Consider the following 72,089-nt stretch of genomic DNA (forward strand, 5'->3'; position numbering starts at 1 on the left):
GACGGAGTCGCCGTGACAGCGATGACAAAAACATGAGAGAGGATTGTGATTGGCCGGAGAAGCATGACATCAGCCGTGTTCTGCTCTGCTGTCTCTGGAGTCGACCAATCACGGGACAATCGTGTGACCTGCTGCCACCGCCGGCCTGATGGGAGACCAGGTTTCCCCTTCGTTTATGGGTTTTAACTATTATTTTTTAATTTCCAGCTTGGGCCTCTGATTGGCTGTTTTTCTTTGTGTATTCATGTCCTGAGTATTTTAACCCTCTGACATGTTTGACCTCGGCTCTGTGAGGTCACCGTCACTATTATTAATACAGTTATCATAAAGTTATTCGTTGAGGACTTGGATCTTTGGGATGCTGCTACGGGGAACTTCTTCACCCTCATGCAACCGCCTGAGTGTGTGTCTGAGTGTGTATGTGTGTCTGTCTCTTTGTGTGTGTGTGTGTGTGTGTGTGTGTTCCTGGGTTCATTTAGATTCATATCTTAAGTTTTTCTTTATAAAGTTCATATTATTTGTTTTCTTTTAGTCATTTTGTTGTTTTGGAGGTTTGAGGAGGAGGTGGGGGTCCTTCTGCAGACTCCTGCAGAATTCTCCCCTCTCAATGACTGTCCCATCCCATCACGGCTTCAGGACTCATGACGTCATGGCCCTGCCCTCCTCCTCCTCCTCCTCCTCTTCCTCCTCCTATTGGCCCAGAGCCCCTCAGCTGTTTCTCCGTCTGCGTTGGGTTGTTGTGTCTGTTGTTGTTGTTGTTGTTGTTGTTTGTGTTGTATCAGGAACCAATCTCAGGCTCTACCTGCAGACAACATGATGGCAATAAACTGTCAGTGAGAATCAAACCTGTCTCACCTCCTGCTTTACTGTGTCTGCCCCGAGGGCCCGATGCTCAGTGATGAACATTAACACTCAACGACAACACGCTACATATATACAGACTGTAAATCTCCTGCACTCTTAGAATCATGATGTTTTCCAAGAGTAGATCCCAGTAAAGATAAAAGGTATTCCAAGAGTCTCAGCTCTTCAGAGAGCTCCTAAGGTGAGACCTGTTCAGAGGGAGGAGGACTTTTAAGAGGTTTAGGAGTTTCTGAAGCAGAAAGGAGTCATTTATCTGTTGTGTTATATTTCCCCATGCCTGCTTCTTGTCTTGTAGTGTGACACTGGAGCCAAATCTACGTCTTAAACAGTTTTATTCTCATTGACCAGTTGATCCAGAAGCAAACACTGTTCCTCTGTCCAGTTGGGTTTCCTACTTCTTTTCTTCTCCATTGCTGTTCGGTTTGTGGAAGATTTGAACATCAACCAACACTGCTTCTTCTAGGCCGGTTAGCAATCACAGAAACTGATGAAAGCTGAGACATTTTACCCTCGTTGATACCAGATGATGAAACATGACCAGCATGGCAAATGAATGGAAGCAGATAAATAGAACTATCAGCATGTGAATGCTGCACAAGTGGGAGTTTTGACACATTTTGTAGGATAATTTTAAAGTATAGCTATGCCATGAGTAGGAGGAGCTTGGGAGATGAGGGCGGATTTAAATGGACAGCTGGTTATTCCAGCCGAGACGGCCAGATCTGCTGTTGTGGTCTGAGCCAGAGAAAGTAGTCTATTTCTAGTGATGGTAGATGAGGCCTCGTGAAGCGTTGAGGCACATTACCCAAACGGTATCGATACTGTGTCGATACTGTGTCACTGTTACTCAATACTGACAGCTGCTGGACCGTAAACATTATTGCAGGCAACCTAGTTGAGAGACTCCCCTGGAATTTCGTCATTTTAGGGTCAAGGCCACTTGGCCTTTTGTCTTGTCAATTTTTTGAGGGCACAAAGGCCAAAAGCCAGGGCACCAAGGCCATAAAATAAAACAATGATTTTAAGTCCACGTCCATAATGAATTTAATGTAAGGACTAATGACACTTCTGTGGAAGATTGGAGTCTCAGTTGAAACTGTCAAGAAGGTAAAGAAACATCTCCTATACTTTTTCATGTCTGAAGAAACTATTGAACCTATCTAAAAAGAATACAAAATGAACCGTATCAATCTGATTGTTGCTTGTGATTTGTCTGTCTTGTTTTTACATGTGACTATGTTTTTTTATTATGTTTTTATAGTTGTTTATTTTTCAATCTGTCTGCAAGCCAAGTTTCCCTTAGGGGACATTAAAAGCAACTGAACTGAACTGAAGTACACAGGAAATTATGAAGTCTATCACTCACTTCAAAAACTGTAAAACTTATTAAACCAATCTCCACCCACAATTTTTGCTCAATTGACACTAAATGTGCAAGAGCATCTTCAGACTGTCCTCAATAAAACTACTACACATTTTAGATTGATCAAAATTGAGCCTACAGTGCATCAGAATGTTTGACTGTAAACAGTAATGTAGCCAGCCACCAGTGTCGGCCTACCTGTCTTAATGTTTATTTAACCAGAAAAACCCACTGAGATAAAATCTCCCCCCATAGTAAAACTGGTCTGGCCCTTATGTGGCCCACATCCGGTATCCAACATGTGCGCCACATAAGGCCCACAACTCAACTGCAACCAGAGCTGGCCCTAATCTGGCCCTAAGGTGGGCCAAACTATTTTCAGAAGTGGTTCCTGATGTCAGCCTTAATTCAACCTTAACTCAGGTTGTGATAGATTATATTGATATATATTAAAAAAAAAAAAAACAAGTACAGTATTGTAAGCAAATGTTTATTTTTTTTAGTCATGTCAACACAGTACACCACATTTAACATGTTTAAAAACTGTACATTTATGATTTTACACATGTCCATAAACTGGATTAACTGGATTCTCTCCACTCTCAGCACGAGTTTAAGATATGGTGCTGTCCATACTTTCTCTTCATCCTCTTCAGTCTGCCACCATCTCTACCTGGAGAGAGATGGAACCATCTTTTGATGGTCGAGTCGATTTGCTGGTCTGTGGCCCCAGATGTTAGGCCTTACAGCAGCTGAAACATACACACACAAAGCACAAATGATTGGAAATTAACATTTTTGTATCATTAGGTAATTAGGTAATTACAGTAGTAGGGTGACCAGACGTCCCCGATTTCCGGGGACAGTCCCCGTTTTGGATGACCTGTCCCTGGCTAAAGCTGTCCCCGAAAATGTCCCCGATTTAGCTTTTTATGAATGAAAAAAAATAAAATATATAATAAATAAAAAATTGCATGTAGACTAGAACAGCAGTTATTACGGTAGCCAGGTAGAAAGCACGAGCATGCATGGTGCACGCATACGAGAACAACCGTTATTACGGTAGCCGGTCGCGCTCAGTTCCAGGTGGTTCAGCCCGTTTACCGTTACTCAGAGGTTGCGCTAGACTTTTTCGTTGTCTGTCAAGGCTTCAATCAGGTAGTATTTTAAAATTAAATTTGCTTTCCATCAGTCCTAGCAACGTGCTTTACTATACAGTGGTCCCTCGTTTATCGCGGGAGTTACATCAGGACGCAGAAAACAATGCGCTGTAAAAAAAGCAAAAAAAAAAAAAGCATGCAAAATTGCACTGAAAAATCCGCAGTCAATGGTTTTCATCCGATTCCTCCATTTTGGTAGCCGTCAGCCGCATAGACGTAGACAAATATACATATATATTGGATATATGTCTACGGTTAGCCAAGCTCTGATGTGTGCATCAGTGTGATCATGTTTGGAACGCAAACTGCGATGAGAGACAAGAGCCAATTAATAAGGTCACTCGCCATCAAGTGGTCAGGGGTGTGAATTGCAATGTGTCAAAATGACAGATTGCCGTCAGATTTTTCCGTCACAATTAAATAAAAAAAAAACGGTCAGTGACGGAAAATATTCAGTTAACGCGACCCCTGCTATTATTACTACTACTACAATTATTACTTTAGTCCTTTTAGGAAATGCTAACAACAATGTTGAGAGCCACATTCCTGCTGTTACACTTTGTTTAAATATGAATAATACGTAAAAAAATAAAAAATAAATAATAATAATAATAATAAATGAAACGGTAACTGTCCCAGTTTCTACATTTCATCCCGATAATGTATAATTCTTTTTTTATCTCTGAGTTTGAAATGTCCCCGGATTTCATTTCAGAAATCTGGTCACCTTATACAGTAGCCATAATGTAATCAATAAAAATAACTCTTTAAGATTCTTAAAAACAGAGTCTGTAGGTTTGTAAACACAACATTCAAACTGAGCCGGTTTATGGTTGTTTACACAAACAATATTTCAGTATAAGTTCCTCAACCTCAAACTTCCTAACGCTAAACGTTAGCTACATAGCTAAACGTTAACCACAAAGCTAACCGTTAGCCACATAGCTAAACGTTAGCCACAAAGCTAACCGTTAGCCACATAGCTAAACGTTAGCCACAAAGCTAACCGTTAACCACAAAGCTAACCGTTAGCCACATAGCTAAACGTTAGCCACATAGCTAAACATTAACCACATAGCTAAACGTTAACCACAAAGCTAAACGTTAACCACAAAGCTAACCGTTAACCACAAAGCTAACCGTTAGCCACATAGCTAAACGTTAGCCACATAGCTAACCGTTAGCCACACAGCTAACCGTTAGCCACATAGCTAAACGTTAGCCACATAGCTAACCGTTAGCCACACAGCTAACCGTTAGCCACATAGCTAAACGTTAGCCACATAGCTAACCGTTAGCCACATAGCTAAACGTTAGCCACATAGCTAAACGTTAACCACAAAGCTAACCGTTAACCACAAAGCTAACCGTTAGCCACATAGCTAAACGTTAGCCACATAGCTAACCGTTAGCCACACAGCTAACCGTTAGCCACATAGCTAAACGTTAGCCACATAGCTAACCGTTAGCCACACAGCTAACCGTTAGCCACATAGCTAAACGTTAGCCACATAGCTAACCGTTAGCCACATAGCTAACCGTTAGCCACACAGCTAAACGTTAGCCACATAGCTAACCGTTAGCCACACAGCTAACCGTTAGCCACACAGCTAACCGTTAGCCACACAGCTAACCGTTAGCGCCCCTTGTTAACATTCAGGCTAGACTTTTGCGATGGTGATCTGATCAAGACGGCAGCAGTTACACGTCGGTTAAACAGCAAACATAGATTAAAAAGCGACTATGAACAGCCAGCACACGTCAACCAACTGTAACTTACCAAAGTAGCAACACCAAGATCATAAAAGCAAGCTAGCAAGCGTTTGTTGACGTTAATATTACAGGCTATGGTCGGCACATTAAAACTGGGCCAACGTGGTACTGATATAACGTTACTGTAGAAGCAATTTAACGTTAACTAACTTATATGTTGAAATTCATCTTATTCGTTCGCTAATTTATCACTGTCTCACCTCAGTCCCGGTGACTTTCTGCGTCTCTTCAGTTCAGTCTCAGACCCAACGTCACAGCGGGTTGTGAGGATGGGGTGCGTTTGATGAAGTCTCCTTGGCCGGCCGGTGATAGATTGGTGTCGAACTGTCATTATAGCCCGTCCGAGCGGTTCATGCCAGGCTCGAATCAAACCCACCACTGATGATGAACGTCATCAAAACACGTTTTTTTTTTTTTTTTTTTTTTTTGTTTTTTTCTTAAAAGACATCAGGTGTCAAACGTGTCAAAGTTGTGTTAACAGGAAAGAGGCAGACTAGAAAACCACAAAACCAAGTGGGGCAGTGCGGGCGGGGCATCAAGGCCACCGTGGCCTTAGGGCAGATATTTTTATCAAGGGCACAAGGCCAAATTGCTGCCCTGCCACTGACATACTGATTAAATGACCTAGTATATACATAATAATACTATTTATTATTGCATTTTATATTGTATTATTTTATATCTTAATCTAAGTGTAAAATATCTTTGATATCGTTAAAATGTACAGTCAATAAATAATGTAATGATGTGAAAATCATAGTGGAAGTGTGAATGTTGCTGATGTAATCGTCTTTGAGACTGAGTTTTTTGTTTTTTTTCAAGTTCATTCATTCATTCATCTTCTGTACCCGGTTAGTCCTGTTAAGGGTCGCGGGGTACTGCTGGAGCCTGTCCCAGCTGTCATCGGGCGAAAGGCAGGGTTTTTTAACAAATTTTTATTTAAAAAAAAAAAAAAAGTTTTTCCAGTGTCTTGACATTCAATCGATTACGTTTCTTTGAGGCAAGTTCTTCAGCTTTGGACAACACCCGCTCGCAAGGCATTGAAGAAGCTGGGGTGCATAAAAACTGTCCCTTATTTGCCGATATAAGGTCAAAAACTTTTTTTTGCAGAGACGCATCCCGTTCACAGATGCGCTTCGTTATAAACACAGTTCAGTGACGGACGAAACAGCGTCTGTATCGGTCACGTGACTTTTTCTTAATGATACAAGCACCTACACGGAGTTTCACTCTATGAACTGACACATGCACCGACGCATCGGTGTTGCCGGACCCATCACTACTAACGAGCGTAAAGGTTAGATTATGCTTCCGTGTAGTGATCACGCAATGGTCACGCAATGGCCACGCAGTTGCTCGGACGCAGTCGTGAGACCGTGATGGTTCTGCGTGGGGTTTACGTGTCGAAATGCATGCCACACCGGTAGAGGGCGCTATGGTTTATTGTGACCGACCGACCGAGACTCTTGTGACGTATCTCACCTCGTTATTTACCTTCGGCTTTTGTCGTAGTCACAGTGAACGATGGACACCGAGACAGAGAGACTGGCGTTGGAGCTCCAAATTATTCAAGCAGAGGAAGAAATACTTCTTTTGCAAATTAGGGCACGACAAAGGAGACAATGATGTTTATGAGTGGAAACCGGAAAAGCGGTCTCCAGCGGATGTAGTTAGCGGACCAATCACAGCCAATGCCGCTGCGTTGCTGCTGCGTTGCTGTTGCGTCGCCTCGACGCGTGTCGAGGATTTTTGGGAGGTGCACGTCTGGTCCTTGCGTAGGACGCACGGGGGTCCGCAAGGACGCAATAGGTCCGTACGCACGGACGCGCTGTGTCAACGCGGAAGCATAATTTGGGCCTAAGAGAGCAAGTATTAGAGGTGTGCGATACCACTATATTTGGTATCGATCTGATACCAAGTAAATACAGGGCCAGTATCGCCGATACCGATACCGATATCGATACATTTTAATAATTAAGGTGGATGCATCATCAGTCTGAATCAGCCTAAATCTGAATGAATTTTCATGACATTTAAGTGTTTTTGTGATTATTAATCAGTTAAAATCCAGTACAGAATTTGGGCAAAGTTTATAAATAAATAGAAAATACTTTATTATCACAGTAAAAGTTTTTGTTCAGAAACAACACAAAATGATCACTTGAGGACAAATAAAAACAAATTATTTTTCAGGCAGCATGTAAAAACTAAATCTCTCCCTTTATTGCACTTCTTTCTGGAAATGTTTTTTTCTTAAATAAACAAAGTGTACAAAGTTCAAAAAAGGCAGCTGGACTCTAAGTCCAGCGTGGAGGGGGGTGACTCCAGGACGCTGGAAGTCACTGTTAAGCCTTCTCGAGGTGTCGTGGGCCTAACTTAACCAAACATCGGTGAAGGGAGGTGCCCACTTGAAAACCCCAATGACACGCTGCATACTGCTGATGACTAGCCCAGGTACCTTGATGTCTTCATGTTGCTTGGTAGCTATATTTCTTTGTTTGTTTAGCTGCTGAGGGGGCCATACAAGCCAGCAGCATATACTTAGTTTATTTAGATTGTAGGTTAAGCGTCATATCACGTTTCTCAGTTGAACAGGGCCTCTAATTGTGTTTTGCCTGGGATCTTGGCACAAGGGATTGTAACATCTAATCCTGTGTATTAATGAATGCCCAAGCTTCTAGCCCCATTATCACCAACAGTGTATTTTTTTTTTTATCTAGCTTTTAGGATCAACCAGTTACACCTTTTACCTAGCAACAGGGTCAACCACACCTCCTCAAGATCAGAGTTTCTGTCCATTCCTTGATCAGAGTTCTCTAAGAATGTTCTGGAATCACTTATAACTAAGATTCCTAGCTAGGAATGTTTAGACTGAGTTAGGAGCTCTCTGAGAGGATTCTACACTGTAAGCAATTGCTGTAAATTTACAGCCAATTTTCAACATTAAAATACTGTTTTCGTGTTAAACAGCTTAGTACTGTAGTCAGCAATGCATTGTGGGCTGCTTACCTTGGAGCAACAGGACAGAGGCCCCAAACAGTATGGTGATGTTTTAAATTACAGGACACTACAGTATTTTTTGATTAAGCATGATTTGCACATGCGCATTGTTGAGTTTGAGATCCCGCTCTCTGACCTGTTTACGTCCAAATAAAGGAGTTAAAAAAAAAACGTCCGTCACTGAACAATCAGTGGGCGGCGGTCGGTTCACTCCAACAGACCTTCGATCCAGGCTGCGACACAGAAGAACACAACGAGCAACATTGATACTGGTAAGGTAAAAACATTAAACTTTGTCTACCGTTAACGTTTGTTTCCAAGTATACCTGACTGGCCTTGACTCTGGCCGTAATCTCAGCACTTCCGCTTGATAGCTTATAAATGCTAACGTTAAGATAGCGCTAACGTTATCATTCTTCATTCAAACTATAAAGTTAACTTACATTAGCCGTCCTCTGGTCGTGGGTGGGTTATGTTATCACAGTTCGCTAGCTAACTAAGAAATTCAAGCAATAATTTGTAAACGTAATGTTATTATGTGGCGGCATTGATGGTAGCTACCACGTTTAAGTTAGTTAACGTTACAGCTAATGTTATGTTCGTACCTTAAAATGCGTTTGCTCTGCTTAGTGTTTTTAATTGTTAACAGTGGCGCGAAGAGCCGACATTACTGTCTTAAAGTGCTCTGTGTTAAAGCTATTGAACATAGTACTGTAGCCGAGAGTCCTGGGTTCGCCTATACTGTAGTTACTAATAAAACAATAAACGAGACCGGAGACCTGAACGTATTTTTCCGCCGTTACTCCGTCGGCCCTTTTTTTATTCAGAACTCACTTTTTCCATTCATGAGACACACTCCCCAAATTCCACACTTGAACATCAGCCCTACGGCAACTCAGAGGGGCCCTTTCCATGTCATACGGAATAGTCTGTTACAGTACCAACCATGACATGCTAGCTTGTCAGGAAGGGGTTAACGCTCCAAAGTTTGTTGTTGTTGTTGTGTTTTTGACACTTGACATGTGGTAACGTTAGTTAATCCCCAGGTTCAAGCTGCAAACTTGACTGATGGTTATTTCTGCTGTCAATAGCATAAGGGCATCTGTGATCTTTAATTCACCCTCCTAATTATCTTGTGTTCAGTATTTATCAGCCATAATATTACAAGGCCCAGCTAGTTCTTGCTGGTAATGTTCATATGCTACACTGTTAACAGAATTTACATGTGGTAGAAAAGTACCAAAATGTTAGCCAGCTTCCCTAAAATCATAAAATAAAGTATATCTGTTTATGTTAAGGGCGGCACAGTGGCAAGGTGGTTAGCACTGATGCCTCACAGCAAGAAGGTCACCGGTTCGAATCCATGGGCCGGCGGGCCTTTCTGTGTGTAGTTTGTATGTTCTCCCTGTGTCTGCGTGGGTTCTCTCCAGGTTCTCCAGCTTCCTCCCACTGTCCAAAGACATGCTCATTAGGTTAATTGGTGATTCTAAATTGCCCGTAGGTGTGAGTGTGAGTGTGACTGGTTGTCTGTCTCTGTGTGTGGCCCTGCGATGGACTGGCGACCTGTCCAGGGTGTACCCCTGCCTCTCGCCCGATGACAGCTGGGATAGGCTCCAGCAGACCCCCGTGACCCTTAACAGGACTAAACGGGTATAGAAAATCAGGGTTTCCGCGGAGTCATAAAAAGTCATAAATTTCATAATAAGAATTTTAGGCCATAAAAGGTCATAAAAACGTTCGGATTTTCCATACAAGGTCATAAATTACATTTAGCCACGTCTTAAATGTATATGTTCGTTCATTCATGGTGCTACCAAGAAAATACGCTGGAAGCGGGATTCATTCGTTTCGCCTGTAGTTCTATCTGAGGAAATCTGTGTGGTAACATCGTGTTCCAGAACTACAAGGTCCATAATGCGGCAGTGCAGGAAATAGACTTATCGGCGGATATTTCACAGAAACTCGCGCGAAGAGCTTCACTCACTGACGGTATTCACTGGTGTATTCTCGGTTTGTCGGAAGGTATTGTCTCATTTATGTAGCGTATGGTTCTTATTAATTGATTTAACTTTACACGATGGGAAAGTGTACGTTTAACGTGGTATGGCTTGATGATGATGCGTTTAAGAGCTGGCTTAAGCCCGTCGCGAACAACAAATATCAAGCATATTGCACCCTGTGTAAGAAGACTCTGGAGCTCTCCAGTTTAGGCATAAAAGCCTTACATTCACATGGAAAATCAGAGAGGCATCAGGGATCGTTAAAAGGTCTGCAGCGGGCGCAGGCAATCACTCAGTTTTGGTCTCCATCACTACCTGGTCCAAGCTCTTCGCGGGATTCTGGTTGTCCTGCTGCCGTCACATCCAGTCGGCCTGCCACATCCAGTGCCAACAGTGCTTTCGGATCAACCTCCACATTGAAAGCGGAGGCCCTGTGGGTGTTGAACACTGTTACAAAACACCAGTCGTACAGAGGGAACGAAGACATTTCCGAACTTTTCCAAACGATGTTCCCAGACTCAGACATAGCCAAGACCTTTACGTGTGGGAAAGATAAAACCTCATACATTGCACGGTTTGGCTTGGCAGAATTCATTAAAAAAGACCTCGTCTCCAAAGTCACGGGGCCTTACGTTCTCATGTTTGATGAAAGTTTAAATCATACAAGCAAGAAGAAACAGCTGGACATACACGTTCGGTTTTGGGACGACGATAAGGTGCATTCTCGCTACCTGGGATCACACTTCATTGGCCATGCCACAGCCCAGGATTTGCTAAAGCACTTCAAAGTAAGTAGCCAAATTAGAGTTTAATCTTCATACAAATGATTTCTAATGTTGCATGTAATATTTGAATTAATTTACCCTAATCTGCAGACCAACCATGAATAACTTAAAACGTGTATTTGATCCATTTGAAATAGCCTACCAATGTGGAGAAGGACATCGTGTCTCGTAGCCACTCGAAAAAAATATATTTAGACCATCTTAAATCCTCAAATTATGGCCGGGGTCTTTTAGGCTATTTTTACTTCATTTTGGGGCAGAAGACCTTTCTTGTCTGCGTCTTATTGTGAGACAAAAGCAGATTTTCATTTTGGTTTGGAATTAAATTTTAAAGTGTTTGGTCACGTTAAATGTTTGGACTGATGGGCACTAAAATATGTGGGGTATTTGATGATTCGTTATTAAGTTGAAACCTCAATAGGCTAGTTGAAAGACGATCGGGACTTCCACCCACTGTTTGTGAGAGGACGGCAAGGCAGCACGCTTTCACGCATTCATATAGCCTAACGTGCGCTGTGCTGCAGGCACCTTAGGCTACTGCATATGCAAGTAGTCTAATGTAGTTGATTATTTTTAACTATGGACAATTTAGGCTACTTTTTATTAAATTTGTAGGCTGGAACAATTATGTTTAAATGTATCCAGCCTATTCCTGACTTAAGGGGGTGTTAGAGACCCATGCTGTAGGACACAAACACAACAGCCCATTTTTAAACCAGCCAACAATATAAAATATTAAGAAGATCTCTTAAATTTCATTGGGTTAAATTGAAACAATATAGTTTTAATGGAATGATACTTATACTGGTAGGCAATTATTACCCTGATTTGTATTTGGGGGCTGGCCTTTATTTGTCCAATCGACCACCACACAGCTATGATTTGAGGCCCAGCTGTAAATAGAACCGAATAGAATTCCGGCCTTAATTTGAGGATTTAGGGGGTTTTGGATTTGAGGATGGAGGTTTTTGAGTATTTCAGGACCTAGCCCAATGTAATTTAACTCGTTTACATTGTGCGGTGTGTGTGTGTGTGTGTATGCGCATGTGTGTATGCTATCAATTAAATAGAATATTTATTTATCATCTTTTTATTGTCATCCCTCAAGGAGTGTGTGGAGCAGCTGAATCTCAGCAGGCTGGTCTCTGTATCGATGGATGGACCCAATGTAAATTTTAAGTTCTTGGAGCTTCTCCAATCAGACTTAAAGGAAATGTATGGGGGTGCTCAGCTGGTGGTCGTTGGGAGCTGTGGGCTTCATACTCTGCACAATGCATTCAAGACAGGTTTCTCCATGTGGCAGATGGAAAAGCTGTTAAGATCAATGCACACACTCTTCAACAATGTTCCTGCGAGGAGGGAAGACTATGTAACAGTCACAAAGTCATCAGTTTTCCCACTGGCATTCTGTGGCCATCGATGGTTGGAGAACCTACCTGTGGTACAGAGAGCTCTGGAGGTCTGGCCTTCTCTTCAGCTGTATGTGGATGCAGTGAAAAAAAAGGAGCTGCCAAACCCTGGTACAGGATCGTTTGAAACAATAGAGGCCACTCAAAAGGATCCGGTGATCTTGGCAAAGTTGCATTTTTTCGCTACCATCGCCCGCACCTTTGAGCCTTTCCTGAAGAGGTACCAGACCGACAAGCCAGTCATGTCATTCCTTGCCAGCGACTTGGCTGAGTTGATGAAGGTAATTTAAAAATAACTAGGGTGCTTGTCTGGCTCCTTAGCTACTATAATGTATTAGATATATGTATGATGTATTATGTACACTGTGTTTAATAGATGAAATTGTTCAACCTTTGTTTATTTTTTCTGTTAAAGCTGTGACATTACTGCATGAAAAATATGGATGTAAGCAACTTACATTTTTCATTTTCATCTGGAATTTCCTTCTGACAGAGTCTACTGAGGCGGTTTGTGAAGCGTGAAGTCCTGCAGGATATTACAAAACTACAGCTCACCAAGCTGGACTTGAGCGAGAAGAAGAACTTGCTCCTCCCACAGCAAATTGACATTGGTCTAGGTGCAGAGAAGGCCCTGAAGGTATTGTGGTCAATTTTGAAAATGGAATTGAAGTACTTCTAGAAATTGTCAGGATACAAGAAGCAGGGTCATTGTGTTGTACATTCTACTTACTTGTCTTTTTATTGTACATCCCTCTTCAGGACTCTGCAGTATCAGATCTCAGGGTCCTAGAATTTAGGAGAGACTGCATGCAGGGGCTGACTAATATAGTCAGAAAGCTACAGGAGAAGAGTCCACTTAAATATCCCACTGTTAGGCAGATGGCCTGTCTGGACCCCTCTAACATGTTCAGAGACCCAGACAGGTGCAAGGAACAAATGAAAGGTCTGGTGCAGACCTTCCTACAGACCAAGCAGCTTTCAGGAGGTGTATCCGCTGGTAGGAGTAGTTCTGAAAGATAAGTGTAGCACATTTAAGAAAATATAAAAAACAGAAAGAAGCTCAGTCTCAAATGGAAAGGTATCCTGACAACAGTAATCAACAAAAGAAATTGGATGAGCGATCATATAGGTGTTGCAGATGAACTACATTGTAGTCTTCGTGTCCTGAGTTCAAAATTGTAGTATCTCAGTTTGGTGGAGTTTCTATGCTCACTGACACCTAAGGGAAAAGCCCTGAATTTAAACCAGTGTAACCAAATGTTATTGTCTTTATAGAGGTTGAAGAGCATCAATATATCAGTATATTACGTTATTCCCTTCGTAACATGTTTTGTTTTTTTAGGGGATGTCATTCTACAACAGTTTGATGCTCTTCTGACCCTTGAGTGCCGGAACGAAGAGTTTCTCTCCTTTCAGCCACTGGTGAAACGGCTGGACACCTTCTTGTGCGGGTTCTTAAACCGTACATATCCAGAGGTTTGGGCATTTTGTCAGAAGCTGCTCCTGCTTTCTCATGGGCAAGCTTCAGTGGAGAGGGGGTTCTCTGTGAACAAAGAGGTTGAGGCGGACAATATGCATGAAGAAACCATGGTTGCACACAGACTTGTGTGCGATTATGTGGATTTGCATGGTGGGGTGACCAAAGTTCCCCTCACAAAGGAACTGCTGGTCTCGGTAGGGGCAGCCAGGTCAAGATACCGTGTCTTTCTTGATCAGCAGCGTGCAAGGAAGGAGGGTGAGGCACGAACACAGAAAAGGAAGCTGGCAGAGGACTATTTGACTGACCTCAAGAAAAAGAAAACCACTGTCCAAGAGGTTTACACCTGCCTCACCACAGAGGCCGACAAGCTGGCCGAGGAAGCAGAGGGCACATCGGGGTCAAAGATGGCCCAGCTTCTTTCGAAATCAAACGCCCTCAGACGGGCAAGCAAGGAAAAAAAAAAGGAGTTGAAAAAGGTTGAGGAGGAGATCACCGTTAAGGCGGACAAACTCAGATACATGTAGACTGACTGACTGACTGACTGACGAACTGACGGACTTGTCAATACAATTTACAGTTGTTAAGTGATGTTCCTGTGTTGATACTTCATGAAAGAGCCTTCAGTTTGTCACCCTTAAGAAAAATGTATACAATTTGTTGCTGTCAAGTAAATAAAAAAACTTGAAAGGAATTCTAATGACTTTAAAAGTTATTTTTCATAGTTCGTGTAGGTCATAAATTTAAATCAAAATGGTCATAAAAAGGTCTTAAAAAGTCTTAAATTTGACTGACTAAACCCTGCAGACACCCTGAAAATGGATGGATGGATGGATGTTTATGTTAAAAGTTGGGTAATTTGTGCATCATGTTAGTAGCTAACACACTTGATGGCTAACTTAAAAACTAAATAATGTATTCTCTTTCAACTTAAGGGAAGCAGCCACCAATCAGTCGTGTTTCTGCTGTGCAACCATGTGCATTTGGAAGCTCCTGCCAGTGATCATTGCTTGTGGTAAGTTCTATTTACAATGTCATAAGGATATTATGATCTAACATGAAATCTGGAGATTTCTGAAACAATAACATGTCTTTTTTTTCTTCTTCTTTCTTTTTAATGCAGGAAAATGAGGTTGAAGAGCTGGAGCAAACAATGGCGATCTTTATCACTGAGAAAGGGGAACCTGTCCATCCACCCGAAGACATTAAGACTGTCATCGAAGGAACAGAGGTCCTGAACGAGTTGCCCTCAGTTGCAACAGCTTTTGTGTTTAGTTGATAATAAGGCTTACATCTGAATAAGAAAATGTATGTCCTGGCATGATGTCTTAGGAGTTGAGCTACTATTGCAGCTCGATGATTTGTCTTCTGATGACATCAATAGTCTCGTTTCTGGTGTTCAGCTGAAGAAGACTGTTTATCTAAATAGATTTTAAACACATGTTCAGTGTTGTCAATTTATGGAACAATAAATATGAATGTGTTCTCAAGGAAAGTGTTCTGAGTAGTCACTGATCAAAATGTATTAAAAGCAATTTTTTAAAATTTGATTTACTATACATTTCAAATAATGACAACTGTTACTTTTTTATTTGAGACAACCAAAAATAGTTATGCTCCAACCTAAAATAATTAGTTTGCTCCAACCTAAAAACAATTAGATTGCTCCAACCTTTAATTAGTGGTTGCATGGAGTTAAACTTTTCAGGTTAAACGAAATAAAATGATTTGCTTTGAGTTAATGTCAGATATTTCGTGTGATCGATTACCTCAATTTTTTTTAAGTTGATCCAAGTTTTTTATTTTTTCAGTGGAGAGACACTTGAATCCAGGCTTAGGGTCAGGTTGAAATTGGTTGTTTACTGTAGACAAGCACTGTCTACAAAGTAACAACCTAAACAAAATATTATTTTAATTTCCAAATAATCACAGAAATATGCGGCATTTATTTTTTTACTGTAATAGACTGTATAATAACAGTATGAATACAGAAATATACTGTATGTCTGGTTTACACACTACTACTGTAAAATTACAGTATATTGCTGGCGTCTTTGCTGCCAGCTCTTTACTGTAAATTATAGAAATACAGGAATATACTGTTTTTATGGTTTACAGACTAATACCGTAAAGTATTTTACGTTTAAATACTGTTAAAATAACGGTATACTGCTGGCGTCTGTGCTGTCAGCTCTTTACTGTTATTTTACAGGAAAATTGTTTACAGTGTAGGAATCTGAAGGAATACAGGCCCTGATGTCCAACGATCAAACCAACCAATCACAAGCTCCTGAAGCCGTTGCTGTTTCTCCACCATCAGCCAAAAGAGGGCAGCAGTCAGTTTCATCTTCATCCTCACTTGAAACAAACGTGTAAGAAAAAAATATGTGTAAAGATGAGATTTACCTGTACTTTTAATTTTACAAATATTGGCTCTAAAGGTAGAAAATAAAAGGCAATGAAACACTGCTGTAGCAGCTCATCAGGATCCACCGCTGACCTTTTATCAGAGGCAGCTCCATCATCTAACAAAGATCTGCAGAAAACTGAATGAGATGGTTTGGTCTCCTCACAGATGAATTTTAAAAGTTTAACACATGATCATTTCATTCCAAGAAAACCTAGAGGCAACAGATGTCTTAATCAGAGGAAACATGAAAACCACCAGCGTCAGAGTGTCTTTTTTTATTGAGATAGATGGTGTTTCTTATCAAAGACAGCAGGAAGTCTGTCAGCTGGTCTCCAGCCTCATCACACTTCCTGCTTCAGCAGCTGTCAATCAAACCCCACACACAGTGGACACTTAGTGTTGTCCCCAGAGTCTCCTCCCTCAGTTTCTCCGTCTCTCACGCTGAGACAGGCCGACAGTCTCCGAGGGTCTCTGTAAGGATGCAGCTCTTCCTCTTCCTCGTCTTCCTCCTGTCCCACGTTGCCATGGTTGCAGCAGTGGCCGGTTGCCTCAGCGACAGGGACAAGGACCACCGTCCGAGGCAGAACTGCACGGCCGCCGGCTTCAACGACATCCCGGCGGGATTCGAACTCACGACAATGGTAACGTACCACAGACATCAGCCAGAGACAAAATAATATTTATGGTTTAATCCAACTTTCAGTTCATCCATTCAGCCCTGTAACAGCCTGACTAATCAATAACTAAGAACATGAGTTGTATGCTGTGAAGAAATAAGAAACGGTGCAGGAAGCATTTTGAAACGACTGTGAGTGGAAGAACTTATGACTGACAGGAGGAGACCAAAGCGGAGATACAAGCTTCCTGTTGGCAGTTGGACAGGAAACCACCAGAGCTCTAAATGTTTCTCTGTTTTCAGGTTCTGTTGTTTCCCAACAACCTGATCCCCAGTTTGTCCTGGACCTCCTTCCAGATCTTCCCAGACATCTATGAGATCGACCTCACAGGCAACAAGGTGTCCGTCTGCACGGTGCTTTCAAAATAAAACTGAACTGGTGTAGTTAAAGCAGCCTGAAATGAATGATATCTGTTTTGTTCTGTCAGGTTCCAGAGGTGACCCCTAGCGCCACGCTCCTACTCCCCAGCCTCAGTGTCCTCCGGCTGGGGTCGAACCGGCTGACGTCCCTCTCCGACGGCTCCTTCTCTGCCTGTCCTGCTCTGACTGAACTCTACCTGGACAACAACGTCATCAACTCTCTGAGCAATGACGCCTTCTCTGGACTCAGCAAGCTGGAGGTCAGTGTCTTAGGACGATGCACAAGTTACATGCTAACACTGCATGTTAGGAAGCTACCACCACTACTATAAAGTAGAGAGGATGTAGATCATGTAGCACAGGGGGTCAAACTCAAATACACAGTGGGCCAAGATTTAATTAAAACCTGGAAAGAATCTTCTTCCAGATATAACAATGAACGTTTTCATTTGGGTCTTAACATTGAATATGGAACAAGCAAAGCTTCATACTATCCACGTTGGCTCCGCATACAAGACAAACAGGTCTGTCTTTTATATATGTAAACAGATATTCTGCCTCCCACATGTCCAGAAAGCTCCTGTTTTCTGCCTTTCTTTTCAACATTTTTGGGAGGGCAAGCATGGTGCCAGTACTAGCTTGAGGACGCTGTGACTACTGTCAACAGAGGAGAGGGTACTTACAGGTCCTGTCCTGATTGATGCACCAAAACACAAGCATTCTGGGATTTGTAGTATCAATGATACATGTGCTGTATAATACCAGTGCTCCAGCTCTGGTAGTCATTTGGTATTTGGTCTCGCGGGCCAGATATAATTACACTGCGGGCCAGAGTTTGACACCTATGATTTAGCATGTTAAGAAGCTGGAACAGAAACCACAGCGGCTGCTAGTTGAAAAGTAAGCATAGAACTATTAGCATTTAAAAACATTTTAGATTAGATTAGATTAGATAGTTTCTTTATTAATCCCAAACTGGGAAATTTCGCGAAATGGATGTCTCAGGGAGTTCTGAAGGCTCTACTTGAAGTCATAGTCATAGTTTTTCCCAAAACACTGAAGAAAGGCGACTGGACTTGTAGAGTTTCTTGAAGACGTTTTATCCAAGTAGCTTCTTCAGTTCTAAAGGACAGGTGGAGGTGTTGGGGTTTAAAGAGGAACATCTGTGGGTGTTATTCATCAGAAACTCACTAGGTTATTACCCAGATCAGGAGGGAAGCTAAAATACTTACTGCTCGATGATGTGTCATGAAGTTTTCTGTTCGAAGGAAAGTTGTAAATCAGGAAATGAGTGGACATATCTTTAAGGAAGCACATGACCTGGTTGTTGTATGTTGTGAAGCTGTCATGTTTGAGGATTATATATGACGGAGTAGTGAAGTCTGTGTTTGTGAATGAATTCATGTTGCATACGTTAGGATGAAAAGAAGAGGAAGAAAAGGAATCAGTCATTCTGATCAAATCTGTCCAACCCTCTAGATCCTGGACCTGACCAGTAATCATATCAAGGTGCTCCCCACCCTCATGCTCCACCCCCTCCCAGCCATAGAAACTCTGTTCCTGGAGAACAACAAGGTAGGCAACCTAAACTAGCTGATGACCTGTAGGGGGCACAGACAAGAAGGTCTAAAACTGAGGGATGTTTCTTTTTCATCTCAGATCAAGGTGATGCCAGATGATTGGTTCAGCCAGAAGGAGGAGGTGCCATACCTCTACCTGTCAGCCAATCCCTGGGCCTGCTTCTGTTCCCTCAGTTACTTACAAAAATACCTCGATGAGTACGAAATGAACATCTATGTGAGGGATGGCCCGGACATCAAGAGCGACGGAGAGAGCGTGGTGAGTTTTAAATCCTGACGTGTGCTTCACCATCACGTGGTCTTCTGGTTTGTTGGAAGCGTCTTGAGGCCTTCAGGGAAATCTGATCTTAGAGAATGAAGAGATCATTTAACAGAGATCATAATGTTATAATGATGTGAAGAGGCGGCTCTGATTGAGCAGTTCTAATATTTTCTGGTGGTTGTTTTCTGTCCTCAGGTGTGTGACTCTCCACCGTGGCACAAAGGTAAACCGGTAATGACTTTGGAAGAATCAGACCTGTGTTCACCGTCAACAGAGTCGACTGGAATCACACACACTGACGAGCTGATTACCACTGACTCTCCTCACAAAACTTCTTCTGCAGCTACTTCCATACCAGCTGCAACTTCTCCTCCTCCTCCTCCACCTACTACTATCACTTCCACTACTCCTGCCACTCCTCCCACCTCTTTACATCCCACATCAGCATTTGTAGAAACATACACCAGATACTACAGAGAAGTCACGAGGTCCTGGTACCAAACCTTCACCAGTCTCACTGAATGGTCAAACCATTCAGGATCAGAGGTTGAGATAGTTAAGCCACACCCCTTGACCACTCATGCAACTCTGTTTTCCGTCAGAACCTCCAAACCTGTCAAGACAACCAAACCTGTTCCTTTAACTGCAGCATCAACAACACACAATCACCCAACCACCACCACCACTGAGGCAACGACCCAGTCAGTTCCTTCCATGGACGCAGATGAAAGAGACGGTGTTGGTAGTAAAGTCAGATCTGTCAGAGCAGCAGCAGCTGCAGGGGTTTTCTGTGTCTGGCTGTTTGCAGGATGTCTGCTGCTGTGCGTCGCCTCAGTCGTCTGCATACTGGCCACTCTGACCAGGCTGGTCATCTGGTACAGGAGGATGTACAAGCCGCTGGTTGGGATGCTGGCAAAGAGAGGAGGAGGAGGAGGCAGGAAAGGAGTGATGCTGTCAGAGTACAGGGGGAGGGAAGAGAAGGTAGCAGGAGGAGGAGGAGTACTGGCGCTATATCGCTCTGTTCTGTTTGTCCAAAGAGAGGGAGGAGAAGCTGTGGAGAAAGAAGACGGAGGTGAAGAAGGAGAGAGGGAAGAACGACCAGTTACTGTAGAGGCGACAGCAGGAGCAGCAACTAGAGAGGAGGAGGTAGAAAGAGGAGCACGTAGGGAGAGAGGAGTGTATAAGAAGACTTTGTACCGTCTGTTAAGCAAAGAGGAGGAGATAGGAGGATGGAGGGATGTGATGGAGGAGTGTCAAGTCCCTCTGGAGGATGGAGGTAGAACAGGAGGTGGTCATCCAGGGATGGACAGAGGGAGGAGAGGAGGAGGAGACAGAGTGTCCAAAATGCGCTACAGTGTGATTCTGAGGGAGGAGAGGGAGGAGGCGGGGGGAGGCAGAGAGGAGCTGGACTGGGTGGTGGGAGGGTGGGAGGTGAAAAGAGGAGCAGGGGAGGAGGGGGAGCCAAGGAGTAGCTGGGGGGAGTGGCTGGCAAACTATTTACCCAGCATGCCTTGGGGAGTGACCACGCCTCCTGAGGATGAAGCGTCCAAGTGATGTCATCAGAGGGAGGAGCTTCATCAGGTCACTTTTCTTTCATTCATCACTTCTTTCTTCTGTCTCATTCTGAATCTTACTGTTTGTGTCTGACAGCAGGAGCTGATGGTTTCAATCAAAAGATTCAAGTGTCCATCAGTGATTAATGTCAGGTCATTTACTCCAGAAATAATATTCATCTGTCAGCTCAGTCAGACAGTTTAGTTCTACATCACATGTTCAATCCCTGCAGCTCCTTGTGTTCTTTTCTATCTGTAAATTGAATTAAATTCACCCTGAAACATTAAGTGTTTGGTCTGGTCTGTTTTTATAAAATAATGAAGGTCATGTGTTTATTCTCTGACGGAGGAGGTGAGACAGTAAACGCTGACTGATCACTCATTAGTTCTTTACTCTGATTCATTAGTTGACTGCAGTGTTGGGAGGGTTACTTTTAAAATGTTTTCCCCTTCAGATTACTGATTTCATGTCCTAAAATGTAATCTGTAATGTATTCCCTTGGATTACTCAAGTAATGTATTCTGAATACTTCTGGATTACTTTATCTGGGACACTGAACACATGCAGAACGATCCAATTACTGTCTTCAGAAAATTAAAGAGCAACATGGCTGCTTTAACAAGCAGGTGTATAACAAAGTAAAAACATGCTTTGAATGTGCATATAATAAAAATTATAAAGTGCATTGAGAACAATACAGGGAGCAATCGTGCACTTTGTGAACTCACAGCAAACATATTATTCCTGGTCAAAATGTGATGCTTTGTTGTTGCTCTGCATCAGTGTCTTCCTGCTCACTGGGCGTCTTCCCTCCACTGATTCCTTCTATCAGTTAACAGCAGTAAGGTTGTTCACTGCCAGTTACAAAGTCTAAAATCACTGCATTAACTTTGCTCTGGGTAGCGGTGGCAGGTGCTGTGATGAGCTGTGTTTGTTTCTGATGAGGTCCAGAAGTCGTCCTGGTAGTGGTGCTGTATTTGTCACCGTCATCATCAGTCATCATGTTCTCAGTCCTTTTAGCTGCTGTCCTCTGTATGGCTATGGGCTGCTGTCTTTTAATTTTATTTCTTTTTATTTATATTCAGAAAGAATCATAATCAGTTGATCAGTTACATCTTAATGGTTGAATAATACATTAATGTCACATAATGAGCCCAGTGCTGATGAACATTTACCATATTATAGTAAGAACCAACCTAGTGGAGTCAATACATTCATGGACTAAATGGTAGCTGCTGTCATGTACAAACACCCAGCAATATATAAATGATTATTTATCTGTACACTAAAACAGAGGTGTCCATGTCCAAACTACAGCCTCTGAGCCTCTGACATTTATACAGAACACCCTTGTAAAAATACACAATTTAAAACAGGCCTTGTTTGTTTGTGTAGGACAAGCAACATGTGAGCCGGTGGACCTCCTTTCTTTCCCACATGTGAGCACTCTGAGCCGGTGGAGCTGGATTAATAATTACCAACTTACTTAATTAGACGACTTACCTCGTGATGCTTCTTCAACTTAGACGATGCTGAAAGTAGCTTTGTTGATGGGTAGTGAAGCACTATACGACTGTAATGAATGACCTTCATTACTGAGTGACCTTCTTGATCAGGTTTGTGGGTCAAATGTTCTCTAAATGTCCAGGACAAAGATGCATTTGTCCTCCAGCTCCTTTTTCTCATCCTGACTTGTAGCATAACTGCACACATAATGCCACCTGCATCCGCACAGTACAACCTGTGTGTAGTGCTGTAAAGTAATCCCGAGGTAATCCATTTTATTGAGAAAGTAACTGTATTCAGAATACAGCAAATTAAACTGTAACTGTAACAAATATGGTTACTCTGATTTTGTATTTTAAATACGTAACGCTGTTACATGTAATCTGTTACTCTCCAACCCTGGTTATCAATCATAGATAATAACCCTGACCACCCTGACAACAGAGCAACTTCTCCAGAAGACTCAGACAACTTTGTTGTCTCAAATAACGCTACAGTAAATCTTTCCTGCCTCAAACCATCAGTCTGTTCAACCAGTGGCGGTTCTACATTGAAGTACGCCCTGGACGAGACGCCCTCTGAGTACCAGTCTTGTTGCAAAGCAGTGAACGGTGAAATTAGATCTGGTGTTTGTTAAGATGAATTACTGTTGTATCAGCATTACAAGCATCATAGTAAAAGGCTAACAAACGTATAGCAGCAGTTAACATTAGCCCTTCATTCATGACATGATACTGTAATCACACAGAGAGAACATAGCAGACCTTTATCTTTTCTTTTCTTCCTAAACTGGTCACCTGATGCTTTGACCTTTTTCTGTCCATCTCTGTTTATTTGACACTGGACAATCAACAGATTTCCATCCTCCAACGCTGTCACTCACGACCAGAAGTCAAGACTAAACCAATTCACCTTGGTGACCACATCATCGTTTTGTATTACCTAGTTTTATTTGGTCATTTCACACAATTCATAAAAACAAAAAGGTGCAGGAATTATAGGCCTGTATTTATAATATTAGGAATGAAATGTGCGTTATATGACTGTCAACATATTTATATTTAACCACCTTAACACTTTAAGTCCTCAACCCACACAAATTGGTTGTTTCAACTCAGACTAGACACTGTGAATCTCTCTGAGTCCCCCCCCCCCCGTCCGTTCAGTTTGGGAGAGACCCAAACTGAACCCTCAGCAGCAGGGGGCGACAATTTGCCAATATCCCCACACAGATATAACAGATAATAGAAAACCATGTAGCGGAGCTGATTTATTTATTTATTTTTTTTCCAAGTGCTCGTGCCGCCCCCCTTGTGTCTTAAAAAAATGCCGCCCAGGGCGGCGCCCGGTTCGCCCGTGCCTAAAACCGCTACTTCATCTGTGTGTGACACATGACTCTCTGGACATGGTTGTTTGGTTATTGGTTGTAAATTTATTACATTTCATTTCAACTTAATTTTTAATGTCCACTTATTTTAATATTCACTTCTCTCATAATTCTTGTAAATATTGTGTAGAGCTGTGAGGCTGCAGAGTCCCGACTGAGAGTTCAGAGTTGGTTCAGTCTCTCAGTCTGAGAGGGTGGAGTTGATAGGAAGGACAGAGTGCGCATGCGCCGACTCTGCTGCGGTTTCTTGTAAATCACGTGACTTCAGAGTCTCAGAGTAACTGAGTAGATTTACTGAAGTAGAAGTATTTCTCTTCAGGTTTTATTGATTCTTTTAAAGTTGTCAGTTATTTTTCAGATTAAAGTATCAACAGTAAATGAAGTCCAACATTAAAAAGATGTTTCCTGGTTGATGAATGCTCTAATGAATGAATTATGTCCCAGAGCTGCTTCTTGCTTTTTAACACATCAGCTGACATTAAGACCCAGCCAGAGTAAAGACACTGAGTCCCAGTCACAGGGTTTGAACAGAAACTCTGCTGGGTGTGTCTGACATAGAGACTCAGATATGAAGATCAGGAAGTTCACTCAGCCTCAACTCTCTCTCTCTCTGTTCCCGCCTTTCTAATCAGCTGACTACGGCTGCTTCCATCTGAACCAATCAGATGTGCCACAGTCTCAACCAGCCAATCATCTCTTGTCCTCTACTTGTGTCCTCAGCTGAGCCTCCTCCTCCTCCTGTCAGACTCTAAGGTGTTTCTAGTCATGGGTGCAGATCCCGGGGGGGATGGGGGGGACATGTCCCCCCCAATTTCTGAAAAAACATGAATTGTCCCCCCCAATAAAAATAATCTAAATTATTCGAAATTGAACAAATGTATTTTCAGACTTCACATTCTTCAGATTCACATCTAAAAAGAAATGATTGAAACGGTGGAAGTACTCTGCAGTACTTTTTGAATGATATGGCGAGCCTCTGCAGTTGTGATTTATGGTGGCATGGTATGAGTTGTATACCGGCAAAAAAAAAATCACTTTTGTGTCCCCCCCAATCCTGACATCGGACTCTGCACCCCTGTTTCTAGTTAAATCAATCATGTGATCATCATGTCAGATTCAGACTGATCTGTGGTTCTGTGCTCCTTGACTCATTGTTCTCAGTTTAACTTGACACAGTCAGAATCCTGAAGCAGCAGCAGAGAAGAAGAAAACATTTCAAATGAAAACCATTCTTCTCAGTGGTTGACAGGCTGTGTTTCATTCTGCTGTCTACAGATATGTGTGTCACTCTCTGGCCTTTTACTTTCTTCCATTTCAGTCACAGAGCTGAACGACAGGAAGAGAGAGAATAGTCTGACAATGACATCATGACACCGCCTTCAGATGAAACTCAGTGGATTAGATTTAAAGAGGGACGGTCCAGAACATGATGTGGACTGCATGGATCTGGATTCTTGAAGGTGTTTCTCTACAGAGCAGCTGGTTAAAGAGGGAGAGCTCAGGTCTCTGTTGAAACCACTTCCTGATTCAGACTGTGCTGCAAACAACAACTGGAGGACCAGGTTGATTCAGAGCCATGCAGGACTCCTCTCTGTCCCTGAAGACGGTTATTAGCTGCAGGCCGTCGCTCAGTCTGACTCCGAGTTTCAGATCTGTAGAGAGATACAGCTGCCGTTGTCTGGAACACGGCCAAGTGGGTGTGATCAACGTCTACATCCAGACACAGAGTCCACACTCAGACTCTGGATTAACATCCGTCCACAACATGTCTGTGTCTCATGGAGACTTTGTCTTCTTTTCCTTTGATTCTTCTGGCCACATGAACAGGAGGAAAGTCTTTCTAGCCTTTTACAGTTGATTGTGTTAAAGAGGAACAGCTCTGTTCTTCCTGGTTCACACTGAGGGGGAGGTGCTGATGACCATGAAAACTTTCCACTTGACTTGATTCAGACTCTGTGGAGTTTTTAAAAAGTGCTTCAGAGCGACTGCAGTGAAATCCCCTGAATCCCAGGGCAGAGAAACCCACGAGAATGTGACTAAATATTAGACTTTCCAGGGACTGACTCTAGAGCAGACACTCAAACAGTAACACAGTCTGATCTCTGAGTTCCTCTTTGAACCTGCTGCTCACTGATAACTGGGACGCCCTGAGGCCAGAGTCCCGTCCAGTCTAGATTTTAGTCTGTGAATACTTAGTAGAGCTGTTTAATATCAATCAAGTCAAATATGTGATCAGCAGCAGCTTCAGCAGCTCCGACACTTTTAGACTTGTTTCCAGGAACTGTCTCTACTTCCTGTTGACAAAGCAACATCATGACCCTGATCATGAGAAGACTGAACAGAACAGCAGCTTCTTCAACCTGTTTCTATCCATTTCTACTCTCAACCAGCACATATGGTCTTCAGTGTTGTGGCTTTGGGTTTCTACTCTGTTTCTAAACCAGCATCAGATGACTTCTACTCAGACTTCCCCTGCTCTCACTCACATCAACATTTTGAACTTGCTGCTGCCAGAAAGGAGCCAGTCCAGGTTGGCATTCAACATGGAACTGGACGACAAACACTGACTGCAGCCGTCACAGACATGGTTGAGTTCAGCTCAGTCTGATAAAACCACTTCCTCATTCAGCTCCAACGGTGGGGGAGGAGGCGACTGCAGCTTGAAACCAGAGACGCTCTGAAAACACTCCTCCCTCCATTTTGTTCTCTGGTTCCAGGGCGAGGCTCGTCTGGAGGCCTACAGGCTTTCTATCAGCTTTATTGAAATATTCTTCCTTCTGTTGTACAAGCAGGACATCATTCAACTGAAACCAGGCCTGATTTAGGATTTGATATGATATTATTCTGTTAGATATGAAGAGAGACGTCACTCTGAACTGTTCCAGATGAACTGAGGACATAATGAGAGACTGCTGGACTATTTGAAGACCTGACTGTGACCTCTGCAGGTTGTTGACCTGACGTTACCTGGAAAACTGCTGCTGTGTTGTTGTAGTTGTAGTTTGTGTGGGACTGGTTGAGCTGGACTCAGAGAGATTAGACTCTGGATTGAACATCTTTTAGATTCTCAGACTGCAGAAAAGAAAGCAGCCAGCAAATCCTTTCAGCTTCATTTTATTCATCAAAGCTCTGCAAAGAAGCTCAGGACAACAAGAGTGCAGCAAACAGCGTTCATCATCAGCTTGACAAACACAGAGAGGGAGGGTTTACTGGAGCTTTGACCTTTCCATCACAGTTAGAGCCATTCCATCCTCTACATGTTGCTCATTCACTCCATCTGTAGATGGACTCTTTGACAGTATTAGTATCTCAGGCTGCATTTCTTCTTCAGGTGCTTCAGTAAATACACAAACCTCCCAGCAGAATAGAAAAGCATTAAAAAAGCAATCAGCACGTTAATAGAAAAATAAAATACAATGTTGGACACATGATCCTGAAATGCACCAGACCAAGCTGAAGCGGCTCACACGGGCCCAGATGTGAGGGAGGAATAAAAACAGCTGGAGGAGTAGAGGGAGTAGCAGGAGTCCACGGTTCTTAAAGGGTAGAAGAAGGAGCAGCAGTGGGAGGTGGATGCTACTCAGTCACCTTCTCTGCTCTTTCTAGTCAGAGGAAAATGAAATCCTGACGACACTCACTTCAGAACTGAACCAGCACCAGTAACCATCAGTAAGAGTCAGATTAGCATCATGGGGAGATGTTCCTCACAGGACACACACTCCCAGGATGTTAGTTTGACTGAACCTTGAACCAGAGGATGTGATGACAGCAGACTGGAACTGGTCCAACGTCAGGGGAGGGGTCAGGGGTCAGGGGTCAGGGAGCACCAGAACAGAACAGGGGGTTGTACTGGTCAGTTAGCAGAAGTGAACAGAGAGGACAAGGTCATCACACTGGGCCATAACACAGAGCTGATCAACACTGATCCTTAAAGAGTCTTCAGACCAGGACTAGGAGCTGACAAAGAGTCCTCCTCTCTTCATCCATCGTCCATCAGATCCTTCACTGATCAATAATCAAAGATCAACAACCTGATCAAACTGGCTCTTCAGCCATCAGAGGAGATGTTACATCCTGGACCTGGACTCTGCCTGCAGAGGAGACACAAGACAGTTAGAGACAAAGAGAGACAGAAGGAAGAAAGGAAGAAAGAGACAAACAAACCTTTGACTCTGAGCTCCACTCTTTTCCATCTCAAGATGTCTCCCTCCTTGTTGTAGACTCTACAGATGTATTCTCCACTGTCTCTCTTTGTGGGTTTTATCAGGGTCAGACTGAGGTCTCCAGTTTCCAGCAGGTCTTCATTCATCTTCGTTCTGTTTCTGTAAATCTGGTCCTGGTCTTCAAAATGGTCAGAGCCGTTCTGATACACATGGACCACCCTGTTGTAATTGTCCGTCCACTCCACTTGAGCATCTTCAGGCAGCTCTGTGGTTTTGCAGATCAGTTGGACAGACTCCACCCCTGAATTCACCTTCACCTGGCGGACTGAGAGGACAACAAATCCAGTCTGAAATATGTCCCATTCTCCATTGAACAGAGACACTGTTCCCAGGTAAAGCATATTTAAATGTAATAAAATGTACTTCAATATCAGTGAATGCATTTGTAGTAAACTGTCATTTTGTGTGCTAAACATAAGTGAAATAAATGTATATTACAAACATACTAGTCAAAACTAGTAATAGTAGCAGGTGTATTCATAAGTATTCTTAAGTATACTTTCAAAAAAATGTTTTTATTGCAGTGACTTCACTCGGACTTGATTCTCTACCCAAAACCTGAAGATTAAAAGATATGTCATTTAAAAAGTGATTAAAAGTGTTTAAAATCTAATCTATTCTCTCTCTCTCTCATTAGCCAATCAAATGAATCAAAGAGGAGCTTTGATTTCAACCAACCAAAAAAGTTGCTCTATAAAAATCTCATTCAGGTACAAAAACTATGAAGTGGTCAACAAAAAACTAATCACAGTATGAAAAACATGCAGTATCTGTATCTACAGTACTGACCTCTGACCTGTATCTACAGCACTGACCTCTGACCTGTATCTACAGCTCTGACCTCTGACCTCTGACCTGTATCTACAGTACTGACCTCTGACCTGTATCTACAGTACTGACCTCTGACCTCTGACCTGTATCTACAGTACTGACCTCTGACCTCTGACCTGTATCTACAGTACTGACCTCTGACCTCTGACCTGTATCTACAGTACTGACCTCTGACCTCTGACCTGTATCTACAGTACTGACCTCTGACCTGTATCTACAGTACTGACCTCTGACCTCTGACCTGTATCTACAGTACTGACCTCTGACCTGTATCTACAGTACTGACCTCTGACCTGTATCAACAGTATTGACCTCTGACCTCTGACCTGTATCTACAGTACTGACCTCTGACCTGTATCTACAGTACTGACCTCTGACCTCTGACCTGTATCTACAGTACTGACCTCTGACCTGTATCTACAGTACTGACCTCTGACCTCTGACCTGTATCTACAGTACTGACCTCTGACCTCTGACCTGTATCTACAGTACTGACCTCTGACCTGTATCTACAGTACTGACCTCTGACCTCTGACCTGTATCTACAGTACTGACCTCTGACCTCTGACCTGTATCTACAGTACTGACCTCTGACCTGTATCTACAGTACTGACCTCTGACCTCTGACCTGTATCTACAGTACTGACCTCTGACCTGTATCTACAGTATTGACCTCTGACCTCTGACCTGACCTCTGACCACGCACACCAGGGGACACACCTTGGACCTGGTCATTACAAATTCTGCCCCTCTCACCAACCTGCAGGTGTATGACCAAGGTGTGTCTGATCACAAGGCCATTTCTATGGATCTGCAATCCCCATCCAGCCTCTCCAAGCCTAAGCGGAATATCTGTTTCAGAAACCTAAAAAACATAAACCCAGAACTCTTGGCAGCAGACTTTCAACATCTTTCCACACACTTTTCATCAGCCGATGAAGCAGTGGACTACTACAACAGCCATCTGAGCAGCCTCCTGGACCTCCATGCCCCTGTTAAAACCAGAACAGTCACCTTCACCCGCTCAGCTCCCTGGTTCACAGATGGGCTTCGTAAGATGAAGGCAGCAGGGCGAGTCCTTGAGCGGCGCTTCAAAGCCTCTGGCCTCACTGTCCACAAACAAATGTACCGGGAGCAACAGCAAAAATATGCTCAGTCCCTCAAAGATGCAAGGTCACAGTTTTACTCCGATGCCATCAGAAACAGTCCAGGAAATTCCAAACAGCTTTTTTCCACTGTAAATCACCTTCTCAAACCACAACCCCCTCCACTTACTGCCACTACAGAAGAGCAGTGCAATAAATTCATGGATTTTTTCACATCAAAAATTGCACATATTCGCTCTGCCCTTTTTGGTCCTCCCACCCAAACTGTTCCTACAGCGTATACCATGGGCGTGACTAGCCCGTTTATAGGGGTGCTCAAGCACGCCTAAACTTTGTCCCAGCACCCCTAAAAATAAGAGTTGAAATTCATTCAGTAATACACAGGATAAGATGTTATAATCCCTTGTGCCAAAATCCCAGGCAAAACACATTTAGAGGCCCTGTTCAGCTAAGAGACCCTACCTAACCTATGGTCATATAATATGACAATTAACCTATAATCTACATAAACTAAGTAAAAGCTGCTGGCTTGTAAGCCCACTGAGCAGCATAGTTCAGACATTGTAAAACATTAACTAAACGCTGCTGGTTTGTATGGCCCGCTCAGCAGCTAACCATAGCTACCACGTAACAAGAAGACAACAGCAGTATGCAGCATGTCATTGGGGTTTTCAAGTGGGCACCTCCCTTCACCGATGTTTCGTTAAGTTAGGCCCACGACACCTCGAGAAGGCTTAACAGTGATTTCCAGCGTCCTGGAGTCACCCCCCTCCACACCGCCACTGCACAACCCTGTTTCCCTCACCATTCGATGTCTATCAACAGCTAATATAGTAACTAATAACCACGTAACAAACAAACAAATCTACCATGATTCGCCCCGTTGATGCGGACTGAACCACGTAACAAACAAACAGCTAATATAGTAACTAACAACCACGTAACAAACAAACAAATCTACCATGATTCGCCCCGTTGATGCGGACTGAACCACGAGCCAAACAAACAGATCTACCGTGATTCGCCCCGTTGATGCGGACTGAACCACGTAACAAACAAACAGCTAATATAGTAACTAACAACCACGTAACAAACAAACAAATCTACCGTGATTCGCCCCGTTGCTGCGGGCCGAAAACACGTAACAAACAAATCTACCATGATTCGCCCCGTTGATGCGGACTGAAACACGTAACAAACAAACAAATCTACCGTGATTCGCCCCGTTAATGCGGACTGAAACACGTAACAAACAAACAAATCTACCGTGATTCGCCCCGTTGATGCGGACTGAACCACGAGCCAAACAAACAAATCTACCATGATTCGCCCCGTTGATGCGGACTGAAACACGTAACAAAAACAAATCTACCGTGATTCGCCCCGTTGATGCGGACTGAACCACGTAACAAACAAGCAAATCTACCGTGATTCGCCCCGTTGCTGCGGGCCGAAAACACGTAACAAACAAATCGCGTAACAAACAAATCGAGGCCTACATGCGGCCTTCCTTACCTTAGCTAGTTCCCCAGCTAGCATGCTTCCTGCGCACCCATAACCAGTCGCTCGCTCTCTCTGCTGCCCGGGACATGTTGCTAACCGCAGTCCTCTGGCTTCTTCCCCGTATGCCCAGCTCACTCAGCAGAGCAATCACCGACTTTGCCACAAATCCACGGCAACCCACTTCTACCGGGCGGACATAAGCCTTCCATCCATTCTGCTCTGCATCTGCTGCTAACTCTGCATACTTAGCTCTCTTACGCTCGTTAGCCTCCTCAACTCTATCTTCCCACGGGACAGTCAGCTCTATGAAATAAACCACTTTCTCTGGCTCAGACCACAACAGCAGATCTGGCCGTAGTCGAGTGCTAACTATCTCAGCTGGAATAACCAGTTGTCCATTTAAATCCGCCCTCATCTCCCAGGCTCCTCCTACTCTTAGCTGTCCCGTGTTATGCCTGATGCCTGCTGGTCTAGCCTTTTCTCCCTCCCGTACAAACTTAATACATCTATTCTCTCTGTTAACGGCCATGGAATTTAAATTCACCCGTTTTTCCTCAATTGCAGCTGCTAAACATTTCAGTACCTGGTTGTGACGCCAGGTGTAACGTCCTTGGGAAAGACTAACCTTACAACCTGTCAGAATATGTCTAAGCGTGCAGACACAAGTGCACAGTGGACAGGCATTATCCTCACCTACCCATTGGTTTAGGTTCTGGGGAGTTGGCAGCACATCGTATGTAGCCCCTAACATAAATCTAATCCTGCTAGCCTCCATGCTCCAAAGCTCTCTCCACTTCAACTTCCTTTTCTCCACACTCTCCCAGTTCACCCACTGACCCTGCTTAGCCTGCGACACTGCCTTCGAGCATCTAACTGCTTCCTCTTGTTTCTGTACTTCTTCCACTACCATCTTTCTCCTTTCCACTGCTGATGCCTTGCTCCACAGAGGTTTCCCTGCACACAGCCCCAGGCCTCCACGCCCTTGCTGTACATGACCTATGATATCTCTATGTTTAAGAGCTGCCTGTGCTTGCTGCACTGCCTCTTTTGCCTTCCACTTCCTCCCTGTCTTAACAGTGGGCGCTACACTCCTAACCACTGGATCCTTTGACTGAGTAAGAGTCATTTCCAGTCTAACTTTAGCACACTTAAACTCCTCTGTTAAGCTGGTAACTGGGAGCTCCAGAATGCCTTTCCCATACAAGGCTGTGTCACTTAAGCAGCGTGGGACACCAAGCCACTTTCTGATAAATGAATTAATCATTCTTTCTAACTTTTCTACCTTTGAAAGGGCAACCTCATACACCGTCAGCGGCCACATTAGCCGGGGCAGTAAACCAAATTGCCAACACCACAATTTTAACTTCCCTGGTAGCCCTGACTGGTCTATGCTTGAAATGCCTTGAATCATTTCCTGCCTCAACCCTTCAAACTGCGCCTTATCACTAAGACTTGTATCATACTATCTTCCCAAGCTCTTCACTGGCTTTTCCAGCACTGTGGGAACCACCTCATCATTTATAACAAACTTCTTATCTACTATCTTTCCTTTAACAATGGAAATACTCCTAGATTTAATAGGCTTCACTTTCATCCTAGCCCACTGCAGGTTGCTATTTAGCTTATCCAGCAATCTTCTGGTACAAGGAGTGGTTGACGTTGCTGTCGTCATGTCGTCCATTTAGGCCCTGATTGGGGGGAGGCGAAGCCCTCCTTGCAGCCTTTCTCCACCTACCACCCATTTGGAAGCCCTAATAATAACCTCCATTGCCATTGTAAAGGCTAGTGGAGAGATTGTACACCCTGCCATGATGCCTACCTCCAGCTGCTGCCATGCTGTAGAGTACTCTGCTGTGGTAAAGCAGAGTTGAATGTCTAAAAAGTAGGCTTTGACTAAGTTTTTTATACTGCCTGGAACTCTAAAGAAGTCAAATGCTTCCCATAACAAACTGTGTGGTACTGACCCAAAAGCATTAGCCAGGTCTAAGAATACAACATGCAGGTCTCTCTTCTCTTGCTTTGCTAACTGAATTTGGTGCCAAATCATGCTGGTGTGCTCTAAGCATCCAGAGAAGCCGGGGATCCCAGCCTTTTGCACCGACGTATCAACTAGTCTGTTTTTAACCAAGTAACTAGACAACCTCTGTGCCACAACACTGAAGAAAATCTTCCCCTCAACATTAAGTAGACTAATTGGGCTAAACTGGCTTATTTCCAATGAGTCCCTCTCTTTGGGAATAAAAATCCCCCCTGCCCTGCGCCATGCCTTGGGAATGACCTGTTTCTTCCATACTACCTTCATCAATTTCCACAGGAACCTCAGCACATCTGGTGCACTCTTATACAGCTGGTAGGAGACCCCATTAGGTCCCGGGGCTGAAAGGGCTCTTGCACGCCTTACCACTTCTTGAACCTCTTTCCACCTTAGTGGGCTGTCATCACACTGGCTAACTATTTCACCAATAGGTGGAATATCAGAGGGTAGTACCAACTTTCTAAACCTGTCCGTATCTTTATGCACCTCCTCCAAATACTCCTCAAGCTTCTCTTTTGGTACCGTGAGGCTACCATTCTTTTCCTTACTAAATAGTGACTTCACAAACCTAAATGGGTCTTTATAAAATGCTAATCTAGCTCGCTCTTTCCTTTTCCTATTTTTCCTAATGTTCTCCGCCCTTCTTAACGCTGCCAATCGCTTCCTAATATCTGCCTGTAAACAATCAATACCTTCCTTCTCTTCAGCTGTAGCTTTCCTCCACTGCTTCTTAAGGAGTCTCCTCTCCTGTACGAGCCTATCGATCTCTTGCTGACGCCTCGATCTAACCACCTGTCCCGCTTGCTTCTTCTGTTTCTCAACCACACCAAATCTTTCCTTACCATAACCATAAATAATATCTCCCATTTTCTCCAACTTACTCTCTGCCGTCCCTTTAAGTCTACCTAGTACACTAACCAAATCACTATTGATGTCCTCCCACTGCCTAATATCTGATGCACCTGGCCATTTGATCCTTGCTTTCTGACCACTAATTTTCTCCCTTTTTGGCTGGCTGGCCTCTCTGTCTGCCTCAGTGCTTGTACCTGCCTCAACATTAGGGGTACTGATGTCCTGCGAACTGTGGTTTAACTCCTGTCGCTGGACTTCAACCGACTGACTTAATGCACTTCTTAAGAAGTAGCTATCAATGCGGGGTCCCTGTGTTCCCTCTGCCAAGCACTTTTTCCTCCCTTGGTGGATTCTGAGGCCCTTTACTGTTGTTATCTTTTGCCAGCCACACACACAAACCTGCTGCTTCTTTCCATCTCCATCTGAACTAGTAGCTTCCAGTAACGTGCCTTGCCTACTCGGTGTCAAATTCATTCCTGGGTCAAAAGCCGTGTCAGTCCAAACTGAGTCATCTTCCGCCCCTGCTCTCGCTGACTCTAGGGGTATTTTATCATTAGTCGTCTTTGTAGCAAGTTAGGGTGTAGCCCATGGCTTATTAAAGCCTGGGCTACTGCCACAATGAGCTGCTAACCCACTGTAGCCCCGGTGGGGACTGTTCCCTCCTGTCAGCTGTCTTTCCATGCTGTCACTAGGTCTTTCCCTAGTTGTCAGCTGCACTATTCGCAACAGTCACTAGCCTAGGCTAGATATAGCATTCAGTAATACACAGGATAAGATGTTATAATCCCTTGTGCCAAAATCCCAGGCAAAACACATTTAGAGGCCCTGTTCAGCTAAGAGACCCTACCAAACCTATGGTCATATAATATGACAATTAACCTATAATCTACATGAACTAAGTAAAAGCTGCTGGCTTGTAAGCCCACTGAGCAGCATAGTTCAGACATTGTAAAACATTAACTAAACGCTGCTGGCTTGTATGCCCCGCTCAGCAGCTAACCATAGCTACCACGTAACAAGAAGACAACAGCAGTATGCAGCATGTCATTGGGGTTTTCAAGTGGGCACCTCCCTTCACCGATGTTTCGTTAAGTTAGGCCCACGACACCTCGAGAAGGCTTAACAGTGAATTCCAGCGTCCTGGAGTCACCCCCCTCCACACCGCCACTGCACAACCCTGTTTCCCTCACCATTCGATGTCTATCAACAACTAATATAGTAACTAACAACCACGTAACAAACAAACAAATCTACCATGATTCGCCCCGTTGATGCGGACTGAACCACGTAACAAACAAACAAATCTACCGTGATTCGCCCCGTTGATGCGGACTGAACCAAAAAAAAAAATTGGTTGTTTTATTTTAAAATGGTTTGTCTATGATACGATGCCAAAACAAATAGCACAATCGAAGAAAACGTGGTTTAAACTTAATATTTTAACGAGGAAATTAAGTCCCCCCCTCCCCCCAGTGGTATGATCCACCTCTCTCGTTTACCCCTCCCTCCCCCACGCACGCAGCGCGCACACACCTTAGGTTTATCTGACCACCTGAGGGGCGTGGCTCCTATAAGTTACCGAACGATCTATTTAATTTATCACTCAGCACCAACATATTCCAGTCATTAGCATCAGCCCTAACTTTTACTGTTGTTGTTATTGTTCAGTAAGAGTTTACTAGCTGACGTTTCTCTCTCTGGTAGCTAATAGTGCAGGTTGTCAATCAACCACTGTCCACAGTTTATATTAAGCTTTTGGTTTGTGCATATATGTTGATGTTAAAGCCAAGGTTTAAAACTAATACTGCCTAAGATTGTTCCTACCTCATCTTCTCATTTAAATGCCTTTTCTTTATTTTTTAAACCAAATGATAGCTTTGTGACACAGTAGTTTGACATTAGAGGAAGATGTGTTCTCTCATTTATTGTTGTCTTTCCAATCTTTGGTGGGGGGTGCTCAGCACCCCTAAAGCTCTGACCCTAGAATCGCCCCTGGCGTATACTGTCTCACAACCCCTAATCTGCTTTCCTGTGGTTTCATCAGAAGAGGTGCAGAACATCATCAGGAAGATGAAATCCTCTACCTGTCCTCTGGACCCTCTCCCAACCTCCCTGGTGAAAACCCATATCACTGTCCTAACCCCCCTGATCACCGCTATTATAAATCATTCCCTCCAAACTGGTCACGTTTCCCCTGCCTTAAAAAATGCCATAATCAGACCATTCCTCAAAAAACCCACTCTTGATCCGGAAGTCCTATCCAACTATTGGCCCATTTCCAATCTCCCCTTCATATCGAAAGTACTTGAGAAAGCAGATGCCACACACCTTCTGGACCACCTCAAACATAATAACCTTTTTGAAAAATTCCAGTCCGGTTTCCGCTCCGCTCACAGCACAGAGACTGCCCTCGTCAGAGTCACAAACGACCTCCTCATGTCATCTGATGGTGGCTCTCCCTCCCTCCTCATCCTCCTGGATCTTTCTGCTGCTTTTGACACTGTCGACCATGGCATTTTTTTAAACCGGCTCCACCTCACCACTGGACTCAATGACACTGCTCTCAGTTGGTTCGAGTCATACCTCACAAACCGGACAGAATACATCTCCCTGGGTCACTCCAAATCACATCCACACACAGTCACCTGCGGTGTCCCCCAGGGATCAGTCCTTGGCCCCATCCTCTTCATCCTCTACCTCACCCCCCTTGGCCAAATCATCAGCCGTCACAAAATTTCATTCCACTGCTATGCTGATGACACGCAGCTTTATGTAAATGCCACAGCTGCAACCCCATCCTCACTGTCATCCCCATCAAAACTCACCTCCTGCCTGGAGGAGATAAAGTCATGGATGGAGCACAATTTCCTCCAACTAAACAGCTCCAAAACCGAAGCCATACTGATTGGCACCCCTCACCAGACCAAATCATCATCCATAACCAGCATCACCTTCTCTGGCTCCAACATCCCCCTTTCATCAACAGTCACTAATCTTGGTGTAAAAATGGACTCTCAACTCACGTTTGAAGCCCATATAAATCACCTCTGCAAGACTTCCTTCTACCACCTCTGTAACATTTCCAAACTCCGCCCCATTCTCTCCCTCTCAGATGCTGAAAAGCTGGTTCATGCTTTTGTCTCCTCCAGACTGGACTACTGTAACGCACTTCTCATCGGGATTCCTAGCAAGAGTCTGCAGAGGCTTCAGTACATCCAAAACTCTGCAGCTAGGATCCTGATGAGAGTGCGGAAACATGAGCACATTACCCCCATTCTCCACTCACTCCACTGGCTTCCCATCTCCACCAGGATTGAGTACAAGGTTTCCCTCCTCACTCACCAATGCATCCATGGACACGCACCCCCCTATCTCAAAGAAATCATCAATCCACAAAACACAACACGCTCCCTCCGCTCCACTCAATCAAACTTCCTCCACATACCCAGAACCAGACGGAGGACCATGGGAGATAGGGCCTTCTGTGCTGCTGCCCCATGTCTGTGGAATGCCCTCCCTGACACCTTGAGGGCACCACAATCCACTGACTGTTTTAAAAAAGGTCTTAAGACATTTCTTTTTAGCAAAGCTTTTGGTCCCCTTTAGATGTTTTTTTTTTAAAACCTTTTCTTCTTCTTTTTAACCTGTAGCACTTTGAGATCTTTGATGTAAAGTGCTTTATAAATAAAATGTATTATTATTTTTTTATTATCTACAGTACTGACCTCTGACCTGTATCAACAGTATTGACCTCTGACCTGTATCTACAGTACTGACCTCTGACCTCTGACCTGTATCAACAGTATTGACCTCTGACCTGTATCTACAGTACTGACCTCTGACCTCTGACCTGTATCTACAGTACTGACCTCTGACCTCTGACATGTATCTACAGTACTGACCTCTGACCTGTATCTACAGTACTGACCTCTGACCTGTATCTACAGTACTGACCTCTGACCTGTGACCTGTATCTACAGTACTGACCTCTGACCTCTGACTTGTATCTACAGTACTGACCTCTGACCTTGAGCTTCACTTGTTTCTTCATCAGGATGTCTCCCTCCTTGTTGTAGACGGTGCAGGTGTAGATGTCATAGTCTGCGGGGTATTTCAGGGTCAGACTGAGGTCTCCAGTTTTCAGCAGGTCTTTAATCATCTCCGTTCTGTTTCTGTAAATCTGGTCCTGGTCTTCAAGCTGGTCAGAGCCGTTCTGATACACATGGACCATCCTGGAACTGTCCATCCACTCCACTTTAGCATCTTCAGGCAGGTGAGCTGTGGTTTTGCAGGTCAGCTGGACAGACTCCACCCCCTCCTCCACCTTCACCTGGGGGACTGAGAGGACAACAAATCCCATCATCAGCTGTAGAGACAGCAGCAGCAGCTCTGAGCACATTGAAGAGAAATATTTGGAGTGAAACATGTTTGACTGGTTCCAGTCTGAAATATGTCCCATTCTCCATTCAACAGAGACAGTGTTGTCTTTGGTGTCTGTCCAATCATGTGACATCAGTAACATGTTTACAACATTAATGTTCAGGAAGATAACCCCCCCCCCCCCTCTCTACTTTACCACAGCTGGATCAGCAGCTGACTGATTACTGTAGGACTCATTAGAACATGGACATTATTTCTAAGGTCAGTCAGCTGATCAGTCTGTTAGAGAGTCATCAGTTCATCAGTTAACCTCTGACCTCTGACCTGTATCTACAATACTGACCTCTGACCTCTGACCTGTACCTACAGTACTGACCTCTGACCTGTATCTACAGTACTGACCTCTGACCTCTGACCTGTATCTACAGTACTGACCTCTGACCTGTATCTACAGCTCTGACCTCTGACCTCTATCTACAGTACTGACCTCTGACCTCTGACCTGTATCTACAGTACTGACCTCTGACCTCTGACCTGTATCTACAGTACTGACCTCTGACCTGTATCTACAGTACTGACCTCTGACCTGTATCTACAGTACTGACCTCTGACCTGTATCTACAGTACTGACCTCTGACCTCTGACCTGTATCTACAGTACTGACCTCTGACCTGTATCTACAGTTCTGACCTCTGACCTCTCACCTGTATCTACAGTACTGACCTCTGACCTCTGACCTGTATCTACAGTACTGACCTCTGACCTCTGACCTGTATCTACAGTACTGACCTCTGACCTGTATCTACAGTACTGACCTCTGACCTCTGACCTGTATCTACAGTACTGACCTCTGACCTCTGACCTGTATCTACAGTACTGACCTCTGACCTGTATCTACAGTACTGACCTCTGACCCCTATCTACAGTACTGACCTCTGACCTGTATCTACAGTACTGACCTCTGACCTGTATCTACAGTACTGACCTCTGACCTCTGACCTGTATCTACAGTACTGACCTCTGACCTCTGACCTGTATCTACAGTACTGACCTCTGACCTCTGACCTGTATCTACAGTACTGACCTCTGACATTGAGCTTCACTTGTTTCTTCATCAGGATGTCTCCCTCCTTGTTGTAGACGGTGCAGGTGTAGATGTTGGTGTCTTCATCTGTGGGGTATTTCAGGGTCAGACTGAGGTCTCCAGTTTTCAGGTTTTTCTTCATCTTCGTTCTGTTTCTGTAAATCTGGTCCTGGTCTTCAAGCTGGTCAGAGCCGTTCTCATTCACATGGACCACATCATTGTCTCCGTCCTTCCACTCCACTTTACCGTCTTTAGGCAGGTGAGCTGTGGTTTTGCAGATCAGCTGGACAGACTCCACCCCTGAATCCACCTCCACCTGGTAGACTGAGAGGACAACAAATCACATCATCAGCTGTAGAGACAGCAGCAGCAGCTCTGATGGTAACAGGACGTCTCTGTCCATCCTTGTCTATGTGTCTCATGTTGGTGGAGGACTCTCAGTGTTCAGTTTGTTTGAGGACATGGATCAACCAGGTGACCTGAGCTCACCTGACGTCTGTCACACCTCTGACACAAACCAGTGGAAACTAGTTTGTGACTGAACACCAGTTTTCTTCTTCAGGACATTTGGAGCAGTTACCAAAGAAGAAGTCAGGAACTAATGAGGAACCAATCAGATGAATGGATGAGGAAGAACCCTAACCCTCTGCTCTGGTTTTACTGGGACTGGGAGAGACCTGGACTCATGAGCTCAGAGCTCAGGTCCTGATTGAGGACGTCAGGAGCTTCTGATTAGAGCTGGATTGTGTCTCCGTTTGTCCCTGATGTCTTCCTGACTCGTTCCTTGATAACTAGTCAAAGCGTCCTGTAAAGTGCTGCAGACATGTTTGATGAAGAGTTTCTGACTTCTGGAACTAAACCTGGAAGTTTCTCTTCAGCTCTCTGTAGCAGCTGTTTGAACTCTGAACTCTTTCAGCAGCTGGAACAAGTCTCCTCCACAGGACACATGTTACCATCAGCATTATGGGTAGTGTAGTAGTAGAGACTCACCTGACATGAAGTAGTGTCGACAAAGATACCGAAGACCCCCAATGACACCAAGAACAACAACCAGGAGAACCAGGAGAACCAGGAGAACTTTAGGCCAGACTGGAGGTGGTTCTGTGGAGAAAGATGAAGAACAACATGACCTCTGACCTCTGACCTGTATCTACAGCAGCTGGTTTGTTGCTGACCTTTGACCTGCAGATGTACATCTCTCAGTCTCTGGTGTCCAATCCTAAAGTCTGTGATGGAGCAGGTGTAGGTTCCACTGTCAGACGGTTGGAGGTTCCTCAGATTCAGGCTGAAGTCTCCAGTTCTCAGAGCGTCAGTCTTCATGGATGTTCGGTCGCTGTAAAGCTGGTTTTGGTTTTTCAGGTCATCACCTTCTGTCTGACGCTGGTGGATGGTTGAAGGACTGAGGTCGTAGCGGATCCACTCCACTGTGGGGTGGTCCAGGTCTGAGGTTTGAGACTCACAGGGCAGCAGGACAGACTGGTCCCCCTTATACACTTCCACTGAGATAAGCTGGGGAACTGTGAGGACACAGAGACAGAGAAGGTTCATGTCTGCAGCTCATCTCATGTCTGGTCCATCCTCAGGTCAAACACAGATCAATGCAGCAAACATTAAAACTGAAGCCTCAACATGTTGTTGTGCTTTATGACAATAACATGGTTATTAACAATAATAATCACTGTTACTGTTCCAAGTGTTAACACAACACAATGAATGACTCCATGGTCCCAACAATGAGTCTGAATGAAGCAACATTTCATCCACATCTGTTGTTGCTGTCAACAAGAAGACCACAGCAAAGCAGGATGATTACTGAATATTATGAACATTAAACATAGAAGAAGCTGAAGAAACAGTCTGCAGACTCCCTGTTGAACACTAAATATCAGACAGAGTACAGACTAAAGCACATCATCCAGGTCACTCCTGGGTTAGACAGCTCAGTGGTTTGAAGAAGACTTAGCATCTGAAGGCCTTCATCAGAGTCCTAGTGGTTCTCTTCTTCTTCAGGACACATTTTACTAGTTAACAGAATATTCAGTCATGTTTCTAATAGAGGTGTTTTACAGTGTTGGAGCTGTTAGGTCATAAAATGATGAGCAGAGGAATAAATGAAGAGCTTCCACTGAGTCCTTCCTCTGTGGATACAGTCCTGCTGTTTGCTGAGTGTTGGAAGTCAGCTGCTACAGTGGGTTGCTCATGTCTGCTGGATGTCCAGCATTGTTAACTCCTGTCTGTCCTCAAGAAACAGCAGCAGGACACTCAGAGTTCAGCTGGAAACTGATCTGAGACATTTAAAGCTGCTGAGGATCAGCTGATTGTTCAGGAGGAGGCTTCTATGGATCAGGATTCATGTTCTTTATGTTTTTAAAGATCAGAGAAGCAACAGAAGCAGGTGTGAGGTGTGAGGTAGCTGATGAGTGAAGAACAAACTGCTGTCAGACATTATCTACTGCACTCTGATCACATCACTCAGACCAGCTGTTTTCTAGAAAGTCTCATCAACAACATCTTTCTAAAAGTCAAACATCTGATCTGAGATCTTTCTCTCTCACATCAACAACCAGGAAGCAGCTTCAACTCTGATCAGAGACAAAGACACAAACTCAACTCTACTCACTCACCTGGTGGAACTACTTCCAGTCTGATGATGCTCCTCTTCTGGGTTGTTTCTCTCTGGGTGACACTACACTCGTATGTTCCACTGTCCTCTGTCTTCACATTCATCAGAATCAGAGACACGTCTCCATCCTTCATCTGTCTGTCCTGTAGATCCACTCGGTTCGTATAAGATTGATGCTGGTCGACAGTAACAAACCTGCCATCACGATACCAAAGAACATATTCTACTTCCTTCAGGTCAGTTCTGCTCCACTCTACAGCTGTGACAGGATCATTGTTCAGAGCTTTACATGGTAGAGAGACAGTCTGTCCAGGATCAGCACTGATGGTTCTCTTTTCTGAAGGAAACAAGACAGAGCAGAGAGGTTAAAGGTCAACATGCAGTCAGTCAGTGGGAGGAGCTACCAAAGAGAGGACACTGGTCTCTGGAAGACAGGACCAGAGGACACCAGAGGACAGCAGAGGACATTGGTCTCTGATGGACTACACCAGAGGACAACAGAAGACACCAGAGGGCAACAGAGGACACCAGAAGACACCAGAGGACACCAGAGGACACTAGAGACTGTATGATTGTGGTTTGTCAGCCTTCATCAGTTTGTTCTTTCAGTTCTGGAGACTGACTGTAGATTGTAAATGTGTTCCAGACTAATGAGACACTAGGAGCAGAGAATATGGACAAATCATGATCAGTGTAGATTTAGACCCGAGGTTGCGCTAGACTTTTTCCACTGTCTCTAATTTCGACTGACAGGGTCATAAAAATCCCGTCATAGTCTAGTTTTTACTTTTCACTTTAATTTTTTAAATGATAATAATGTCATATTCAATAGCAGTTAAATTTCATTGAATTTTCATTAATTTTAAGTACTTTTTCAGTACTGACTTTAGATGGCTGTCCCGGTGCCAGCTTTTGTGTACCGTAGGGTTGAAGTGCTTCAGTGGTATGCTAACTCTTTTATTTTGCACAATTTGCACAAAACTCCGCTTTTATCAAGGCTTCCAGGTAGTGTTTTTTTTATTTTTTTATTAAATAAAATTTGCCTTCCGTCATTCCTACCAACGTGCTTTCATCCGATTCCTCCATTTTGGTAGCTGTTAGCCGCATAGACATAGACCACTGACTGTATACTAGACATATGTCAATTGTCTATATCAGAGCCCGTCTACGGAGAGCCTTCCCACTCTCTATTAAGTCCCATAGTAACGAATTTTGGTTGCAGTTCCACCAGATTTCCACTGGGGGCGATCGCCATGAGTGCAACATGAATGGGACTCTATGGAGCTAAACGGCTAAATGTGTCTCTTTCATCCGATTGTCGTTGAGAAATCTCAGATTTGATTGTAGGTTTTGCAAGTTCAACATGGGTTATAGGTCAAAAGTTGAATGAACGAGAACTTATGTCCTTTCGTTTTCTTACAGGTTGAGTTGTTGTTGCCCATAACACGCTAGCATTGTGCTAATGAACGCGGATTGGTCAGTGAAGGACTGATTATGACCAGATCCCGCTTGACGGCATCGTGGCATCCGAAGCGGGACCAGAATGTTAAGGCGGACTTTTTCGCCCAAGTTTTTTTTATCAACGTAACAACTTTTAAAACAACAAAACAAAAACTCTTCTAGCACGATTATTTACCTGTGTCAGCTGTGTTGTCCATGCCTCGAGAGAAAAGAAAGTGCAGAGCGCGAAAGCAGCAAAGCAGTGACTGAAGGATTGCCGTAAAGCAGTATCTGGTCGTACGATGTGTATGACGTCATTGACATTTTAAAATACTTTTTAAAGCAAATAAGTGACTCTAAAAAATCTAACACGAAACCCGATTCCACAGGATTACTTTTCACAAGTAAGACAGAACAATTACTTTTGATTGTATTTGATCATTACAACATCATTTTGAGATCAGAATATGCATACTTTACTACAAGTCCCGCGCATAATACTATGAAGTCCCGCGTTAAAACCAGCCTTCAAACAACCAAGAAGTCAGTCGTATTTAACTAAATTGCCCCGAACTAACTACTGGGAGTGTTCAAAGTTGATTAGCTGACTTTTCTCATACTATGTACGACCCTTAACAGGAATAACCGGGTATAGAAAATGAATGAATAAAGTTGTATTGATATATGTGTTTTTTAATCTGTTTCCTTGCACACAGGTGTATAAATATAAGTATGTGTATATGTTTTCAATCTGTTTCCTTGCACATACTGCTGTATAAATATAAGTATGTATATATGTTCTTTAATCTGTTTCCTTCTAAAAAAAAGAAATAAATCAAAGAGTATGGTTTAGACCAGGCAATCGCAGTATTTTATGCCATTATTATTATTTCATTTTACTTTATTATGATTTGCAGACTTTGTTAATTTTGTTAATTTTCTTGTCCCAATGATTGTCAATATTAGTCGTTAAAATATAAAAACGATTAATCAAAAACAGTACCATGTAAATGCTGGTGCTGTTTATTAATACAGATGTCTCATTTCGATGTCAGGTGGTTATTATAGACACAGATTCAGTATTTTGACTGTCATGTATCATCACAGTAACAGCTAAACACTCGTGAAAACATTATAAAATACATCGAGTGGTGTGATGCCGACCTGTACACTGAACATATCAAGAATAGTTCACGTTTATAATCATCAGAGACCATTACAGACGTTGTTTTAGGTTCCTAACGGTTTTCTGAATATATACGTCCGTGTGTGAATCTGTAAATGAGAGGAATTAACTTATAGCACGTAGTAGCAGACGCTTAATAAAGTTCACTCCATTGACTGGTATTGGTTCGCGGGACAGAGCCGCCTCTACCAATATGGCGGCGACGTTGACGTATCGCAGCAGCGGGCCAACCCGCTCAATGAGGCCCAATATGTATATGGTTAGCCCCATAGAGAGCCGAAGTCCCGCCCCCTCTACTTCCGGGTTATGGGACCTATCTTTCGAAAAAATATGAACGGCAGTCTATGGCGAAAGATAAATTATTTTCTGGTCCCTATCGACTTGTGCCTTGGATTATACATATGTTGTTTTTCAGAATAAAAAATGATTTTACATGTCAAGAATGTCACAGTTTGTCGCCAGATAGTTCAGTAAAACGCTATGGAAAATACGTAATTAAACGAACTACAAGTCCCGCATGCTGGCGCGTACAGAACCGACCAAAACTCCCTTCGTGTAACTACAGCTCTCGACATGACCCGATTTATAATGATTTTCACCTCGTTTGATGCTTCTGTCTTCGTCCTGGAAGAAGACGGTAAAGCTCAACAAGGAGACAGCCATAGTTCTCAGACGAGAGATGTAGTTCACTAAGCGATCTCATACAAAACCTAATGTTGTTCAGCTTATTTACGTCAAATAATTTATCTCTTGACGTGAAAAATTATCTTTTAAATTCACACACATCATATGTGAAATTCATGCCACAATTCGATCGGGACCAGAAAATAATTATGATCTCGCCATAGACTGCCGTTCATATTTTTTCGAAAGATAGGTCCCATAACCCGGAAGTAGAGGGGCGGGACTTCGGCTCTCTATAGACATATATAGATAGACGCGACATTAGGCGCGTTCGACCAGAGAAAGTTCGACTTCATGCAGATCTGTGCAGATCTGACTTGACGTGATGCATGCTGGGTAGAACAAGTTCATTTTAACCAATCATATTCGAGGTCTATGAGCATGACAACCCAGCATGCATCACGTCAAGTCAGATCTGCACAGATCTGCATGAAGTCGAACACGCCTATTGACTGTGGAGGGACCATTGGGAGGGACGTGCCTAAAGCGCCGCCATCTTGGTTCAGGGCTCGCAGAGGCAGCGGTGCATACAAAGGAAAGAGGTACTCCTCAATCTCAAAGTAGAGTTATTCGCTGAATTTTGGACCGATTTCCAAACGCATTGATCTGTTAAAAACGTCACACATGTAGCTATGATAAAAATATGGTTTTACTACTCAAATACAATTTTTACTTAATGTTATCAGCAGACTAGCTTCTGACAGAGGATTGTAAAGAAAAGATGCCGGACTTCAACTGAGCGATTTATGATCACTTATCATATATCGTATTGTGTAGAAACCCCATTCCTCCATAGATGTAATGCACTGTAGGAGAGAGTGGCCCTGTTCCAAGATGGCCGCCCTGTAGGCACGCCGCTCCAGTAGACGGCAGCGCTCAATAGAGAGCCGAAGTCCCGCCCCTCTACTTCCGGGTTATGGGACCTATCTTTCGAAAAAATATGAACGGCAGTCTATGGAGAGATAATAATTATTTTCTGGTCCCGATTGAATTGTGGCATGAATTTCACATATGATGTGTGTGGATTTAAAAGATAATTTTTCACGTCAAGAGATAAATTATTTGACGTAAATAAGCTGAACAACATTAGGTTTTGTATGAGATCGCTTAGTGAACTACATCTCTCTAGAGATCCCTAGAGAACTATGGCTGTCTCCTTGTTGAGCTTTAGCGTCTTCTTCCAGGACGAAGGCAGAAGCATGAAACGAGGTGAAAATCATTATAAATCGGGTCATGTCGAGAGCTGTAGTTACACGAAGGGAGTTTTGGTCGGTTCTGTACGCGCCAGCATGCGGGACTTGTAGTTCGTTTAATTACGTATTTTCCATAGCGTTTTACTGAACTATCTTGCGACAAACTGTGACATTCTTGACATGTAAAATCATTTTTTATTCTGAAAAACAACATATGTATAATCCAAGGCACAAGTCGATAGGGACCAGAAAATAATTTATCTTTCGCCATAGACTGCCGTTCATATTTTTTCGAACGATAGGTCCCATAACCCGGAAGTAGAGGGGGCGGGACTTCGCCTCTCTATGAGGCGCCTATGTATATATGAATCACTGACTGTATATACTATGGACAAACCCTTCGTGACGTCACCCATTGGTTTCTGAATTCAAAAATGAAGCCTCTAGTGGGCGGAGACTTCGGTCGCCATGTTGGATTTGCTTTACTCCGCCCACACTCGGATACTCCAAATATGGACATGGGCGTCGTGTTGGGGCGGAGCTAAGGCAGCCTGGACGCTGAAACCCGCCCACTCAACTCTCCGCTACTGTGTTAGCTCAGGCTACCGAGCTAGGCTAATCGCTATCCGCGGTGCTAGCAGCCGGCTAACACGGCAAAGCGGCCAACTCCCCCTTTTTCCTCACCCGTCCTCCCAGCACCCCAGCTCACCTTGCTCGAGGTAAGTTCACCAGAAGATATATAACACTCGAAATAATCAGTTATGTCTTAATTTTAGTTATACACAACAAAATAAATAAAGGTAGTAACTTGGTTAAATTACAGCTGTAGATTTTGTCGAGTGTTGCAGAACTTTGTCAAGTTGTCATAAAACATTTACTCAAAACACCAACGAACCTGAATCAAATGACTTCACCGTTAAACTTTTAAGTTATATTTTTATTAAATAATTAATATTTCGAACAACTTTAGTGGATTATGTTCCTTGAATATGTTTACTATCGTTAATAAACAATGTTGGTGCTGGCTGCTGTTTAAAGCTCTTACCATAAAAGACATTATGATCTGTAAAAGACAGGCACATTTATATTTATTACAAGATGATTCTCTTTCAGTAACTAGTTAATATGCGTACTGGCATTAATTTTTTTACTCTTCAAATGTGACATAATAATTTTGTTAACTTATACTTTTTTCCCTTCCATACAGTGTGGATAATTGGTGACGGCATGGGGCCTAGAGAGCTGTGACCACCATGGGAACAACCTCAGTCTGCAGGACATCCTCATCTGTTGGTTTGTCTGGGTGGACTACAGTGGAAAGGCCTTCCTCCTTTTTTTTCTATAGCAAATATTTTTAAATATTACATTAAAATCCTATTTGTATTTGCACTCCTTTTGTCTTTCATGCTTACTGTAGATCTTTCACAAATGTCACTGTTAATCTGAAAGTTAAAAAATAACAGGCAATGGTGTTCAACACATGAGACAGAATTGTAGTTTATGTAGAAAGGTAACAAACAAAAACTGTGTTAAAATGACAACAATATTAACACTGAAAACTGATGAATGTCAGCAAGTCCAACATTTGCTGTTAATTTAAATTATATTTAGTCTTTTCTATTTTAATAACAAAAAAATTACTGTTATACAAGCAGTGGTTTAACAAGTTAAGATCAAATGCATTCAGGGAAACATCAACATTATAGACAACACATTTCCAAGTTGTTTAGTGTTCTTTAATATGTTAACAGATGTAACAGTAATTACAAATACTTGTGTCCTGTGAAATAAGTAACGTTTTCAACCTCTTTATTATTATTGTTGTTAGTTCCAGGTTTATCTCTCCCAGAGTGTCCTATAGAAGAAAAAGGTAACTGGTTAATAACAGTGGCAGAAAGAAATACCATGGTCTGTCTGGTGCAGGCCAGGAACACTGGACAAACATATAAGAAACTAAAAAGCTCGAGGACATAAGGATAAAAAAAATATAAATATGACAGATCCAAGACTGGAGAACCTGTGTATGACATCTGTAGCAACAAAGGCCTGTTCAGGTGTCATTAATCATTTTATGTTATACAAATCTTATTGTAATTGCACACAGGTCGCCACTTCTTAATGATTTTAAGCTATTCGTTATATTGCCAAAATCAAGTTCAAAATTAACATTATATGTATGTTAGCTAATTTATGAGGTGAACTATTTTTACCAACGTCATACAGAAGTATTAGGTTTAAAAGTATCATCATCGTAAAGTCCAACACTTCTATATTACGTATTGATTTCTATACAAGTCGGTTTAATAACCGTAACAACCAACAATGTGCTCCCGTTAACATCGCAGCTAATGAAATACCTGAAGGCTAATTCATTAGCTGGTTAACGAGCTAGCTAACAAGCTGAGCTAACGCGCTTGTTTTGTTAAGCGCAAACACCAATGCTTGCTAATTAGTGCGAACTTATTTAGAATAAAACTAGTGTTTCACTCACCGAAAAAACTGAAGAGCAGATTTCTTTGAAGGTCTGTTAGAACAATTAACCGAACAACAAGCCATTGTTTATTCGGTATTTGTCAGTGGTATTTGTGTGTACTATTTTCCAAAACTGACTACAAGTACGGCCGGATGGTCGTGACACTAATTAGCTAACTGGAGACTAGCGGAGAGACCAAAGCTAGCAGCTACCGCCAAGGGACCGCGCCCATACGTCACCTGTCACTCAAGGCGGGAACGCCCTTAATAATGCAGAATTTTAAACCTTAATAAAAAATAAACGAACACGTTAGAAAAAAATTCACCCCCCGTACAGTTGTCAGGAATAGTAAAATAAGGCATTGAGACTAAAACCGTTTTTTGTACCAGGCTGTAAACATGTTTAATATTGCTGTAAAGTTGGGCATTTTAACATGGGGGTCTATGGGGATTTGCTCCCTTTTGGAGCCAGCCTCAAGCGGTCACTCGATGAACTGCAGTTTTTTGCACTTCCGCATTGGCTTCAATTTTCAGACCCGGAGGTTGCCGCCTGATATGAATATGGTTAGCCCGCGCTCTGACGTGTGCATCAGTATAATCGGTGTACCAGGAAATCGTGCCCTGACAAAAGTTCCGCGATGTTTGGAATGAAAACTGATGAGAGACAAGAGACAATTAATCACTAGCCACCAAGTGGTCAGGGGTGTGAATTGCAGTCAGTCAAAATGACGGATGGCCGTCAGATTTTTCCGTCAATTTAAAAAAAAAAAACGGTCAATGACGGAAAATATTCGGTTAACGCAACCCCTGACACAATGTTCATCTTGAGTACTGATACAAAAATGTTTATGGAGAAATGAATAATGGATAAAGAATTCATATAGTCCTCGACATGAGGAGGTTGAGTCTCGGTGGATTTTTACTGACCGACAAAACAATCCACACACAGAACAACACAAAAATAAACACTTACAGTGAAATATAGATAAACTGAGCTGAGCTGACCTGCAGAGGAAGAAGCCAGCAGACAGACTGACAGCAGAGTCCAGCAGAGAGACGCAGATCTTCCAGCAGACATGTTCTCTGTCTGCTTCCGTTAAAGTCCGCCGGGAGTTTCAGAGAATATCAGAGAAGCAACGTTAGATCAGTAAATCCACAAGTTTCTGTTTCCACTTGGTGTGTGTGGAGCTGTGAGGCTGCAGAGTCCCGACTGAGTTCAGAGTTGGTTCAGTCTCTCAGTCTGAGACAGGGTGGAGCTGACAGGAGGGACAGAGTGCGCATGCGCCGACTCCGCTGCAGAGTTTCTTGTAAATCACGTGACTTCCATCCAAACGCTTTCCCCTCCACCACCGACTGAAGTGCCCCTGAGCAAAGCTGCACTCTGCCCCAGGCGTAATCCGTAGTACATTTTATGACATCCTCAGCTGTCAGACTCAGGTGTCAGACATCAGATGAAAAAGAGTCAGGTCTCAGGAAAACCGCTGTCAGAAAAAGCGGAGTCGGATGAAAAGACCTCAGATGAAAAGTTATCAGAAGCTGAAAAAATATCCCGCGTCGTCACGACATGATACGTCATCAAAATGCGACCGCCATACGCAGCCTACTGTGTGAGAGCGTGAAAAGAAGACGGTGGTACAGAACGGTGAGTTTAATATTTTGCTTAATACATTTATTCTGTCAGTGCCGTGATATATTTAGCGCTTGGCTAGATGTAGAAATGATAAGAAAATGTAAAAAGTGATCCAATGTTATAGACATGTTTAGCCAATAACTGTAATATTTGTGTTTTAACGTAGGTTAGCTAACCTTTGCTTACGTGAATTGCAGACCTAGTAAGAACATAACTTAAAGTAGATATATTTCATGTCATGTTAACCTAATTAACTTAATGTTTTGTTTAATTTTGAATGCTGTCTGCAGATCAGAGCTTCAACAACTGTTCCGCCAGTACAACCAAAGAGTATAGAAGCCCAAGAGGCGAAACTCTGTTGTTAACAGTCTGTAGATGGCGCTGCGGAGGCGCGTCCACCATTATGGACTGAAAGCTGCTGAAATCGTTAGCGCCAGTTTGCGCGCCACACAACCAAAGAGTATAGAAGCGAAGATGAGCAAGTGGCCAAAACACAAGCAGTGTTCTGCAATAAACTGCAAGAATTATCAGTCCACCAGAAGCGGATGCACAAAGGTAATAACTCATTTAAGTGGAAATATTTTAATGATGTCGTGATTTAACTTGAATGTTGAACGTGAATGACAGCATTGTTAGCGTTTGCAAATCTGCATGAATGTTAGGCTAGTGCATCTCTGTCAAGTTTGCTTTATAAACTAATGATTGACGGACTATTAGATCACATTTATTTTCCATAGCATAGACATGCTTTTTTAGAATAAAATTGGTGTTTTTAGTGTGGTGGATGAAATAGTGGTAATAGGACATTCACAGATTGTTTTTGTTCTTGCCATTGAAACGTTCACTGTGTGCACTTTCACTGAAGGAGATGTTGAAAAAACAAGTTGTTAATATTTTTGTGATATTCTATGTAAAAGATTAACTGTCTTTAGAAATGTTCATTTATAATTTTATTTATTTATTTTTCAAAATCAACATTTGAATAAATATCTTATTACTGTGTGTCTGCCTATATATTATTTCATGAATTTCTGTTATTCATATAACAAGGAAAATGCATAATAGAACATAAATATTGATAGATTAAAGGTTTGCAGTAATTTTATAATTGTATCTTTGCAAACCATAAGTGGTAGGCTAATGAAGCAGATTCGGTGGGGGATGAAAAAGTACTATAGGAATCTTATGGTATTTTGGGACAAAATATTATAGTAATCTTATAGGAACACTATAGTAATTTGGGTTATAGAAGTACTATAAGACTACTATAGAAATACTGTAGCGGCTATAAAATATTATAGAGGTATTAAAGAACATCACAGAAGTATTTTATGTTCTGTAATACCTCTATAATATCCTAGAGACGCTATAGTATTTGTATAGTAGTCTTATAGTACTTCTATAACCCAAATTACTATAGTGTTCCTATAAGATTACTATAATATTTTGTCCCAAAATACTATAAGATTCCTATAGTAGCCTACTTTTTCCTAAGGGTAATTAGGCCATGCATAACCAACACATACTAGACGTAACATTTTCTGTCATTTAACGTCGGTCATCCTCATTAATGTATTTTAAATTGTTTTCATATTTAGATATGACAGCCAGAAAAATTTAAGATTACTTTACATTTGTTATGTTAAGTTGGTTCAGTGCCATCGACTCCCATTATTTTTCGGCGTTTTCCTTTAGTTTTCAGTCCATAATGGCGGCCGCGCTGTCACGTCATGGGGGCAACTGTTGCTATGGCGGTCGCATTTTGATGACGTATCATGTCGCGACGACGCGGGATATTTTTTCAGCTTCTGATAACTTTTCATCTGAGAATTTTTCGTCTGACTCCGCTTTTCCTGAGACCTGACTCCTTTTCATCTGATGTCTGACACCTGAGTCTGACAGCTGAGGATGTCCTAAAATGTACACCGTAATACGGGCGCGTTCGACTTCATGCAGATCTGTGCAGATCTGACTTGACGTGATGCATGCTGGGATGTTATGCTCATAGCTCTCGAATATGATTGGTTAAAATGAACTTGTTCTACCCAGCATGCATCACGTCAAGTCAGATCTGCACAGATCTGCATGAAGTCGAACGCGCCTACTACCTTGGAGGAGAAACCATTGATTTCTCTGCTATGAATGGTGCTCTAAAACTTAAATGGCTCAGTTCTTTTATTCTACACAAAGACTCCTTTTGGTTTACAATTCCAAATGCAATTTTTCAAAAACTTGGTGGTATTGAATTCTTATTACGCTGTGATTATGATGTTTACAAACTGCCTGTGAAACTTTCCAACTATCACCAGCAAGTTCTTCTTTACTGGAAGCTTATCTATCACCACAACTTTACTCCTCAAAATTCTCCTCTGTGGAATAATAGATATGTTTTGTCCCATCGGAAATCCTTGTTTTTAGAATCTTGGTTAAATAGAGGAATCTGGTCTGTTTCCCAACTCTTAGATGAAGAAGGGAATTTTCTAACTCATGGAAATCTCTGTCTCAAATTTAATTTACAATGTTCAACCAAACAGTATGATGCAGTTATAAAAGCCATTCCTCTTCCCTTCCAATCCCTGACACAACAAATGGTGCTTCATTCTAACATTTTCCAAATGAGAACCCTCAGTGTGGAAGGTATTAGTTTGGGCAACAAATCTTTCTCTAACAAATTTTTAAGAAATCTCTTAACTAATCTTCTTTATCCCTGTCAATTAAAAAGAAAATATGTTTTAAAGGAGTATTCGGTTGTGGAGGCTAGATTACTAAGAAAGCAATATTTATCTTATCCGATCCCACACAAAGCCAAAGAAGTCACATTTAAGGTCCTAAATGATATTTATCCATCCAATGATTTTTTGTTTAAATGTTTTAATTGGGACAATAATTCATGTGTATTTTGTGAAAGAGACATTGAAACGGTTGAGCACATTTTCTTTGATTGTGATTTTGTCATTGACTTTTGGTTGTCCTTTCGTGGCTGGATATTGTCAAAGCAAATTCCTTTACAGCATCTGAACTGGATGTCTATCAAAGTTGGAGTAAAACTGAAAGAAAAAAACTTGGACTTCTTGGTTAACAACCTAATTATTCTCGGCAAGCACTACATTCACAGATGCAAATTTCTCAAGATCAAACCCCACATCAACGGATGGAAGAATGAACTGAACTGTTATAAAAAATCTTTATTTTTGATGAACAACAAAAATGCCCTGAGACTATATTCTTTATTTGAACTTCATGGGATCCCTGAATAAATCCCTCACTTTATTTTATTTTCTTATTTTGGTTTTCTTTCTTTGCTTCCTGTATGTCTTCTTTTTCTTAACTGCCGTTCTACCCCTTGAATGTCAATTTACAACTCATGCCTTAATTGTTTGTACTGTTTATATGACATAATAAATAAAAAAAAATAAAAAAAAAAAAACCTTGGAGGAGAAACTACTGAAATGAAGTCCAACATTAAAAAGATGTTTCCTGGTTCATGTCAATCAGTCAGCAGTCATGTGATCTCTGACTCATTGTTGCTGATAACACATGTGGACTTTTACTTCAGGAACTGTTCCATTGTGTTCTTGATCATGAACGTGTACAGGTACAGGCTATTGTTGCCCGTTTGCCCGTGGTAGCTGAGATGCCCCTTTGGAGAGAGTGCCTTTTTTTTTTTTTCTTTTCTGTTGTGTCTACATCAATACAATGAGCCCAGAACTGGTAGAAGTAGGAGTGTTAAACAAATTAAATCACCATATAATTCTAAGTTTTTTCTGTAATCAAAAAGTTATTTTATTTTGACAATGGTCAGCGATGCCCTCTGCCCCTCGTCACATGACTTTCTGACACACTGAACACTAGAGGTGTGCGATACCGCCAAATTTGGTATTACTCCGATACCAAGTAAATACAGGGCTAGTATCGCTGATACTGATATTGATACTTTTTAATAATTACGGTGGATGCATCATCAATCTGAATCAATCTAAATCTGAATGAATTTTCATGACCTTTAAGTGTTTTTGCATGGAAGCCGAGAACAGCCATGGATTTTTTTTTTAATGCACTGTTATATCATGATAATGACTCATTAATTCGTTATCTCGATATAACAAAGTTTGTTTTCTCGAGATAACGAATTAATTCATAATGTGTTCGTCTTGACTTCAAGCTAATGTGCTGCCACGAACAACTTCGAAGCAGGCAACAACCTCCTGAAAATTGAAGCCAATGCGGAAGTGCAAAAAACTGCAGTTCATCGAGTGACCGCTTGAGGCTCGAAAAGGGAGCAAATCCCCATTGACCCCCATGTTAAAATGCCCGACTTTACAGCAATATTAAACATGTTTACAGCCTGGTACAAAAAATGGTTTTAGTCTCAATGCCTTATTTCACTATTCATGACAACTGGGGTGATTTTTTTTCTAATCTTTTTCTAATATTTTATTAAGTTTTAAAATTCTGCATAATTAAGGGCGTTCCCGCCTTGAGTGACAGGTGACGTATGGGTCACTTGGCGCTAGCTGCTATCTTTGGTCTCATCGCTAGTCCCCACTTCTTTAGCTAATTAGTGTCACGACCATCTGGCCGTGCTCATAGTCAGTTTTAGAAAATTGTACACACAAATACCACTGACAAATACCAAATAAACAATGGCTTCAAAGAAATCTGCTCTCCAGTTTTTGGAGCCCCACACCTGTAAGCTTATTTCTTTGTGTTGCTTTTACTCAAATTACTCAAACCTAGAAACAGAAGCGTGCAGTGTCGTCCATTAAACAAACACGCGGACAAGAGGAACGAGGTCAAAAAGGGATTGTAAACGGTCTTCTCCAACACTTCTAATGACAGACATTTAGCGTGTAAGGGCATGTTTATTTAAATTTGTAATTCATGGATGTTTTGTATCAGAGTTATATTGTAGTTTTCTTCTTCTGATGTCAGTTTCAATTGTAATTTCAGGGACACTTCTAAAATGTTTTGGAGCATCCTCTGCTACTGGTCAGGATGAGCCACCCACTCAGGAGCGTAGCACCAAATTCTGGGCCCTGTACACTCTTGTCAGTGGGCCCCTATCCATGTCAGTGCACGAAGCGTGTGATGAAAAAAAAATTTGGGGCATTTATTTCTAAATAAACAAGCATAAATTGGGTTTTAAGCTAAAATGAGATCAGATTATATTGATGACTGGTTCTTTCATTCACCACCTGAATTGATGCATTTGGCCTACTTGTGCTCAAACACCTATAAACATCAGGCTACATCTGGTTTGTGTACTAACGTTTTGATCCATGACCAGTGTTGTGGGTAATGCGTTACAAAGTAACGCGTTAGAGTACTCTAATTACTTTTTTCGTGTAACTTGTAATGTAACACGTTAGTTTCGTGCGTTAAGTAATCAGTAACTTCATTGTTTTTAAAAAAAATTAATCCGTTACTTTAAGAATTTCTCCGGTTAAGGATGAATTAAGATAAGATAAGATAAGACTTTATTCATCCCTGACTGCTGAGGGGACAAAAGACCTCCGGAAGCGTTCCTTCCTGCACTGTGGGTGCAGCAGTCTTTGGCTGAAGGAGCTTCCCAAAGTCCCAACTGTCTCATACAGGGGGTGACAGGGGTTGTTCCTGATGTTGGACAGTTTAGCCAACATCCTCCTCTCCCCCACCTGCTCCACTGAATCCAGAGGACAGCCCAGGATGGAGCTGGCCCTCTTGATCAGTTTACCCAGTCTGTTCTTGTCCCTCTCTGTGACTCCACCACACCAGCAGACCACAGCGTAAAAGGTTGCTGATGCAACCACGGTGTCATAAAAGGTCCTGAGCAGCGTCCTACACACACCAAAAGACCTCAGTCTCCTCAGCAGGTGGAAGCGACTTTGTCCCTTCTTGTATAGGACATTAGTGTTGTCTGACCAGTCCAGTTTATTGTTCAGGTGAACACCCAGGTATTTATAGCCATCCATGATGTTGATATCCAAACCCTGGATGTTCACCGGCGCTGTGTGTGCTGCCTTCCTTTGGAAGTTAATCACCATCTCCTTTGTCTTGGTGGCATTGATGTGAAGGTGACTGCGTTCACACCAGTCGACGAAGTCCTCGACCACCTTCCTGTATTCCAGGTCATTCCCGTCTGATACCCGTCCAACGATGGCTGTATCGTCCGAGAACTTCTGGATGAGGCAGCTGTCTGTGTTGTAACTGAAGTCTGAGGTGTAGATGGAGAAGAGGAATGGAGAGAGTACTGTTCCTTGTGGAGCTCCTGTGCTGCAGAGCACCTCATCAGACACACAGCCATGAAGCCTCACATACTGAGGTCTGTTGGTGAGGTAGTCGATGGTCCATGCAGTCATCTGGCTGTTTACCCCTGCTCCCTCTAGCTTCCCCTTGAGCAGCGATGGTTGTATTGTGTTAAAGACACTGGAGAAGTCAAAAAACATGACTCTCACAGTATCTCTGGGCTCCTCAAGGTGCAAAAGGGATCTGTGCAGCAAGTAGATGACAGCGTCATCCACCCCAAATGCTCGGTTTGTACTCAAAAAGTGAACTCTGTGAGTTGTTGAATTAAATAAATTATCCTATTTTACATTTAATTAACATTTATGTGTTTGGTTTTAAAACCAAGTCCACTTTAATAAGTGTAACTTAAAATGAAATGAATTATTTATGTGAGAAAGAGAGAGAAACGTTTTTCAATTTTTCGGTATGTTGCAAACGTATTGAGAAATTGACAATAAAGAAAATCTTGAATCTTGAATCTTGAATCTTGAAAACTTGTCAAAGCAAAAGAAGCCAGCTAATTAAATTCAACATAACACTGTTGAGTGAATTGCACAATCACACACTCAAAAAAGTGAACTCTGTGAGTTGTTGAATTAAATAAATTATCCTATTTTACATTTAATTAACATTTATGTGTTTGGTTTTAAAACCAAGTCCACTTTAATTAGTGTAACTTAAAATTAAAACTTTACTTGCTAAGTAAATTCAATATAACACTGCTGAGTGAATTGCACAATCACACCGAGAATGTTCTAGATGGGTTTCTGAGCATGCTCAGAAGCTGATTCCACAAACTCCACTGTTGCTGTGTGAAAACTGACAGGTGGATGTGTTCGGTCAAGAGCCTGATTTCATCAAATTGGCATCTATCTCTGTCTAAGTATATTTTTTGATGTTGGAACATTCCTGAATGGTTAGAGAGAGGTACTGCCGGTGCTACTACACTGAAAAAAGGGGGAAAGGGGGATTGTTCAATTTACATGTATACATTTCGTATAGACGACATGATTGAGTTATGTTCTCCTCTGAACATGCTTCAATCATGTATAATCCCTTAAATCTTGGTGGATGCCAAGTCTACAAGTCTCAGTCATGTTAAGAAAACATAAAAGAGTTATGTTTCCTCTTTAAACTTTGCCCCCTCGGAAAATTTCTGCAGGAATTTTGGCCGCCATCTTTTCACCCTCACTGGACAAATTGAGGCTACCTTTACACGGAAACTATCTGAAGCAAAAGCGCAAAAGTGGCGTTTCGTTTTCACTTTTAACTCCGCATTTAGACGAGCGTTTCTGAAACAAATCTGTGTTCAAACGGAAACGCAAAAGTGTGTGAAATTTCATACACATAGATGCAGTATACCGCCAGATGGCTAGGTGGCAACACTCCCAAGAGTGCCTGCGTAGAGGTATTTACTTTTCTTCTACTTTTCCACGCTTAGCGCGCGAAATACATTAACCAAAACAACCACATAGGCTAACATGGCGAAGAAGAAGGCTGACAATTTTGTTTGGACTGATGAGGAGGTTGAGCTTTTGCTCAACGTCACATTAAACTACAAAGCTACGAAGGCACAGGAAAATGTGGACTGGGAGTCCTGCCAATCCAAATATAGTGATATATGGACGGAATTTATACAGGAATATCCAGCTGATTCCAGCCAGTATCCGCACCAAAAAGAGGAGATATGTAAAGGAAAGATAGCGCCTAAATTGAAAGCCGTCCGTATGAAGTATAGGCAGGCGGTGGATAGCCAACGGCGAAGTGGCCACGGCCGAGTCATCACTCTATTTTTTGATTTGTGCAATGAAATATGGGGTGCATCACCGGCAACAACAACAATAGAGGCTGGAATCGAAACATCTGACGTGAACGACGATAGCCGAGATTCTGACTCGAGTCCGAGTGCCATTACCAACGAGAGCGGTGCAGAAGAACCTGTTGGCGGTGTTGACAAACAGACAGCAGCAGTCAACAAGAGGAGAGATCTACTCCAGGTAGGCCTATGTTTTTGTTCATGAAGCTTACTGTCAGTCAACATACCATACGATTTGTTATTGTCAATACAAGTTTTTTTTTTTTTTAGCTGCTGTTACAGATGCGCACACACACACAAACACACATGTGTATAAAATGTAATGAAATTATTATATTGTATAATTGTATATTGTATGTTCAACTCTACTGTTCAGTGTGTTTGTGACTTTGGGAAAGGTAGCAGGGTAAAAGATACAATGAAGTTTCTGTCAAATGTATGTAGTTACTGGGATGTAAGAAATGCACAAAAAGAGATGATGAAGTGATCAGTGATGCAGAGATATGTGTGGACAGATGTAAGACAGGTCCACGGAGTAGACCAGAGTGTATTAAACGGTTCATGGTTAACGTTACAAGTGTCATTCAGAGTTTTTTGGGCCAGACTCTATTATATCTTACAGGACAAGGAGTGGAGTACCACACATATCAACTGATGAATGGTAATATTTCCCTCTGTTATTTTAAAGGCAAGACTTGACGGCCATAGGCATGAAAGGCTCCAAAAAAGGGTTCGGAAGGATGCTGCGAACACTGACCTCGATGTAAAGATGAAGATCGCTGACTTGATGGAGAGGGCTGAGAAGAATACCAATGACAGGCTGGACTCAATTGTTGAGGCCCAAAATCGAATAAGCCACAGTCTTGATGTCCTTGTGAGACATTGGACCTCTCAGCCACAGGCAAACCATGTCCTGCCAGCACCTGCCCACTTCAACACAGCACCACCCATAGGACCTACACATTAATTCACAACACAGCCCATGACCCTCACACATCCTGCACATTCATATACAGCACAGCCCATGGCTTCTGCATACCCACACTCAGCACCACCCATGGCCTCCTCCCACTATACACAACCACCCATGGCCTCCTCCCACTATACACAACCACCCATGGCCTCCTCTCACACAACACAGCCCAGAGCCTCCACACAAACATCACAGCCCACAGCCCCTCCATTGTCTTACAGAAAAATGCTGGAGGATTTCTCTGATGACGAATACATTGAACATGAGTTATGGTAGGCCAAGTTGAAAGTTTGTTTACCTTAAGTTAAACTGTTTTCCTTCACCTGCCTACTGTTAAAGCAACATGCCACCAGTTTGGCAGTACCACTTTTTAACTCAAAGCTAGCCTGTATCATTGAATTGGATTAGACCAGGCAAGATGCTAATGGTCCAATCCGATTTATTGACACATGCTAATTTGGAGCTAAAAGTGATATCGCCAGACTCAGAGAAGGACTGGATGAACAGGAGAAAGGTATGGCTCAATCAATCAACTCAAGGGGAGATGAAAAATGAACATATTTCCACAAATGGTGGTGTGTTGCTTTAAGAGCACTTTATTTTGCTGTTTTAAGAGCACTTTATTTTGCTGTTTCTTTGTTGGGGGTACTGTACACTAGTGGGCCGCAAGTTCTCTGTTTCTTTTTAGTAGCCCATCTAGCTACTGTTCAGAGCACTTTTATTTCTGTTTGGGGTACACTAGTGGGCCGTAAGTTGTCCGTTTAAGAAAAGCCAATGCTCATTGTATTATTTATGGTTTTGTTTGTTTATTGTAATAAAACAAATGCAAAATAGCACAAATGTTGTACTATGTTGAAACATCAATTTGAAAACATGTGGAGTCTACTCCATAGAGCTTTAAGAGGAGCTTTATATCCTCAGGAACTGGTAGCTGTCTGTTGTAACGCAACACAGGCTGATAACAAAACATTTGACTTATCCACTGTCATGTGTGCTTTTTTTTCTTAAAGGATATGGGAGAAATGTGTTATTTATCTCTACCAAATAGTCATCGGTCCAAGGCAAAAAAAAAAAAAAAAAAAGGTAAGTTAGGCAAAAGCATCAAACATAAACAAACTGAACCAATGTTAATCCTCTGTAACTTCTGCCATCGTGCACTACTAAGGGTCTAAGTACTTGGTAAGGATTCTCCTCACTCGCTTTCCTCTTCCCTCATTACAGTCTGTTGCATAGCTGTTGGTCTGTGTGGGAGGCTGCAGCTCCCTGTCACTCAGCATAGCTTCCCTCTCAGCATGCTGATCGACATGGTCATTGCAGGTCTCACAGTAATTATGAAGGATGAAGCATGCATAAATCACATTTGGTAGATCGCGCAGATTGATGTCCATGGGCCGCCTCAGTGCTGCAAACCTGGCCTTGAGTCGACCGAATGCACATTCGATCACCATGCGCGCTTTGCACAAAGTCCAAAGTACTGTTCTGACGGGGTAGAGCCTCCATTTGAGTACTCCTTCATCAGATAAGGGAGAAGGGGGTAAGCAGGGTCCCCCAAGAGAAAGATGGGGATGGCCTCCTCCTCTTCCACTATCTGTTTATCAAGAGAAGGTATCTTCTCTGTTTTGAAGTAATGGTTGACTTTGGAGTTGGCGAAGACGCGCGCATCATGGACACTCCCAGGCCATTTGATCACCACATCCATGAATCTGTAAAGCAGGCAAATGTAGTATCTTTAAATCTAGCGATATTTACAAACAAACATGTAGTGAAAAATACAAGAGGATAGAATGATTAATACAGACATACAGATATTTGTGAAACATGCAGTGACATAAGGTTTGTTTGTGTGTGCCTATGTGTGTAAGGGAGGGAGAGAGCAAGTAGGCTACGAGTGTGTGTGCGATGGTGGTGTGTGTAGACTGTGTGTGTGTGTGTGTGTGAGGGAGGGAGGGAGAGAGAGAGAATGAATGCAATGGCGGTGTGTGTTTGTAACCTGTGTGTGTACATATGTGAGGGAGGGAGAGACAGAGTGAGTGTCACAGTGAGTGTGATGGTAAAGTTGTAAAGTTATGTGTGAGACCCTTGTAGGCCTACCTGTATTTGTGGTCGCATACAGCTTGGACATTCAAGGAGAATTTGCCCTTCCTGTTTATGTAGTCCATCGCGTTGACAGACGGCTGTTTTATCTCTATGTGTGTCCCGTCTACTGCTCCAAGACATTGGGGCATACCGTGGTCCTGGAGAAATCCAGACACTAACTCCTCTGCCTCGGGAACAGTAAATGGCAGCTTAATGTATTTCGGCCCGAGGTGAGTGGTTATTGCGTCGCATGTTTGCCTTACTATGATGGACACAGTAGGTCTCGATAGACCAAAGGCATTTGCTGTCTTGCGAAGCCGACCCTCGTCGCTCAAATAATACAATGTGAGGGCTACCTTCTTTACGACGGGGACAGGCGCCCTCATGTTTGTCGTTTCGCCCTCAATGTAAGGACGGAGTTCCTCACTCAGGTCAAGAAGAGACTGCTTGGACATTCGAAAGTTCTCATGCCATGCACGGTCGTCCACCACTCCATTTACGAAATTGTCCCACCACTGAGAAGTCCTCCCAGGTCGCATCCACAGCTCTCTAGGTCGCCTCCTCTGTATTGGTGCGTCCAGAATTTGTAGCACGTTGTTTACTCTTCGTCTCTGTTCTCTATTACACTCAATCAGGAATCTTATCAGTTGCTGGGATGACTCTTGGACACAAATTATTGCGGCTAGGGCCTGCTGAACCTCCATCGCGGAGCTCGACATGTTGTTTACTTGTTTTTCCGGTCCTGTCGCATGCTTGTCACGTCATTTCTATTCGACGAGAAACGCAGTTTTGCGTTATTCACCCTTTATACGGTGACGCGAGGGTGGAGCGTTTTTAAGATTTCCACTCTGGAGGGTGGTTTCACTTTTTTGCGTTTTCAACCCCCAAAAACGCCGTCACCATCTAAACGATATAGGACATCCGATAAAATGTTTTGCGCTTTTCACCTCCAATCGTTTCCGTGTAAAGTGCCCCTGAAGTGGACTTGGAGAGTTACGGACAAGGTAAGGACAATTAAAACTTATAAAATGTTTGTCAGAGTTCAAGGTAGTCACTTTAGACGTATAGTTTTCATAAAGCCGATGTTTTTATCAGCCAGGAACACTCAGCAACATGAATAAGACGATGTAAGCTAACATTTACTGGAGTTTACGTTTAGTGGAGAGGGGAGGGTCATAACCGCCCTGTTAGCCTGCGGAGTCATATCCGCGGTTGCGAGGTGTGGAAAGTCAAAGTCGCCCTGAAAAGTTTTGGGGAAACGGCTACAGCTGCCTTTTACTGTAGATTTTTACAGTGGACGCTCCTACTCGGCCGAAGTCCATCCACATTATCCGATGAGAGAAAATTGTTACCATTATGAGTTATTAGGCGTGTTTGACTTCATGCAGATTCTGTGCAGATCTGACTTGACGTGATGCATGCTGGGTTGAACAAGTTCATTTTAACCAATCATATTCGAGGTCTATGAGCAGAACAACCCAGCATGCATCACGTCAAGTCAGATCTGCACAGATCTGCATGAAGTCGAACGAGCCTATTTACATTTAGTTAAGACATCCAGTTAGTATGGTGGCCCTGAAGGTCAAAACACAACATTGGACACAAGACACAACAACATTTGGAAATGTTGAAACACCTCTTGGGGCGGCACAGTGGAGAGGTGGTTAGCACTGATGCCTCACAGCGAGAAGGTCACCGGTTCGAATTCATGGGCCGGCTGGCCTTTCTGTGTGGAGTTTGCATGTTCTCCCTGTGTCCGCGTGGCTTCCTCCCACCGTCCAAAGACATGCTCATTAGGTTAATTGGTGATTCTAAATTGGCCGTAGGTGTGTGTGTGTGAATGGTTGTCTGTCTCTCTGTGTTAGCCCTGCGATGGACTGGCGACCTGTCCAGGGTGGACCCCTGCCTCGAAGATGACGAAGATGAATGAATGAATGAATGAAACACTTCTTGTTTCCGATTGGACAGAACCCGACAGTGTAATGTCATTTCCTGTTTATACTTCACTGTGTCCATGCACAAGTTTTAAACTGCGTTGGAATAAATGGAGTACAAAATGGCATTAATAGATTATTATATTCAGAGGGATTCAGAGATTTGTATATTATTTGTGCAGACATTCAGTATAATGTTTCAAGTGTATACATTAAATGTGTTTTGTTTGATCTCACTTTGTTACTTTTGTGATCGTGCGCTCTGCAGGCAGAAGATGAAGCCCTCGTTCCAAGGATCCATTGAGGAGACCGTGGTGGGGGAATATATGCCGCTAGACATGATGCTACCAGTAAACCTGAAGACATTGTGGTCGTCTTGGAAGGCCAGATGGTACTGCATGATCTGGACAACATTGCATTAGATGCTGCCATGTTATTTTGTATGCTTTGAACCTCAGCTACCCTCCTGAACTGAAGTATTTTTTGAAGTGCTTCAGAAAGTTGTGATGAAGTTGGGTGAAAACACGCTCTCTAAGAAAGGCCAAGTCCTCAGAAACAGACTCTGTGAATGAGCTGTTGCCATGGACCATGGTTGCTCTTTTGTTACTGTTGTACTGGAGTTTGGACAAATACTTGCACTGCCTTTTATTTATACTTTATTTATCTGTGGCATATATGCTGTTTTCATTTTCTTCCAAAATGTACCTTGCTGTGTTCTTTGACAAAATAAAATCACTAGTAAAAAGTAGAAGTTTTTCTTTATGTCTTATTTGTTTTTGGAAATTTCATGGTAATTCATCAGACAGAAGGATGTACAAAATGGATGTATTTAAGTAACAGAAATTAATGCACAGAAATAATTTTATCATGCAATGGATGAGAAAAGTATGTAAAAGCTTTATAACTTAATAGTGTGTGATTTACTTGTCCAGGTCAGGTAGATTTAACAGAACAACAGTGTGTGTAATTTATGTAAAAAGCTTATGTTGCTTTAACAGATGATAATTGAATATAACAAGCATAAAAAAAGCTTTAAAGTAACATTTAAAAATATTACGTTGGTTTAACATAGAGTAATTGAATACACTTAACATTAAAGATAATTGTTGAATTAACATACAAAAGTCATGTTTCTTTAACAAAAAGTAATTCAGTATATTTAACGCAAGTAAATCATTTTAAGGAAACATAACTTTAATATGTGCAACTGATGTACATACTTTTTTCATGTAGATCCAACAGCCTTTTTTTTTCAGTGTACTTGTCTTGCGAAAACCTAGCATATATGAACACATGTTAGCTCACGCTAGCTGTTTGTTTGTTTTGTTTGTGTCTGCGATGGACTGGAGACCTGTCCAGGGTGGACCCCCGCCTCTCGCCCGATGACAGCTGGGATAGGCTCCAGCAGACCCCCGCGACCCTTAACAGGAATAAGCGGGCAGAAGAAGAAGAAGAATGAATGTTTTGTTTGTTAATAAATAATATTTTTCACAGAACTAAGGTGTTGTAATTTGAATTTACTTAACTACATTGTGTGGAAATTGTTGACATAACTAGGTTTAGTAAGTCCAACATTAATCACCAACTTGATAATAAAGAAAACTATGCAAGTACTGATTATTCAAGTCCGTTAAGTTGGAACTACAAGGAGTTGTTCAGTTAGTGTTACTCAGTGCAGCTGAGTTACATTTACATTAGTGAGTTAGGTCAGTGTAATGAATGCTTGTTAAGTTAGCTGAACACTGCCTGATCAATTAAGACTAATTTGACCAAATAATTTTGAAATTACTTAATCCAGTCTTGTTGGTTTCACATAAGTTTATTTACTCTGTAATAGTAGTATTAAATTAGTTTGTTGTTAGACGTTAATTGTTGTAATATGTCTTAGTGAGGTTAGTGTAGTGTCTTTCAGTTCCCCCTAGTGTGTCAACGTGGTCTGATCAGCCACTATCTCACCAGGTGAGAGTGATTGGCACACCTGCATCCTGTTAGACTAATCACTCTGTAATTTAAACACAGTAGCGTGCCGGACCTGGGAGAGATGAGACACGACACAGAAGACGACGCGCTTGGCTGTTGGGAGCGCGAGACTACGCCTGCAAAGGACACCTATAGACGTGTAACTGTGTTGTGACCTAAACAATAAAGAATGAAAATGTCATTGCTCTCTAAATCCTTGCTGAAAGAACCCACAGTGGCATCTCAGTACACCACATCCCTTAATGCCTGAATTGATTTTTCAATCATAAAGAAATTAAATATTTGTGTTTTTGCTTACCACTCCACCCGGTCCTACGAGAAACTAGTGCTTGTAAAAGGTTCCTAGGAATTTTTTTGCGTTACTGTATTTCGGCTGCAGTCTGAATGGAAACAGTGCTTTGCAAATTTGCGATACTAGGCATGAAGGGGTTAAAAAGTCTGATGCAGAGCAGCAAATTACTACATGCAAGGTTTGCTAACAAATAGTGCATAAAAAGGACAGTAACACCACTAATTTGTTCCACCACAAATACAAGCACAAACCAGAATATGAAGAAAGCCAGAAAATGTGCAAGGATGCAGAAGCAGCGTCGACTTCATCCAAAGAGTCCGGTAAAAAAAACAACAACTACTCAGATAAAACTTGCCGATGCAAGTCAAAAAGATTAGGCTGAATTGGCGTTTATTTATCGTCATTTTTATCGTTACTGTGATAAATACCAGAAATTATCGGGATAAATTTTTTAGTCCATATCGCCCATCCCTACTGTGTGCAAATACTTTTTTTTGTTTGTTTGAAAAGTGAACGTAGGCAAATAGGTGACTGCATATAACTTACACATCTATGGCTCTGTTGGGCCTGGGTACTAAGGCACTCAATATTGGGGTTTGGCTATCATGAATAATTAATAATTATCAAAAATAATTATTATTAAATAATTGGATCTGAATTACTAGATCACCTCGGGGCACCACCCTTCTAGGAAGGGAAAAGATAGCCAATCAATCAAATCAGTCTCATAAATTATACTAAATTGTCAATTTGGATTTCTGATTAATAATTAACTTAATAACTATAACCAAAATTACCACGTTAACAGCTAGTTACAGTTGAAGGAATTTGGAGTTCTTGGCAGTGTAGAGGTTGGCAATATTCACTCTTGTGCAATATTAAACAGACAGGTATGTTTAAAAGACATTTATTAACAAGAATAAAAGTAAACATACAATCTAACTACAGTGTACTCAATACAGGTGAGTGTGCGTCAAAATGGCCGCTGGTTGTGGGCGTGCCAAGATGGCCGCTGGTTGTGGGCGTGCCAAGATGGCCACCGGTTGTGGGCGTGCCAAGATGGCCACTGGGGCCTTGAGGTCTAGATATGTGGAATGTGATAAGGGTTTTATGAGGTGCCAGGTTAGAGGAAGGGTGGTTAGTTAAGCATGCAAGAGACCCTGAGGGCCCGTCCACACGGAAACGCAAAAACGCCGAAACGCAGAAGTTTTTCATCGTTTTGGCCTTTCGTCCACACGTATCCTGTAAACGCATAGCCCTAAAACGCACTTTTCTGAAAACGGGTCCCAGGGTGGAGATATTCGCAAACGCAGCTCTTGCGTTTTCATGTGGACGGCGAAAACGGGGAAAACGATGACGTCATCGCCACACTCCCGAGCAGCCTTCCACCTCCTGTGAGACGTCTCGTAACAACATCAACAACAATGGCGGACTACATGCTAGTTTTCCTGCTGGAGAAGATATTGAGCCTATTAGGGTTGCTAGGGCAACATATCATGCTCCTGTGCCACCACGCTGAGCAAAAAAGGCGATTTGTAAACAGCGCTCAAGATTTGTGCGCATGCTCCGCCTCTTCCTCTCCGTTTTTGGTGAATTTCTGAAACTGAAACAGCGCCACCTATAGGCCTGGAATATGAAGTAGCATTTTCGGTCGTGCTGAAACGGATCCGTGTGGACGCGGATATTTCTTGAAACGATGATCGAAAACGGAGAGGGAAAAGATCGTTTTCGTACGTGTGGACGAGGCCTGAGTCTATGTGTTGCATAATCTAAACTAACATCAAATCACAATACTCAAACAACTCAATAAAACAAACATCACATCAAATCAGCATTTCTAGTTCTATGCTCAGCTTAGCTTAGCTTGACTAGGCCCAGGTCATACTACCAGATTTGGTGGAAAAGTCAATATCTGGTGTGTTGCTCCTGTGGCTGGTGGTTCCTGATGGAAAGCCAAACTGGGAAAAGTTGAAGTCCTTGCTGTGTGTTCCTGATGGCAGACGTTGGAGGGAAACCGGCCGCTCCTTGAGTCCTTTGAAGTGGCTTGTTAGCAGCTCGGTGCTAACTAGCCGTGTGGCTCCTGTTGTTTGGGAGTTTAGCCTGCAAACCTTCTGTTTGTTGGCTAAAAGAGCTGGTGCAGGATTTCGCTTCGCTGCTGTAAGGAGAACAGGCCTGGAAGTAGTTACTCTTTGTTAGCAGACTACCTGGCAGCCAGCTGCAGCCGAGCAGCTGGGGGTCTCCACATGGAGGTGTGGAAGGTAAGAGGATAAGAGAATAAGAGAGAGAACACAGGCCAAACAGCGCATTTTATATGACCTGATGACCTCAGAGGTCACATGCCACTGTCAGCCAGTGAACTGCTTGGTCAGTTTTCACACCTGGAGGATTGTGGGACTTGGGGTTTCCAGGGCTTCCCTTTGTTTCCAAGACATGTGGTTAACTTGGTTATGCATGGTGAGCTTCCATAGCTCACCACCAGGTTCATGTCCCAACAGCTCGATAAAATATATGTATAACAATAACATCCATTATGAAGTAGAACTGGTTAATGATGTAAACACATGTGGAGATAGAGAAAAAACAAACAAACAAAGTAAATATGAGCCACAACAGGGCACCAAGATGTCTTAAAGTAGGCAGGCCGTGGAAGTATTCGATGAGATTAACAAAGCACCTGCATTAATGTCCAGCATGAATGCAGGTGCGGATGGATGTTATGAAGCTTTTAGCCTCAGAGACCGGACAGTCTCTTCCTATCTCCGTTCTTCATCACCCGACAATCAATTCAATCAAAGTTGAAGTTCAGTATAACACAAATACAAACAGTTAGCATGAATATTAGGCCATTTAACCGACCAGTTAAAAGATAAATTTCTCTAGTTTTTAACTTACTAGCTAATTTGCTATTGGCTCTCTTTGATAAACATTCCATTACCAAGACATACAGATATACATTTATCTTAGAGTTTTTTCTCCTCTTCCTCTTTCTTCTCTCTGCCACTGAAGGATATGTCCTTTTTTGCTACATTGTTTGGACTTCAACCACCGCCGTTTTGTGCAGGTGGCGGCGCACGCCACGGGAAGTGGCGCACATGACCGGAGCAGCGGAGCTTTTACATTTAAAGAGAGGCAGTAAGAGTCACTATTCCTACATCAGCAGCAGCACTCTGTTGATATAAAATTGTGTTTTTGTTCAGGTATATATCTTTGATCATATAGAAAGCACAGCGAGAAGGTCCCGGGTTCGAATTCATGGGCCGTTCTGTGTGGAGTTTGCATGTTCTCCCTGTGTCTGCGTGGGTTCTCTCCAGGTTCTCCAGCTTCCTCCCACCGTCCAAAGACATGCTGGTTAGGTTCATTGGTGATTCTAAATTGGCCGTAGGTGTGAGTGTCTCTCTGTGTTAGCCCTGTGATAGACTGGAGACCTGTCCAGGGTGTACCCCCCCTCTAGACCAATGACAGCTGGGATAGACTGGAGACCTGTCCAGGGTGGACCCCCCCCCCTCTAGACCAATGACAGCTGGGATAGACTGGAGACCTGTCCAGGGTGGACCCCCCCTCTAGACCAATGACAGCTGGGATAGGCTCTATCAGACCCCCGCGACCCTCTGACTATCAGTGTGTGTTGCTCTGTCAAGTTCTTCATATCAACCTGATCTTTGCTCTGTCACTTGTTGAGCAGCAGAGGATTTCTCTGAATGATCAACACTTGATCTGTCAGGAGAACAGAGCTGTGAGCCGCCGTCTCTGATAAAATTCCTTCTGCTTTCATGATGCTCATTAAGGATGTGATATCTCTGAGAGCTTCACCTGTTGGCTCTGGCTCCTTCTCTACTTCCACTGATGCCAACAGCTTGTTGCTGCTGGAACTGATCTGAGAACAGGAGGAGCTGGAAAAGCTCTCTGACCTCTGACCTGGGACCTGTATCTACAGCAGCTGGTTTGTTGCTGACCTTTGACCTGCAGATGTACATCTCTCAGTCTCTGGTATCCAATCCTAACGTCTCTGATGGAGCAGGTGTAGGTTCCACTGTCAGACGGTTGGAGGTTCCTCAGATTCAGGTTGAGGTCTCCAGTTGTCAGAGCGTCAGTCTTCATGGATGTTCGGTCGCTGTAAAGCTGGTTTTGGTTTTTCAGGTCATCACCTTCTGTCTGACGCTGGTGGACGGTTGAAGGACTGAGGTCGTAGCGGATCCACTCCACTGTGGGGTGGTCCAGGTCTAAAGTTTGAGACTCACAGGGCAGCAGGACAGACTGGTCCCCCTCATACCCTTCCACTAAGTTAAACTGGGAAACTGTGAGGACACAGAGACAGAGAAGGTTCATGTCAGCAGCTCATCTCATGTCTGGTCCATCCTCAGGTCAAACACAGATCAATGCAGCAAACATTAAAACTGAAGCCTCAACATGTTGTTTTCTAGAAAGTCTCATCAACAACATCTTTCTAAAAGCCAAACATCTGATCTGAGATCTTTCTCTCTCACATCAACAACCAGGAAGCAGCTTCAACTCTGATCAGAGACAAAGACACAAACTCAACTCTACTCACTCATCTGGTGGAACTACTTCCAGTCTGATGGTGCTCCTCTTCTGGTTTGTTTTATTCTGAACGACACTACACTCGTATGTTCCACTGTCCTCTATCTTCACATTCTTCAGAATCAGAGACACGTCTCCATCCTTCATCTGTCTGTCATGTAGATCCACTCGGTTCTTATAAGATGGATGCTGGTTGACAGTAATAAACCTCTCATCACGATATAAAAGAACATATTCATCTTCCATCAGGTCAGTTCTGATCCACTCTACAGCTGTGACAGGATCATTGTTCAGAGCTTTACATGGTAGAGAGACAGTCTGTCCAGCATCAGTTATGATGTTTGTCTGTCCTGAAGGAAGTGAGACAGAGCAGAGAGGTTAAAGGTCAACATGCAGCAGTCAGTCAGTGGGAGGAGCTACCAAAGAGAGGACACTGGTCTCTGCAGGACAGGACCAGAGGACACCAGAGGACACCAGAGACTGTATGATTGTGGTTTGTCAGCCTTCATCAGTTTGTTCTTTCAGTTCTGGAGACTGACTGTAGATTGTAAATGTGTTCCAGACTAATGAGACACTAGGAGCAGAGAATATGGACAAATCATGATCAATGTAGATTTAGACACAATGTTCATGTGTTGATGATTAAATGAATGAAATAGCTTTAAATCAAAGTACTTCTTTCTATTCATTCAGAATAAATGATGACTGTATTAATATGTATCAGCTCATGTTCAGATAAAGCAGCTGGAGTCAACCACAGTCTGTAGAAACAAGCACCAGGAGAACTCCACATGGACCTGTCACTTCATCAACTTTATAAAGACTCTGAATGTGTGAGTGAAATAGAGCAGAGGAAAACTCCAAGCATGAAGAACAAGACTGAGAGAATAATGTAGAGCTGAGCTGACCTGCAGAGGAAGAAGCCAGCAGACAGACTGACAGCAGAGTCCAGCAGAGAGACGCAGATCTTCCAGCAGACATGTTCTCTGTTTCTGAGTGTCACTTAAATCCACAAGTTCTTGTCTTCTGTTTTTATTCCACTCTGTCACTCAGAGACAGAGTGGACTTGACAGGAAGGACAGAGTGCACATGCACACAGGGCTGCTGCTGCTGCTGCTGCTGCTGCTGCTCCACCTCCATGATGTCCTGTCTCTCAGTATATGTGGCAGCAGGTTGCTGGGTCCAACCTTGGACAGTCCTCAGGTCCTGCAGATGTAACCTCTGTGTCCCCTCAGAAGGCTGCTAATGTCTCTGAGACACTCTGATGGACATGATGTTGGAAGGCAAACATCTCCCTCTACTGGTCACATGGAGACACTGCAGGGATGGTGTCAGGTCAGACTGTTGTACACATTAGTTGATTGAAAACACTGAAGTGAGGCCTCATTGTTCACAAAGACTGAAGCA

At 42.8% G+C, this 72,089-nt stretch overlaps 2 protein-coding genes across 2 annotated transcripts; one reads left to right on the forward strand and one right to left on the reverse strand.

The window, feature by feature from the left end:
* Window positions 1-16,678: 16,678 nt before the first annotated feature.
* Window positions 16,679-20,673, forward strand: LOC311492887 (uncharacterized protein; the record flags this gene model as incomplete). Its single annotated transcript, XM_084551325.1, has 6 exons — window positions 16,679-16,882; window positions 17,161-17,256; window positions 17,346-17,537; window positions 18,757-18,852; window positions 18,937-19,116; window positions 19,315-20,673. Exons 1-6 carry the CDS (start codon window positions 16,721-16,723, stop codon window positions 20,671-20,673), a joined length of 2,085 nt encoding a protein of 694 aa, XP_084407451.1. The 5' UTR covers window positions 16,679-16,720.
* Window positions 20,674-24,470: 3,797 nt separating this feature from the next.
* LOC311490991 (immunoglobulin superfamily member 10-like) lies at window positions 24,471-50,411 on the reverse strand. The gene is made up of 8 exons (XM_084548810.1): window positions 50,184-50,411; window positions 42,205-42,540; window positions 40,756-41,097; window positions 40,571-40,681; window positions 39,581-39,904; window positions 38,137-38,454; window positions 27,731-28,054; window positions 24,471-27,657 (listed from the first exon to the last, which is right to left on the reverse strand). The coding sequence occupies exons 1-8, from the start codon at window positions 50,254-50,256 to the stop codon at window positions 27,602-27,604; spliced, it is 1,884 nt and encodes a 627-aa protein (XP_084404936.1). The 5' UTR covers window positions 50,257-50,411; the 3' UTR covers window positions 24,471-27,601.
* Window positions 50,412-72,089: the final 21,678 nt, after the last annotated feature.

This window comes from Chelon labrosus (genome assembly GCF_963514085.1).
Source record: "Chelon labrosus genome assembly, chromosome: 1".
In the NCBI taxonomy this organism is placed as follows: Eukaryota; Metazoa; Chordata; class Actinopteri; order Mugiliformes; family Mugilidae; genus Chelon; species Chelon labrosus.

Excerpts from the sequence above, each read along its gene's own strand:
- LOC311490991 (XM_084548810.1), bottom strand. The coding sequence starts at position 50,256 with ATGTCTGCTGGAAGATCTGCGTCTCTCTGCTGGACTCTGCTGTCAGTC. Across the intron at positions 38,455-39,580 it reads AGTGAAGCTCAATGTCAGAG|TCCCCCAGGTGAAGGTGGAG; the intron begins GTCAGTACTGTA and ends TTGTCCTCTCAG. Across the intron at positions 28,055-38,136 it reads AGTGAAGCTCAAGGTCAGAG|TCCGCCAGGTGAAGGTGAAT; the intron begins GTCAGTACTGTA and ends TTGTCCTCTCAG.